This window comes from Heterocephalus glaber, unplaced genomic scaffold, assembly GCF_053883595.1.
Source record: "Heterocephalus glaber isolate CG9 unplaced genomic scaffold, H.glaber_assembly_v1.0 deba00001479, whole genome shotgun sequence".
Classification (NCBI taxonomy): Eukaryota; Metazoa; Chordata; class Mammalia; order Rodentia; family Bathyergidae; genus Heterocephalus; species Heterocephalus glaber.
In genome coordinates, this window is record NW_028258316.1 from 12495149 (window position 1) to 12567237 (window position 72089).

At 37.1% G+C, this 72089-nt stretch overlaps 3 protein-coding genes and 2 pseudogenes across 3 annotated transcripts; 2 read left to right on the forward strand and 3 right to left on the reverse strand.

Moving 5' to 3' along the window:
* Positions 1–10095: 10095 nt before the first annotated feature.
* On the reverse strand, positions 10096–11052 carry LOC101718904 (olfactory receptor 1J21-like). The gene has a single exon (XM_004849631.1). It carries the CDS (start codon positions 11050–11052, stop codon positions 10096–10098), a length of 957 nt encoding a protein of 318 aa, XP_004849688.1.
* A 17225-nt stretch (positions 11053–28277) lies between these two features.
* On the reverse strand, positions 28278–29216 carry LOC147826097 (olfactory receptor 1J21-like). The gene has a single exon (XM_004849632.3). The coding sequence runs from the start codon at positions 29214–29216 to the stop codon at positions 28278–28280; it is 939 nt and encodes a 312-aa protein (XP_004849689.3).
* A 14534-nt stretch (positions 29217–43750) lies between these two features.
* LOC101719597 (transmembrane protein 248 pseudogene) lies at positions 43751–44704 on the forward strand (annotated as a pseudogene).
* Positions 44705–58542: 13838 nt separating this feature from the next.
* LOC101719952 (olfactory receptor 1J21) lies at positions 58543–59481 on the reverse strand. The gene has a single exon (XM_004849633.1). The coding sequence runs from the start codon at positions 59479–59481 to the stop codon at positions 58543–58545; it is 939 nt and encodes a 312-aa protein (XP_004849690.1).
* An 8701-nt stretch (positions 59482–68182) lies between these two features.
* Positions 68183–69475, forward strand: LOC101720296 (tyrosine-protein kinase Yes pseudogene; annotated as a pseudogene).
* The last annotated feature ends 2614 nt before the right edge of the window (positions 69476–72089 follow it).

Genomic DNA, 72089 nt, shown 5'->3' on the forward strand with positions numbered 1-72089 from the left:
TATTTTCACTAATCAAGGGTATATTTATTATATATACCCATGTAAGTATTTGTGCAATTTAATTTATCTACAATGAAGATTCTAAGATCATTCTCATGCATCACTTTTATTAAGCACTAGCAGTTTTTTGATAGTTATGTACCCAGGCCTGGAAATGCTGAGTCATAGAGTTTACATTGTTCAGCACGAGTTTTCATCCTACTTATTGGACTTAATTTCAAATAGCACAGTTTTTAAGCAAAGAGAGTAATGATCCATATTTTTTAAACTGATGTATCGTATGTGGTCCTAGATATGTATGTCTGCATAGGAAGCAATTTACACATCTAAAAAATTCAAAAGTGATGTAGTTATAAGTGGAAAAAAGTGGAGAAATAATTTACTAAAAATTAATTTTAAACACTCTATTATTAACATGAGAAAAGCTTCACATGAATTTATATCTGAAACCACATTAAAATTACAACTCAATATATACCAAAATATCAAGGACTAATGGTGAGGTTTGAAAATTTTACATAGATATTTGTCATACTATCATTGGTACATAGGACAAGGGAGAGCTTTACTTTTTAAAATGCTAATATATTTGGTTAAACCATAGTAAAAATCACTTGATTTATTACACAATGCTAAAATTCTATCAGCAGATGGGAATCTTGAGATGCTATAATAACTTCATCCTATTGAGTTGTTATCAAATCTTCTACTATTGCTCTTCCACTGTTGTAGCTCACAACGTCCTCTGACTCAGTTTCTTAAGTAACCACTGATAATTTAAACCATCTTTTGTCTGCATTTCCTATAATGTGATATAGTTGGAAATATATCAGTGTAGCTTCTTTAAGTTTGTTTGTCTGTTGGTTGCTTGGTTGGTTGTTTTTTTTGTTTGTTTGTTACTGGGGATCGGACTCAGGACCTTGCGCTTACAAGATAGGCAGCTGAACCACTGAGGTAAATCCCTGGCCCATAAATAAATAAATACATTTCCTTTTTTTTCTTTCCTGTAGAGTATTGAACTCAGGACCTTCCATTTGCGAGGCAACTGAGCTAAATCCCTAGCCCTTGTTGTAGCTTCTTAGTACAACCACTTTGTAGAAGAGTTTGGCAGTGAGAGTTAAATTGTATATACACATGCCTTTCAATAGACTAACAATTTGGAGATACAATTTATAAACGTTTTGATATAGACATTGGAAAATATATATATATTCTCTCTCTCTCTTCTCTCTCTGTCTCTCTGAATCATTGTATCGGCACTGTTCTTAGTAGAAAAATGCTGAAAGCCAAAGGGAAAAAAAGAAAATCAAAGAAAAAGAAAAAATTTACATGTGCATAACAATAGAGCAAATAAGTTTGCTAGACTCTCACAGCAGAATTCAAAAATATATACATGAATTTCACAAGGGCAATAGTAGGTTACAAAAGCTGCAACAGAACAAACATAGTTTTACTTCATTTATATGTAAATTTAAGGCAAGCAAATGGAAGATTACTGCAAAAGAATGAACATTCAATGAAAAGCAAATATTGGAAAAGCAAATATTGGAAACAGTGAGGACACAGTGTCCCCTCAGGAGGAAAAGATAAAATTGAGGAGGAACTGAAGGGGTTTCAACTACATTGTTAGTTTTCTATCATTTAGCCCGTAAATTGTGAAATATTTCTTTAAATATTTTTATTTAAAATGGGATCACATGTCACTTATATGAGCATGCACATAAGTAAGCACAATACAATATCATATAAATATCTCTTCGTATATGTGATATACTTCATTTTGTTTGTATTATTTCAAATCTTATAAATATTAAAGTACAATTTCCACTAAAATGGCTAAAAATATTGCTGAAGTTTTAAAAACATTGAAGATCTTTAAGCATAATTCTCAAGATTTGACCTCAAGTATAAACAAGCACGAGTTCTGCTTCCACTAAATATTACCAGCTTAATAGCATATGACTAGTTACTGAATTCTTAAATTAGAATTCCCACCTTTAACAAATACTAGAGATAAAAGAAATAATGTGCAAATATCTATTACTGTAATCAGCTGATACCAATGTAGTTAAGTAGCCTTGCTTTAAGCAGAGTCCCAAGGACTAAAGACAATACTTTACCATTTCATGTGAAAACATATGATACTGCTTTTATGTAGTTTGGTAGAGAAGTACTTTTTTCATTTTAAAATTAAGTATACTTCATACACTGAAATCTTGCTTGAAATAAGTTCTGTTGCCTAACACCCTGCCACCTTGCCTAACCTGCTGCCACTCTGCTTGGCCATTCATTAGCCTACACCCACCAAAGCTGAATCTCCTTATCAGAGTGAACCAATCACCCACACTCATGTCACCATATGAAAGTCCATGAAATATCTACCCTTTCTGAATGTGCTACTCAGGTGACCTTACTAGGACATACAGAGCTTCAATAAAATGTCGAATGACCAAGTGGAATATGTATTTCTTCTATCTGGATGAAGCCATCTCATCTGAATTTCTGAAAAATACTTACTCTCTTTGAGACAGAAAAAAATAGATGTGTGCTAATTTCCATTACTCTGAGAATAGAACTAAAAATAAAATAGGACAATCATTAAGAAAATACAAACAGCCAAGGACAAGTGAGAGGAAAGACAGATGGGAAAGGGTTGGTCAACTGGTATTAAATAGTTAAACAGCAGAAATAAATTTTGGTATAACATTTCAAAGTAGGGTGAATATAGATAATAATATATTATATGCTTGAAGGTTAGAATAAAATCTTTTGTTTGGTTTTGTTAAAAATAAATGATACAATGATAAATGTAAATGTATTGTATGCCTAAAATCTACCAATAAAAGAACTTAAGAATAAAAAAATGATAAATGTTTGAGTAAATAAACACGATGTCTTTCATTTGACATTACATAATAAATAAATGAATCAAAAATTATATGGTAACCCCCAGGCACACCCACCAGTCATGCAGGCAGAGCACCCAGTACTGACAGAGCCCAGCTCTGTCCTTCTGGCTATGCCTACTTGTGACTAAGAGCTGTTAAGGAACCCCCAGGCATGCCCACCAGCTCCTGTGGAATCTGGCTGGTGCCTACAACAACAGAGCCCTCTCCCTCACAACCTCTGGCCTCTTGGGTGTGCAGCTACCTGGTTCCACACTACAGAGGCACAGGTGGGCATAAAGGCCATTGTCCTGAGCTGCAGATGTGAACAAGAGAGAGAGGGCCTCTCTCAGGTTCCCTGATGATAACTGAAGCCCACTGGGAAAGGGAAGAGAATCTGCAATAAAGGCATACCAGACCACCGTACTTGGTGGATTAGAGGGATCATCACCTCACATCGGAGCCTGGACTATCTTCAAGGGAAAGGCAGCTGGAACCTGCAATAGAACCTTGCAGAGTTCAACCCTGCAGGAGGACAGGGAGCTCAACTGGGGACTTGCAGCCAGAAATCTGCCTGAATCTCATGGGTCTGCAACTGGCTTGCTGAGACTCATTGACTTTTAAGTGCACACTGCTGCCCATGTTGTCTATTGTGACAGAAGAGACATACCCTGAAGAAGTCCCTTCATTTTTATCTTTTATTTGTTATTTTCAAAATTACCACTACTTTTTACTCTTATTTTTAAATTTTCCTTCCTTTTCTACTCTGTTAAAATTTTAATTTTTCTCTTTTTTCTTTCTTTTCTCTTTTCTTTCTCTCTCTCTTTGCCTCACTCCCTTGCTGTCCTACATTGTCCTTCATCTCCCTTTCTGTTCCTGTTCTGGCCCTAAATCATATTTCTTCTTTATTTTTCTTCACTTCTCTTTTTTCTTTTCTTGCCAGTGTCCTTTGGGCTTACTGCTAACATTTCCCTATCCTTCTACCTACCTATCCCTCCCTCTCAAAGTCTTTCTCATCCCCATCCTGAAGGGTAAAGTTGCTATACTGAAGAGTTTATTCACTATAAACATATGTTGGATTGGTCCTTCATTTTGATTTAATTCACACAGTTAGAGGTGATAGATTAATAACTACCACAAATTGTCATTTTCTAAGAGGGACTTGATGCTGTTGTGTTGCTAATTGTATCACTTGGACTAATGTGTTGTGATTGATTTAATCAGTTCTCCTTCCTGGTATAATGAAAATAAGACAGGCTCAGAGCCATTAGAGACTCAAAACTTAAAGACCAGCTATATCTGGAAGACACCTCTGAGAAGCATTCATTTCATAAGTGTTCTAAATACATCAACAAAGATACTTACAATACGCAACTTCAAAGTATCAACACAGGAACTAAACAAAGGACAATACCAAAAACAAAAATGAGAAGACAATTAATCAAGGCACAAACTCAGACTTCTACCACACAAAAGGGAAGTTCTGGGGGAAATGAGGTGGAAAATTCTGATAATCAACCACCTGGACACCCTGAACTGATAGCACAGGAAATAACAAAACAGATGAATGAGTCTCTAGAAAAATTCAAAGCAGAAATAATCTCCCAGATAACTACAGAGATGGTGAGCAAAGTGAAAGACATGATTAGAGGCTCTAGAACAGAAACAGATAAAAAAAATAGATGAGCTCAAGAACATACTGGAAGCCAAGAATGAATGCCAACAAAAGAAAGAAATGGAAACCATCATCACACAACATATGAAAGAAATGGAATCCATGAAACAGATTCAAACAGATATTTAGGGGATTAAAAACTCCATTGAAAGCGTGCAAGCAGATTAAGGAAATCTGAAGATAAACTATCAGATATAGAAGACAGGATTGTGGTAAAGGACCATGAAAACAGAGATTTCTTAAAAATAGTAAGGGACCATGGGAAATCAATCCAGCAGCTGCTGAATGATGCAAAGAAGAATAACATAAGGCTGATAGGAGTTCATGAAAAAACAAGAGAAAGCACAACTGACATAAAAAAGCTGTTCACAGAAGTAATAGTAGAAAACTCCCCAAACAGAGGTGGAGAATTGGACATACAGATAAGTGAGACATATAGAACTCCAACTAGCCATGATAAAAAAAAACTACACCTAGACATATAATAGTCATGATCCCAGAAACCCAACAGAAGAACAAAATCCTACAGGAAGCTAGAGAAAAGTAAATCACCTACAAAGGAAATCCCATCAGAATCATGGCAGACTTCTCAACACAAACCCTCAAATCAAGGAGACCCTGGAGTGAAGTATTTCAAGTCCTAAAAGAAAATAATGTCCAACGTAGAATGTTGTATCCTGAAAATTTATCTTTCAAAATTGATGGGGAAATTAGGTACTTCCAAGAAAAAGAACACCTGAGAAATTTCATGAACACCAAACCAGCACTCCAAACACCTTTAAGGAATATCCTAGAAAAAGCCAATGAAGGTCACAACACCATGAGGCCCAACAGAGGGAAGCCACTAGGCAAGGTGAGACATTAAAAGGAAAGGGGGAAAAATAAGAAATAAAAGAGACAACAACACTAAACATCATGACAAGAATGAGTCAATATCTATCAATTATAACTATCAATCTTAATGGCTTCAATCACCAATCAAAAGAAATAGACTGACAGAATGGACTAAGAAGCAAAATCCATCAATATGCTGTATACAAGAAAAACACCTAACTATAAAGGAAATTCATAGACAGAAAGTAAAAGGATAGAAAACAGTTCTCCATGTGACAGGAGCCCACAAAAAAGCAAGGGTAGCAATCTTATTGCAGACAAAGTAGATTTCAGATGAAAACTAATTAAGAGAGACAAAGATGGTCACTACATCCTTGTGAAGGGAACAATCCAAGAAGAAGAGATGACAATCCTAAATATATATGCACCAAATACAAATGCCCCCAACTATACAAAACAAATATTAATGCACATGAAAACCAAATAAACACTAATACAGTTGTAGTGGGGGACCTCAATACCCCACTAAAACAAATAGACAGATCATCTAGACAAAAAAATAATAGCAAAATTCTAGAACTGAAGCAAACTATTGAACAAATGGACTTAATAGATGTTTACAGAGTGTTCCACCTCACAAAATCTGAATACACTTTCTTTCCAGTGGCACATGGGTCATTCTCCAAAATAGACCAAATGCTAACTCATAGGACATGTCTAAGTAAATGGAAAAGAATAGAAGTTTCCCCCTGTATATTACCAGACTGTAGTGCAATAAAATGGGAGGTGAATAACATGAGAAAGCACAAAACTCTGACAAACACATGGAAATTGAATAACACCCTCCTGAACAACTAGTGGGTCACAGAGGAAATTAAAGAAGAAATTAGACAGTTTCTACAAGTAAATGATGATGCCAGTACAACATACAGGAATCTATGGGACACAATAAAAGCAGTTCTATGCAGGGAACTCATAGCAGTGAATGCCCATATTAGGAAAACAGAGAGAACTCAGTTAAATAACCTAATGCAGAACCTCAAGCTCCTAGAAAAAGAAGAGAATAACAAACCCAAAGCTCGTACAAGAAAGGAAATTATAAAGATCTGAGCAGAAATCAATGCAATGGAGACTAAGAGAATGATACAAACAATTAATGAATCAAAGAGTTGTTTTTTTAAAAGAATAAATAAAATCAACAAACCTTTGGGCATCCTTATCAAAAAAAGGGAAGAAAAAGGCTCAAATCCATGCAATTAAGAATGAAAAAGATGAAGTCACAACAGACCCAGAAGAAATCCAGGGGATCATCAATACCTACTTTGAGAACTTGTACTCTAAGAAAATGGAAAACACAGAAGAAATGGACAGATTCTTAGATACATATGATTTGCCAAAGTTAAATGAAGAACATACAGATATTCTAAATACCTCAATTACAATGAGTGAAATTGAAAATGTACTAAAAAATTTACCAACAAAGAATAGCCCAGGTCCTGATGACCTCACTGCTGAATTCTACAAGACATTTAAAGACAAACTATTGCCATTATTCTTTAAACTCATTAAGGAAATTGAAAGGGAAGCAAGGCTTCCAAATTCATTCCTGGAAGCAAGTGTTACTTTGATTCCAAAATCAGGGAAAAAAACCCAACCCCAAAAGAGAACTACAGACCAATCTCCCTAATAAACATAGATGCAAAAATCCTCAACTAGGTACTGGCAAACAGAATACAGAGGGTCATCAAGAAGATCATACACCCTGACCAAGTCGGATTTATCCCAGGGATGCAAGGATGGTTCAACATCCGTAAATCAATAAATGTAATACACTATATTAACAGAGTCAATGACAAAAACCATATGATCATCTTAATAGATGCAGAAAAAGCATTTGAAAAAATCCAACACCCATTCATGATAAAAAGGCTACAGAAAATTGGAATAGAAGTTCTTTATCTCAACCTGATTAAGGCAATTGATGAAAAACCATCAGCCAACATTATACTAAATGGTCAAAACCTGAAAACTTCCACGCTAAAATCAGGAACAAGTCAAGGATGCCCACTATCACCACTCCTGTTCAATATAATTCTGGAAACATTAGCCACAGCAATTAGAAAAGAGAAAGAAATAAAAGGAATACAGATAGGAAAGGAGGAAGTTAAACTGTCATTATTTGCTGATGATATGATACTTTACATAGAAGACCCCAAAAACTTGGTCAAAAGTCTTCTAGACCTAATTGACAGATTCAGTAGAGTATCTAGATATAAGGTCAACACTCAAAAAACAATAGCCTTCTTATATACAAATGGCAGACACATTGAGAGAGAAATTCAGGAAACAATTCCTTTTACAACAGCACCAAAAAAAATGAAATATCTAGGAATCAACCAAACAAAGGAAGCAAAAGACATCTACATTGAAAACTATACCACTTTGAAAAAGGAGATCGAGGAGGATGTAAGAAAATGGAAATACATCCCTTGTTCCTGGGTAGGAAGAACCAATATAGTGAAAATGGCCTTACTTCCAAAATTACTATATAGATTTAATGCATTGTCAATGGAAATTCCAACAATATACTTCACAGAACTAGAGAAAACAATCCAAAAATTCATTTGGAATCAGAAGAGACTTAGAATAGCAAAAACAATTCTAAGCAAGAGAGACATGGCAGGGGCTATCACAATCCCCAACTTGAAACTATACTACAAAACTACTGTGAATAAACAGCAAGGTACTGGCAAAGAAACAGACTTGAGGATCAGTGGTGTAGATTAGAAGATACAGAAACAACTCCAGACATACTCAGCCACCCATTTTTGACAAAGGAGCCAACTACTATCATTGGAGGAAAGATAGCCTATTTAATAAATGGTGTTTGAAAAACTGGATTTTCCTGCCAAAGATTAAAACTAGACCCGTATCTATCACCATGCACTAAACTAAGATCAAAGTTGATTAAAGATCTAAATATTAAAACAGAAACACTAAACTTGCTGGAAGATAAGTTAGGTAGAACTCTTGAAGACATTGACATAGGAAAAGACTTTATGAACAAAACCTCAGTAGCATGGGAACTAGCACGAAGAATCAAGAATTGGGATCTCATCTTATTAAAAAGTTTTTGCACTGCCAAAGAAACCACCAACAGAGCTAAGAGACAACCTACAATGTGGAAAAAAATTTTTAGCAGCTGTAACCTCAGACAAAGATCTACTATCTAGAATATATAGAAAATTGAAAAAAAAATCAGATCCCCAAATTCAAAGACCCAATTCAAAAATGGGCATCTGAAATGAACAGACATTTCTCAGACAAAGAAGTAAAAGCAGCAAATAAATATATGAAAAATATTCAACATCACTGGTCATTCAAGAGATGCAGATGGAAATACACTGATATTCCACCTCACCCCACAAAGAATGGCTGCTATCATGAAATCAACCAATAACAAATGCTGGCAGGTGTGTAGGGAGAAAGGAACACCCATTGCTGGTGGGAGTACAGACTGGTACAACCACTGTGGAAATCAGTATGGAGATACCTCAAAGAACTAGGACTACAGGTCCCATTTGACCCAGCTATTCCTCTGCTGGGTATCTTCCCCCAAAGAATTAAAAGAATCATACCACAGCAATATATGTGCATGCATGTTTATAGCGGCACAGTTTGTAATAGCTAAACCTTGGAAACAGCCCAAGGGCCCATCAACTGTAAACTGGATAATGATGTGGTTTTTTTTTAAAATGGAGTACTAGTCAGCCATAAAGAACAAGAAACTAGAGACCTTTATAGCTAAATGGATGCATATTTAGGCCATACTCTTAAGTGACATAAATAGGACACATGTGTAAATACTGAATAGTTTCTCTAGTGTGAGAAACTGAAAGTGTAAATAAGGATTAAAATGGTTAAAAGGAATACTTGATAATTTGAAATAGGAAGAGGTCCAAAGGTGTATGGGTGGTGGGAGGGGAAGGGGAAATGGAAGAAGGGAAAGGAAAATTTATGAGAAATGAAAAAAAAAATGGAAACAAAATCTATGTAAATAGGGAAGGAGGGGTGAAGGGTGCACAGGGAATGAGGAAAAAAATAAGAACCAAGATACATCATGTAAGGGGACAAACACCCAATGATAAATGTAAAAGTATTGTATACCTAAAATGTACCAATAAAAGAATTTTTAAAAATCATATGGTTCATTCTGTATATGTAAAAATTTTACTTGTAATTTAAAATAAATAATAAGCATCACAAACAAAAATAAAACTGTACTGTACTTCTTATTAATGTTAGTAGCAAAAACCATTTTCAAATACATTATAAAATAAAATTTTAAACAAAAGTAGAATCATAAACCTAGCAGAAAAACTTCATATTGAGAGACATAAAAAAGCTTTGCTACAAACCTCTGTACATTATCCAATATAAAAAAACTGTATGTAACTACATATAAAATGAAAACTTTTGTAGAAGGAAAATTTGTGAAAGGGAGAGATACAGGAAAAGGTTGTTATACAAGTATATTTGTAAGAACCTTTCTCAAGACTCTCAAAATCAATAGCAAAAATACAAAAACTATGGGTAACAGGAAACACAAATGTAAAAAACTGTGTTCTGTCAAGCTTCACCAAGAAACAATTTAAAGTAAGGATGTATATTTGTCATTGGGAAGATCTCATATGCAGATAATCAAAATACAATGACCATCACACATGAAAAATTTCCTCTATTAAGGATATTTCTGAAAGCACTTTTCATATCCCGATTCCTCAGACTGTAGATAAAGGGATTGAGCATGGGTATGACCAAACTGTACAGAGCAGCCACAATGACGTCCTTGTCATTAGTGTTATTAGAGGAGGGGACAAAATAGAGACCAATAATTGCTCCATAATAGAGAGTAACTACAGAGAGATGAGAACCACATGTGGACAAGGCTTTGCAAATTCCCTTAATGGAGGGAGCACTCAGGATTGTGGCCCCAATGCAGCCATAAGACACAATAATGCACATGAATGGCAGAGTAATAAACATTGATCCTACAATGAGTACAACTAGCTCATTGATGGCGGTATCTGAACTGGACAGCTTAAGTAAGGCAGAGAGGTCACAGAAAAAGTGATGAAGCGTGTTGTCTCTAGAGAAAGACAGACGGGCAAGGAGGAGAGTGTGCACAAGGGCAGCAGAAAAGGACAGGAAACAGGATGCAATCACTAGCAAGTAACAAAGGATATGACTCATGATTACGTGGTAGTGGAGGGGGTGACTGATGGCCACATATCTGTCATAGGCCATTGAGGTAAGAAGAAAGCTGTCAAGACTTGCAAATAATATAAAAAAATATACCTGGAAAATGCACCCAGCATAAGAGATGGATTGACTATGAGTGAGCATATTCATGAGCATTTTTGGAGCTGTGACTGATGAGAACGAGATGTCAGTGAGAGCCAAGTGGCTGAGGAAGAAGTACATGGGGGTGTGGAGGTGGGAGTCCAGCCTGATGAGCAGGATGATGAGCAGGTTCCCCAGCACTGTGGTCAGGTACAGGACCAGGAACAGGGCATAGTACATGCCTTGCTCTTCCTTTCTGATAGGGAGCCCCAAGAGGATGAATTCAGATGCACTGCTTTGATTATCATTCCTCATGCTCTTTCTTCTCTATTATACTGAAGATACAAAAAGGGAATAGACCTGTGAAAAAATGAGAAGTCGTTGTGACTATTACATGATAAAAACGTAGTTTAAACCTAATCCATACCAGCAAATTTTAATCTGAATATGTCAGGCTTATTGCTAACAAAGTGGGCTGGTAATAATTTAGACAAAGGACATTATTTGTCCTCCTGAAAACCAACTCAACATTCTCCAGAGAAACATGAAATTATTGAATGTTCATCAGATAAGACCAGTTTTTAACTTGAAGAGTCCCAGGGTTTGTGACAATAACTGAGATTAAGGAATTTGACACAAGGACAGGTTGGTGTCAGTTAATAGAAAACCAGTAGATAATTTCTAATTGTTTATTAACATCTCAACTTTCCTTTGCCTGTGAAATCCTCTTTTACTAACACTTCACTTCCAATGATTGAATTAAATTAAAAGAAACCAATGGGATGCTCTATGTCTGCAAAATATCACAATATGGAGATTTGGAGAACAAATGTGCACTGGGTCCAAGAAGTGCTTTAAAAGCACGAATGTATATTATAAAGTAAATTATCTAGACTCTATCTTGTAGTTCAGCCATTGCTTCTTCCTTTAATAACATTCTTTCTCACTCAGCATTTTCATCACCTATATAATAGGAATTTTCTTGGGCTATGAAGAAAATACTGTTTATCTTTCCAAGTCCCATCTTTTTGACACTTCAACTCAAATCAGATCATTCCTATTGAAATCCTCAGAACACTGAGGAATACTTAGTTTTTCTACTCACATCAGGGATCTGACAAATGATAGGCCATTGTAATGTCTAAATAGTACCCACAAATAATACCTTCTCTTTTCCCCTGATTCACATTCTAGGTTTTCCGGTAAAGATTTTTAAATGGCATTTTTCTAGTCATTATTCTAAAATTCTCAGTATTTTGGTAATTTTTTCTCTTTTCCCTTCAAACCAGTTGGTCTAAACTCATGCATGTGAAAAATTACAAATGAAAAGGAAAAGAGAATTTGAGAATATGTCTGTTAAAAATCAATTCCATAAGGTCTATGAAGACTTATTGAACCTGAAGTTCTTTGTATTTGAGAGCTGAGTAGATATCCCACTCTTACTCATCATTCATTTTGGGGGTAACTGAAGTTTAGACAATGTACCAATTCTCCCAACTTGACTGATATTATGTGCTAATTCCTACATTTTTTCATCCCATTATGTTAAAAATTCTCTTTATGTGATGTTACTAGATGAGATGGGTTAAACACTCAGTGATGTTACTCATATTCAGGTTAATCTCTATTCATTTATCATAAAACTCATTGTTGGACATGTAGGTTATTTTTAATATTTTGCCAAATCCAAAAAATTGCACCAAATAGCCTTTGTTATATATCAGCTTTCATATTAGCAATGTATCTTGGGATAAATTCCTAAATATTGAATTTGAGGGAATTTCTTTCATGGTTTTGATAGATTATCAAATAACAAGAGGCCAAGGTGACAAGGAAGCTCATTTATATACCTTAATTAAGGTAATTCTAAATGAAGAAGCTGTCACTGGAAGAGTATCAACATGCTCATTTTAGTGAAGTGTTTAGATTCACAATCTTATGGCATTTGAGAAAAAGAGACAAGTCAAGACCATGGGTACCCTGGGAATATTTGGAGAGAATGATCAAAGAACCAGGAAACTACAAGATGTTTTGGGCTGTAACAAAAATTTCCAATTCTATTCTAGAGCAGTAGTACACTGTTAAAAATATTTAAATAAAGACATGACTAAGAATTTTAATAGCTTGTTGTTTTCTAGGTAGAGATCAGATTATAGCAAGGCAAGAGAATCATCAGGCATCTGAATAGAGGCTAATGTATTTTAAGTAATAAACAGAACCTACTTAAAGCTAGATTGTGGCAGAAGAAAGGAATAAAAGTACAGATACTTGGTATAAAATTTGCAAGAAATTTTGCAGTACTTACCAGGGTTAAAGACATCCAAAAGAAGATATGTTTACTTGAATGTCCTCCTTAAAACTGGATATAAAAACAATTTCAGATAAATTATTCTAAAAGGAGAATTATTTTCCCTACCCACTTCACACACAAAAAAGGAAACATATACTGCAAACATGTACTTTGAAAAGGAGGGTATAAAGGAGTGGGTAGAGGTAGGAGGGAGAGAAGGGAAAGGGAATGAAACAAGGAATTAAGATGTGTTATGTATACGTACCAAATTTTCACAAGGAGTGCAAACATTATGTACTACATTCATGTACTAATAACAAAAATTTTTTAATTGAAATACTTAATTCAAAATGAATTATTCAAAATGCAGTTTTCTTTCATACTATGCATAGTATGATGGGTATAGTACCTGGGGGTGAGTGTCACACAGTGGACAGACACACCCAAACATAATCATTCACATTTTTGAATGTTGTCTTCTATTCTTACATGACCTCTTAAAAGACAAGACGTGCACAGCTATCTTTGAGAACAAAGCTCGGGGAGCTTCTTCAATTTCCCTCTAGAAGACATGGAATACAGGGGAAAGCCTGGAGTGTATAATGGGCTTGATATTTCACTGCAACTTGCAGAAGAGCTATCAGTTCAGAATCAAACCCAATAGACATATCCACGTACATTAGCTCACAGCTCCTGAGAAACTCATGTGAGTTCTAACTTTACAAACCATGGAAAGGACCTGAGGAGCAATCTTTCATCCCCAACTCCAAATTGAAGGCAAATATAAATATTTATTTGTCTGGCTCCCTTGAGTGTAAAATTGCTTATGGAAGAAGCCATTGGAGAATTTACCTTTGAAGGAATAATAAGCAGAGGGCAGCAGCCTTAGGAATTTTCTGAATAACAAAGATTTTAGTCTTCTCAGATAACCTTGGGGAAAATGAAATTCAGACATCTTCACCAAGGAGGAAGATTATGCAGTTAATAATCCAAATGCTTTTGTTCTAAACCTATATTAATTTTTAAAAGCAAAAATATGCTAATACCTTCATTTTCTGACTAAAAGAGTGAGGAGAAATTATGTATCATTGTCAGCAGTGGACTCAGGGACAGGAAATATAGCTGATATGAATGTGTCTCTTGTCCAGAAGCTGTGGTTTGAGTATTCCATTGGTGCAAAATTCTCACAATACTCTAAGATAAATATCCAATCCAAGCTTTCCACTGAACTCATACAAAAGCACCCCAGTTCTATTCCCTGTATCTCCAACCCATTTCTTCAATATCAGGTTTAATTAATTAAGGTGAAGATGTGTTAATACTTATGAATATTCTTATTTGGGTCTTTTTATGTGAAAAACAATCTGTGTTTGGAATTATGATTTGGATGAGGAAATCCTGTAAGATATTTAGCCTTCAGGCATTGTTTCAGGGTCCTGTAGGTCATGTTTGGTGATGAGTTGCCCTGATGACAATGCTACAGTTGATTTACTTGTTTTCATAGATGTCTAGGACTCACAAAATTTCCTCATTCCACCAAAGAACATTACACCTCCCTCTTTCCCCATGTGTATAAAGATGACTATAAAATCCATTCCCCAAAATTTTTTATTTGGGCCCAGTGTGGTAGCACACATCTGTAATCCCTCCTGCTGAGGAAGAAGGAACGGCTTGAGTTCAGTGCCATCCTGGGGTACATAGTCGAGTTCAAGTTCTGCCTGAAATACATAGCAAGATCTTGTCTCAAAAAATATTTCTTATTTGATCGAACAATATGCGAAAAGTATCTGTTCGAATCAGCAAATGACATTATTACTTCCTCAGGTACCAGATACCATTTCTTCGAACATCTTTGGGTTTATCCTCCTCTACAAGAAGTTTCTGACATCACTCTAAGTCTGATTTAGAAACATTCCTCTGCAATATATTGTAATTTGTTTGTAAGATGCAATCACATACACAAATACAGAAAGTAAAGAATAGGCAGATAATATTCACAAGGAATTCAACAAATAAAATTTCAATTTGGCTAATATTCACTAAAGATGATCAATACCAACATAATCCTGGGTAGACTAAAGCTTCATGTAGGTTTCAATGTAGATCAAGATAGTCGAATTACTTTTTGTTGGTAGGGTTATATATTGATTGCAAGTCTTAATCACTTTTATTAAAGAAACAATCTCTAATTTTGACTTTCAGTTGAATATATGCATTTTCATGGATCATGATCCAATGCCAGTTTTATATCCCAGAGATACTTTGCACATATACAACTACAGACAAAAAAGAGATTGATAGTAGTAATACTCATAGCAGTATAAATAATAAACATTTCAAGAGAAAATAAGTTATGATATTTTTGCAATTGACATTATAGTGCAATTACATATGCTGTATCATAGAATCTAAAAAAATATAATAATTGTAGAAAATAATTGTGGAAATTATAGAATTTTAGAAATGTAATAATTGTAGAATAATTATAGAAATATAACAAACAGAAATTAAAGATAATTTGCAGGTATTTCTAATTTTATAAACTGAGTTTTGTACCCTTTCACAAATATCTCCATGTTGAATCTCCAGCCCAATGTATTTGGAAATAGTACCTCTTAAGAAGGAATTGATATTGAACAAAATAATGAGAGGCCCTAATATGACAGGATTTCTATCTTTATAAGACAAGATACCTCCTCTTTCTAATTTTTTTTTACATCAGGACATAGCAAGATTGCAGCTCTCTGTGAACCATGAAGACAGTCTTCAATAAAACAACAAAGCAGCTAGAATATTGGACAACTAGCGTCCAGAACCATGAGGAAATAAATTCCTATTGGGTAGGTCAAATATTCTCTGCTACATTGTCAAGGAAGTCTAAGAAATTTAAGTCATGTATTTGTACATATGCAAATATAAATATATATTTTCAAAATGAACATTATTAGAAATAAAACTGCAGAATTCAATGGCCTTTTAAGCACAAAATTCTCACTAATCATTTCCTAACATGGGGAGAAAGTGGAGTAATGTGTAGATAGTTGTGATAAATTTCTAATTTCAAATGATGCTTTCTTAAACATTTCTTAAGGGGGGTATAACACTCATAGACAAAAATGAGTATATATGAGGTAAACAGCTTTATGAATTATCACAAGAGAAACATCTAGGTAACTATAAGCTAAATAAAGAAATGGTGTTTCATAATATTACTCCTAGTCATTTTCTCTAAATGTAAATCTTATTCTACTGCTACAATTACTCAGCTGGGTTTTGCTCCACAAGTATGACGTGGAATTAAAGTCTGTATTTTTTGTAAATGATATTGCATAATTATATGTTCAGATACTACTTAACCACTTAATTAATTTCAGCAAATACACAATACTCAAAGTATTAATGTCATTCCACACAATTCCCTTGAACTCCTTCCCATCCAATATTGATAATCTCTTTAACAATGCATTAACACACTGCTAGACTTGTCTCTAGCTCTAGCACTGGAGCTGGATCTTGTACTGGAGGAATCACTAGCTCCATAGGTACTGTTAGACATGTTGGAGATTGTGGCTCTGGCTTAAAGCTGAAACTAGCTGTACTTAGAGCCAGCAGAGTATCTGACAGTACTGGAACTGTATTGAGCTAGGGAGCTGGCTCCAGCTCTGGAGTCAACTCTTTCTCTGCTGAGGCTGCTGAAGTCAATACTGGAGCTCTCTGCCTCTGGAGCTGGTCCTGGACCATTGACCTGAGTCTTGAGGAGCCTCTAGTCAACAACATTTTTAGGTGTTTGTGTATGTAAAGTCGTGTTGCTGCAAACAGGGTTAACTTGACTTCTATCTTTCCTATTTGTATACACTTCATTTCTTTCACTTGTCTTATAGTTCTGGCTGAGACGTCAAATTCTACATTGAATAATGATGAAAGTAGACATTGTGGTCTTGTTCCTGATCTTACTGAAAATCATTTCAGCTTTTGCCTATATCAATTGATGCTAGATATACATTTGTCTAATATAGCATTTGCTGTATTGATGTATAGTCCTTCAGTATCGAAGGGTTTTTTTACTGTATCTAAATTTTGGGGTTATTTGAAATCATGAAGTGTTATTGAATTTTATTGAATGTTTTATTCCCTGCATCTATTTTCATGATCAAATGGTCATTAATCTCATTCGATTGAAGTGTTCTATTAATATTTATGACTTGCATATCATAAACCATCTTTACTTCTCTAGGATAAGACCCATTTGACCATGGTGAATAATATGATCTTTCTTTCTTTTTTCTTTTTATAGTGTAGGAAATTAAGCCCAGAAATCATACATGCTAAACAGGTGCTCTACCGCTGAACTATATCCATAGCCTTCTGTACAATTGCTTTTATATGCTGCTAAAATTCACTTGCTAATATTTTGTTGAGAATTTTTGCAACTGTAATTATCATGGACAGGTCTATGCTTCTCTTTCATTTTTCCACATGTACTTTTCTAATGTTCAAATCAGGCTAACGCTAGCCTCATAGAATGAGTTTTGAAGAGTTCCATCCCTTTCAATACAATGAAAGAGTTTGAGAAGAGTTGATGATAGTTCTTTTAATCTTGATAAATTTCATCAGGAGCCACCCTTTGGTGTTCTTTTCTGTGCTGCAAGACTTTCTTATTACTATTTCTGTCTCTTTACTAGTTGTTAGTATTGGGTTGGGGATTTTATGTCTTTTAGTTCATTTGGGAAGGTTATATGTGGTCCTACATTTACCCATTCCTTCTAGCTTTTCAATTTGTTGGCCAACACTTGTTTATAATAGTCACAAATGATACTTTGCCTTTCTGTGTTATCAGTTGTAAGTCTCCCTTTTCATTTCTTATCTTACTCAGTTTGGACTTCTTTTTTTTCCCTTGTTCAGTCTACCTGAAGTTTTGTCAATTTTGTTTACTTTTCAGAAGGCAGATCTCTTCATTTTGTTGATCTGTGTCTTGTTTAGCCTCTGGTTTTTATAGCTCTATTTGTTGATATTCCTTTTCTTCTACTAATTTTGAATTTTATGTGTTCATCTGTTTTTAATTTCTCAAGTTGTTTCACTAGTTTATTTATTTGAAATCTCTCCATTTTAAATGGAGGCCCTTACTAGTGTTAACTTCTCTCAATACTACTTTTGCTATATCTCATATGTTTTCATATGCCATTTTCATGTTTTAAGGAATTTTGAACTTTTCAACTCCATTTGTTCATTAATACATTGGTCATCCAAGAGAATGCTGTTTAATTTCCATTTGACTGTAACATTTCTAGAGAACCTATTGCTGCTGATTTCTAGTTTTATCCCATTTGGTCAGAAACGTTCTGCAAATATCTAGTAGGTCCATTTGGTCTGGAGCATGATGTCACACAATTCAAAAATTGCTAATGTGTTAGAGGTAAAATGTACCTCCTGTACAATACCTTATCATTTATTTTCAAAACAATTTCTGGTTTATATTGTGATTTCTTTTTTCACTACATAGAGATTATTATTAAATTTTTATTTGAAAATGTATATTATTTAGCACATAAATTTTAATTGTCTATCTTTTTGACTTCTGAACTACATGAATGAAATGACGACAGTACTAATTTTGAGATACAGACTTTTTTTTTGAGACAGAGTCTCACTATGTAGTTCAGGCTGACCTTGAACTCACTATGTAGCCCAGGAGGCCTTGAACTCATGGAGATCCTCCTGCCTCAGCCTCTTGGTTTCTGGGATTACAGGTGTGAGCCACCAAACCTGGCTCTGCAAGATATAGACCATTTTAAACCCCTTAGAAAGCTTTCTTTCTCTCTTTCTCTCTCTCTCTCTTTCTTTCTTTCTCAGTCAGTACTTCCCAAAGATTAATGAGATTCTGATCTATATAATCTCTGACTGGTTTTGCACATATTTCAAATTCATCTAATTAAAATCATATAACATATAATCTGTTACATAGTATAGTCTTTATTGAATAATATTAAAGCATGAGGCCAGGGATTTAGCTCAGTGGTTTTGCTGCCTGCTGCATAAGCGCAAGGACCCGAGTTCGATCCACAGCACCAAAAAAAAAAAATTAAACCATTTGATCTGTCTTGTAGTATCAGTATCAGTATCAGTCTTTTTCTTTTTAGTCTATATTATTTCATAGTATGAGTATATGACAATCTAGCTATACATTCTAGGGCTGATGAGTACTATATTTGTTTCTATGTTTCTAGTTTTCATCTTTCAAGAATAAAGCTTGTGGGCCGGCGCTTTAGCTCAGTGGTCCCACTGCCTGCCTCGCAAGCTCAATGTCCCGCGTTCAATCCCCAGTAACAACAACAAAAAATAAAATAAAATAAAAAAATTAAGCTTGTCATTATGGTTCACTTAGAAAAATATTGCTATAAAAAAGAAAACAAGGCCAGTGCCAGACTCTGTCCCCGAGGACACCAGCAGCCTTGCTGGAACCCGCCTCGCGGGGTGCACAATATCTGGATCCTCACAGCAGAGGTGCCAGGGGAACATAAAGGCCATGGTTATGAGGTCCAGAAGATAGAGCAGAAGTGAACAATAGGGAGGACCTCTTTGAGCCTCCTCAATGAAAACTGAAGCCTACTGGGAATGGAAGAAAAATTCTTCAATAAAAGCACACTGGATCATCATGGTTGGTAAGTTGGTGGGATCAGCACCTCCCATAGAAGCCAGGACTCACTTAGGAGGGAAGACTGTTGGAACCTGTGGTAGAACCTTGCAGAGTTTAATCCTACAGGGGATCGGGGAACTCAACTTGGACCTTGCATCCAGAATTCTCAGTAGACTACAGCTGGCTTGCTGATACTAATCAACTTGGATCCACACACTGCTGCCTATATTCCCTACCAGGACAAGAGAGAGAAATCCTGAGGGAAAACTTTTGTTTTGTTCTTTTCTTTTCTTATTCTATCTCTCCTTCCCTCCTGGCTCTATATTTTTCTCCCTCTTTGTGCCCATTCCTGCCCCATTTTGAATTGTTTCTCTCTCTCCCTCTGTCCTCTAAACTGTCACTGTTATAGGAAGGTGAATACAATTTCTAGCTTCCCTATTGTTGTCAGTTTGTTCAGTAATTGTCTCTGTTCTTTCCCTGTCTTTTCCTCCTGTCTTCAACAGATTCCCACAATTTGAGTGATCTTCCCATGTCCTCTAGCCTCAACTCTAACCTTTCCCTCTCCCTCCATCTCTCTATCCCTACCTCTACAACTGCTCCTAAATCCTTCTCCCAAGGGGAAAATTTGCAATATTGAAGAGTTTACTCATTACAAACATATTTTGGGTTGGCCCTTTGATCTAGCTTGTGCAGTTAAAGGTGACAAATTAACTACTACCACAAACTGTCATTTTCTAAGCTGTGTCTGATGCTCTTAGTGATGCTGATTGTGTCAATTAGGGTAAGGTGTGATTGATTTAATAAGTTGTCCTCCCTGCTATACTGAAAATGAGATACCCAAAGAGGCATTAGCGACTCAAAGCTTAAAAAGTCCAGGTATACATAGAAGATATCTCTTAGAAGAAATTACACCATAGGAGCTCTGAACACAAGTAACAAAGATACTCATAATAAAAAAATATTGAAATATCAGCCCAGGAATTAAAGAAAAAAACAACCCCAACAACAGAATTAATAATGAGAAGATATCTTGGCAGGAAACCAACGCAGACTTCCAGGTCAACAAAGGCAAATACTGGGAGAAACAAGGTGGAAAAATATGATAATCAACCACCTGGACACCCTGAACTGATAGCACAAGAAGTAACAAAACAATGAATGAGACTGGAAAAATTCAAAACAGAAACAGTTTCCCAGATAACCAGAGAAGGTGAGCAGAGTGAAAGATGATTTGAGACTCCAGAACTCAAACAGATAAAAAAAATAGATGAGCTCAGAACCATGCTGGAAGCCAAGAATGCATAAGAAAGAAGTGGAAATTATGAATGCCCAATATAGGAAAGAAATGGACACTATGAAACAGATTCAAACAGATATCCAGGAGATTAAAAACTCCATTGAAAGTATTCACAGTAGATTGAGCAAATGTGAAGATAGAATATCAGATACAGAAAACAGGATTGTGGTTAGTGGCCATGAAAACAGAAATTACTTAAAAATAGTAAGGGACCAAGAGAAATCAATCGAAAAGTTGCTAGATGATGCAAAGAAGAATAACATAAGACTGATAGGAGTCCATAAAAAATCAGAAGAAAGTACAAATGACAAAAAAATGTTCACAGAAGTAATAGTAGAAAATTTCCCAGACAGAGGAAGAGAATTGTACATACAGATAAGTGAGGCATATAGAACTCCAACTAGCCATGATCAAAAAAAATCTACACCTAGACATATAATAGTCAAGATCCCAGAAACTCAACAGAAGAACAAAATCCTACAAGCAGTTAGAAAAAAGAAACAAATCTCCTACAAAGGAAATCCCATTAGAATCACAGCAGACTTCTCAACACAAACCCTCAAGTCAAGGAGAGCCTGGAGTGAAGCATTTCAAGCCTTAAAATAAAATAACTTCCAACCTAGTCTGTTGTATCCTGCAAAATTATCTTTCAAAATCAATGGTGAAATTAGATGTTTCCATGACAAAGGACACCTGAGAAATTTCATGAACACCAAACCAGCACTCAAACAACTCTAAGCAATATCCCAGAAAAAGTTAATGAAGGTTACAACTCCATGAGGCCCAACAGAGCAAAGCCATCAGGCAAGGCAAGAAACTAAGGGGAAAGGGGAAAAATAAAAAATAAAAGAGCCAACAACAGTAACATCATGACAAGAATGAGTCAGTATTTATCAATTATAACCATCAAAGTTAATGGCCTCAATTCACCAACCAAAAGAAATAGCCTGACAGAATGGATTAAGAAGCAAATTCCAAAAATATGCTGTACACAAGAAACACACATAATTACCCCCTGTATATTATCAGACCATACTGCAATAAAATTGGAGATCAGTAGCATAAGAAATCACAAAATCCCCAAAACATATGAAAATTAAATAACACTCTCCTGAACAACCAATGGGTCACAGAGGAAAATAAGAATCAATTAGACAGTTTCTGCAAGTAAATGATAATGCCAGTACAACATTCAGGAATCTATGGGACACAATGGAAGGAGTTCTGTGAGGGAGATTCATAGCAGTGAATGAACATATTAGGAAAATGGAGAAAGCTCAAATAAACAACCTAATGCTGAACCTCAAGTCCCAGAAAAAAAAGAGCATGACAAACCCAAACCTCATACAAGAGAGGAAATTATAAAGAAGTGAGAAAAAAATCAATGCAATGGAGACTAAGAAAATGATACAAAAACATAAATGAATAGAAGAGTTGGTTTTTTGAAAGAATAAACAAAATTGACAAACCCTTAGCCAACCTTATTAAAAAATGGAAAGAAAAGACTCAAATCCATGCAATTAAGAGCAAAAAAGATGAAGTCAAAACAGACCCAGCAGAAATTCAGAGGAACATCAATACCTACATCAAGAACCTGTACTCTAATAAAATGGAAAACACAGAAGAAATGGACAGAATCCTAGATATACAAATTGCCAAAGTTCAATGAAGAAGACATAATAATTCTAAACATCAAAATTACAATCAGTGAAACTGAAAACTTAATTAAAAATTTACCAACAAAGAAAACCCAGGTCCTGATGGCTTCACTGCTGAATTCTACAAAATATTTAGGGAAGAACTATTGCCATTATTCTTTAAACTCTTCAATGAAATTGAAAGGGAAGCAATACTTACAAATTCATTCCTGGAAGCAAGTGTTACTTTGATTCCAAAACCAGGGAAAGACCCAACCGAAAAAGAGAACTACAGGCCAATCTCCCTAATAAACATAGATGCAAAAATCCTCAACAAGATACTGGCAAACAGAATACAGAGGGTCATCAAGAATATCATACACCTTGAACAAGTTGGATTTATTCCCGGGATGCAAGGATGGTTCAACATACATAAAACAATAAATATAATAACAGAGCCAAGGACAAAAAACATATGATCATCTCAATAGGTCCAGAAAAAGCATTCGACAAAATCCAACACCCATTCATGATAAAAACCCTACAGAGAATTGGAATAGAAGGCCTTTATCTCAACCTGATAAAGGCTATCTATAAAAAACCAAAAGCCAACATCATACTAAATGGTCAAAAAATTAAAACTTTCACACTAAAATCAAGAACAAGACAAGGATCCCCACTATCACCACTCCTGTTCAATATAGTTCTGGAAACATTAGCCACAGCAATTAGAAAGAGAAAGAAATAAAAGGAATAAAGATAGGAAAGGAAGAAATGAAACTGTCATTATTTGCTGATGATATGATACTTTACATAGAAGACCCAAAAAACTCCACCAAAAGACTTCTAGACTTAAGTGACAGATTCAGTAGAGTAGCTGGATACGAGGTCTACACTAAAAAAACAATAGCCTCCTTATACATAAGCAACAGACTCACTGAGAGAGAAATTAGGGAAACAATTTCTTTCCCAATAGCATCCAAAAAATGAAAGACCTAGGAATCAATCTAACAAAGGAAGCAAAAGACATCTACATTGAAAACTACAGCATTCTGAAAAAAGAGATTGAAGAAGATAGAAGAAAATGGACAGACATCCCTTGCTCCTGGGTAGGAAGAACCAATACAGTGAAAATGGCCATATTTCCAAAACTGCTATGTAGATTTAATGCATTGTCAATGGAAATTCCAACAATATACTTCACAGAACTAGAGAAAATAATCCAAAAATTCATTTGGAATCAGAAGAGACTTAGAATAGCAAAAACAATTCTAAGCAAGAGAGACATGGCAGGGGCTATCACAATCCCCAACTTGAAACTATACTACAAAACTACTGTGAATAAACAGCAAGGTACTGGCAAAGAAACAGACTTGAGGATCAGTGGTGTAGATTAGAAGATACAGAAACAACTCCAGACATACTCAGCCACCTCATTTTTGACAAAGGAGCCAACCACCATCATTGGAGGAAAGATAGCTTATTTAATAAATGGTGTTTGAAAAACTGGATTTTCCTGCCAAAGATTAAAACTAGACCCGTATCTATCACCATGCACTAAACTAAGATCAAAGTTGATTGAAGATCTAAATATTAAAACAGAAACATGAAATTTGCTGGAAGATAAGTTAGCTAGAACTCTTGAACACATTGGCATACAAAAACAGTTTATGAACAAAACCTCAGTAGCATGGGAACTAGCACAAAGAATCAACAACTGGTATCACCTCTTATTAAAAAGCTTCTTTCTGCACTGCAAGAGAAACTACCAACAGAGATAACCTACAATGTGGGAAAAAAGTTTTAGCAGCTGTACTTCACAAAGGACTACCATCTAGAATATATAAAGAACTGAAAAAAATCAGATCCCCCAAATTTAAAGATCCAATTCAAAAATTGTCATAGGAAATGAACAGACATGTCTCAGACAAAGAAATAAAAGCAGCAAATAAATATATGAAAAAATGTTCAACATCACTGATCATTCAAGACATGCAAATGAAAACAACACTGATATTCCACCTCACTCCAGAAAAAATGGCTGCTATCAAGAAACCAACCAATAACAAATGCAGGTGGGGGGGTGGGGAAAGGAACCCTTCTCCATTGTTGGTGGGAGTGCAGACTGGTGCAACCACTGTGGAAATCAGTATGGAGATACTAGGACTAGAGGTCCCATTTGACCCAGGTATTCCCCTACCGGATATCTTCACAAAAGAATTAAAAGAATCATACCACAGTGATATATGTGCACCCATGTTTATAGTGGCACAGTTTGTAATACCTAAACCTTGGAAACAGCCCAAGTGCCCATCAACTGGAAACTGGACAAGGAAGATGTGTTTTTTATAAAATGGACTACTACTCAGCCATAAAGAACAAGAAACTATAGACATTTATAACTAAGTGGATGCATATTGAGGCCATACTTTTAAGTGAAATGAATAGGACACACATGTGTAAAATACCAAATAGATTTTGTGGTGTGAGAAATTGAAAGTGTAAATAAGGATTAAAATGATTAAAACCAATAATTCATAATTTGAAATAGGAATAAAAGGTCCAGAAGTGGTAGAGGAAGTAGGAGGGGAAGGGGAAAGGAAAGATGGGAAAGAAAAAATTATGGGAAAAGGAAGAAAATGAAAAAAAGTCTTTGTAAACAGTGGAGGGTTGAGGGGGTGAAGGGAGCACAGGGAATGGGGAAAAAATAAGAACCAAGACACATCATGTCCAAGTACCCAATAATATATGTAAACCTATTGTATACCTGAAATGTACCAATAAAAGAATTTAAGCTAAACAGAAAACTAACTTTAAACACTTCATTATTAATATGAGAAAAGCATCAGATGAATTTATATCTAAAACCACATTAAAATTACAACTCAATGTATACCAAAATATCAAGGACTAAAGGTGAGATTTAAAAAATTTGCATAGAAATTTGGCATACTGTCATTGGTAAATAGGACAAGGGAGAACTTTAGTTTCTAAAATTCTAATATATTTGGTTAAACCATAGTGCAAAGCACTTGATTTATTACACAATGCTAAAATTCTATCAGGAGATGGGAATCTTAAGATGCCATAATAACTTGTTCCTATTGAGTTGTTATCAAATCTTATATTATTGCTCTTCCACTGTTGCAGCTCACAATGTCCTCTGACTCAGTTTATCATTTAGTATTAAGTCCACTTCATGCATTTCACTCAAAGGCTTAAATTAGCTTCTATGTTCCAAAGTTACAAATGTTCCTTTGACTCTGTAAAATAATGTCTATTTAGTTGTTTCTTTGATTGGTTTTCCCTAATTCATCTATCCAAAGTTACAGTATCAGACAATAATTTTTCTGCTCTATCAATCCCCTTTCCACTCTTCCTATTTCACTTTCCCAAATCCTGAGTAGCCACTGATAATTTTAACCAACTTTTGTTTGCATTTCTTATGATGTGATATAGTTGGAAATATGTCAGAGCAGCTTATTAGTATAACTACTTTGTAGAAGACTTTGGCAGTGAGAGTTAAATTTTATATACACATGCCTTTTAACAGAGTAACAATTTGGTGATACAATTTACAAAATTATGCATTGTAAATTCTCACTGAATCAAATTCTGCAGGCCAAAGAGAAAGAAAGAAAATCAAAGAAAAAGAAAATATTAAAATGTGCATGACAATAAAGCAAATAAGTTTGCTAAACTCTCACAGCAGAATTCAAAAATATGTATATAAATTTTACAAGGGCGAAAACAGATTACAAAAACTCAAACAGAATATACATAGCTTTACTTCATTTATATGTAAGTCTAACCAAGGAAATGGAAGATTACTGCAAAAGTATGAACATTCAATAAAAAGCAAATATTTCAAACAGTGAGGACATGGTGTCCCCTCAGGAGGAAAAGATAAAATTGAGGAGGAACTGAAGGGGTTTTGACTACATTGTTAGTTTTCTATCATTTAGCCCATAAATTGTAAAGTATTTCTTTAAATATTTTTATTTAAAATAGGATCACATGTCACTTATAGGGGCATACACATAAGTAAGCAGAATACAACATTACATAAACATAACTATCTTTATGTGAAATATTTCATGTTGTTTGCAGTATTTTAAGTCTTATAAAGATGAAAGTAAAATTTCCACTGAAATGGCTAAATATATTGTTGAAGTTTGAAAAACATTGAAGACCTTTAAGCATAAGTCTCAAGATTTGACCTCAAGCACACAGAAACTTTCCACTTCCACAAATATTGCCACCTTAATCACATATGACTAGTTACTGAATTCTTAAATTAGACTTTCCACCTTTAACAAGTACTAGAGATAAAGGAAATAATGTGCAAATATCTCTCACTGTAATCAGCTATACCAATGTAGTTAAGTAGCCTTGCTTTAAGCAGAGTCCCAAGGACTAAAGATGAAACTTTACCATTTCAAACATATGATACTGCTTTTATGTAGTTTAGTAGAGAAATACTTTTTTCATTTTAAAATTAGTATACTTCATACACTGAAATCTTGCTTGAACTCAGTTCTGTTGCCTAATACCCTGCCACCTTGGCTAACCTGCTGCCACCCTTCTTGGCCATTCATTAGCCCATACCCAGCAAAGCTGAATCTCCTTCTCAGAGTGGACCAGTCAATCACCCACACTCATATCACCATATGAAAGTCCATGAAATATCTACCATCTCTATGTGTGCTACCCAGGTGACCTTACTAGGACATACAGAGCTTCAATGAAACGTCGAGTAACCAAGTGGGATACGTATTTGTTCTATCTGGATAAAGCCATCTCATCTGAGTTTCTGAAAAAAACTTACTCTCTTTGAGACAGAAAAAAAAATAGTTATGTGCTAATTTCCATTACTCTGAGAATAGAACTAAAAGTAAAATAGGGCAATGATCAAAAAAATACAAATAGCTAAGGATAAATGAGAAGAAAGACAGATGGAAAAGGGTTGGTCAATTGGTACAAAATAGTTTAAACAGCAGAAATAAATTTTGGTATAAATTTGGTACAGTAGGGTGAATATAGATACTAATGTATTGTATACTTGAAGAAGGTTAGAATAAAAGCTTTTGATTTTGCAAAAAAGAAATGGTAAATGTTTGAGGAAATAAATATGTTCCCTTCATTTAACATTACACAATGAATAAATGTATCAAAAATCACATGGTACATTATGAATATTTACAATTTTTACTTGTAATTTAAAATAAACAACTCACAAACAAAAATCAAATTATATTTCTTATTCATGTTACTAAGAAAAATAAATTCACAATATATTTTAAAGTAAAATCATTTGCCTAACAGAACAAAAATTTTGTTATGTTGAACCAGGCAAAAAACATTTGCCACAAAAGACTACATGTCATCCCATTAAAAAGAATAACAGCTGTGACTACATAAAACTTTAAAGCTTTTCTAGAAGAAAGAAAACATGTGAAAAACAGAAATATAGGAAAAGATAATATTTTAGGTATGCTTGTAAGAAGCTTTCCCAATACTCTTAAAATCAACAGCACAACCAGAAAAACTATGTCTAACATGGAACACAGGTGTAAAAAAGAATGTTCTATCAATAGTCACCAAGAAATAACAATTCAAAGAAAGGATCCAATGTGTCTTTGGGAATTTCTCATATTCAGACAATGGGAAATACAATGCTTATCACACTGACAAACTTCTTCTATTGAGCAGATTTCTGAGAGCTCCTTTCATATCCCGATTCCTCAGACTGTAGATAAAGGGATTCAGCATGGGTGTGACCACATTGTACAACACAGTGACAATGATATTTTTGTCATTAGTGTTATTGGAGGAGGGAAAAAAGAAGATCCCAATAATTGCTCCATAGTAGAGAGTGACTACAGCGAGATGAGAACCACATGTGGACAAGGCTTTCCAGATTCCAGTAATGGATGGAGCTTTCAGGATGGTGGCCCCTATGCAGCCGTAAGATACCAGAATGCACATGAATGGCAGAGTAACAACCATTGATCCAACAATGAGAATGACCAGGTCATTGATGGTGGTGTCTGAGTTGGACAACTTAAGTAAGGAAGGGAGCTCACAGAAAAAGTGATGGAGAGTGTTCTCTCTAGAGAAAGAAAGACAGGCGAGAAGGAGAGTGTGGACAAGGGAAGCAGCAGAGGATAGGACCCAGGACAAAATTACTAGCAGGACACAGAGGATATGACTCATGATGACGTTGTAGTGGAGGGGATGACAGATGGCCACATACCTGTCATAAGCCATTGAAGTGAGAAGGAAGCTATCAACACCACCAAATAAGAAGAAAAAGAATTCCTGTGAAATGCACCCTGCATAAGAGATGGATTGACTATGAGTCAGCATATTCATGAGCATCTTTGGAGCTGTGACTGATGAGAAAGAAATGTCAGAGAGAGCCAAGTGGCTGAGGAAAAAGTACATGGGGGTGTGGAGGCAGGAGTCCAGCCTGATGAGCAGGATGATGAGCAGGTTCCCCAGTACTGTGGTCAGGTACAGGACCAGGAACAGCACATAGTACATGCCTTGCTCTTCCTTCCTGATAGGGAGCCCCAAGAGGATGAATTCAGACACACTGCTCTGATTATCATTCCTCATGCTCTTTCTTCTCTATTATGCTGAAGATGCAGAAAGGAAATAGACCTGTGAAAAATGAGAAGCCATTGTGACTATTACATGATAAAAATATGGTTTTTATTTTTAAACAAATCAGTGTTTGCAAATTTTAATCTGTATATATCAGGCTTTTTTCCATACGTGGGCTAGTAATGATTTAGACAAAGGACATTATTTGTCCACCTGAAAATCAACTCAACATTCTTCGAAGAAACACAAAATCTATGAATGATGATCAGTTCAGAAATAGTTTTAACATGAAAATTCCCAGAGAGTGTGACAAAAATCTGAGATTATGGTTTCAACACAAGGACAGGTCAGTACCAATTAATAAAAAACCAATAGATGATCTCTAAAGGTTTATTGACCTCTCAACTTTCCTCATGTCTCTGAAGTACTCTTTTGCTAACACATTATTTCCAATGATTAGATCACAGTAAAAGAATCCAGTGGGTTGGCTGCTTTGGGCCTGTAAGATGTGAAGATTTGGGGAAAATATATGCAGTGGGTTGAAGTACTTTGAGAGCATGAATGTGTGTCATAACATAAAATATCTTTGCACATATTTTGTAGTTCGGCCACTGGCTCTTCCTTTAAAAAATGTTTTCACAATTCACATTTTCAGTGTTTCATTACCCATTTTATAGGAATTTTCATGGAATATAAAGTAAAAGTCTGTTTTTATTTTTATTTCCCATCCCCACCTTATTCTTGCCCCAAATCCATCTAAATCATTCCTACTGAAAATGTGAGAAAACGGGAATAGCTGGCTTTTCTGGTCACGTTTCGGATCTGACAAATAAGAGACTGTAAACATCTGAGTAGAACCAACAAACAATACTTTCTCCTTTCTTATGTTTCCTATCCTAGGTTTCAGGCAAAGTTTTTTTGTGTGTGTGTGTGTTTTTTGTTTTGTTTTGTTTTTTTGAGACAGGATCTCATTTTGTAGTCCAGGATGGCCTTGAACTTGTGGCAATCCCCCATACCTTAGCCTCCTGAGTGCTAGGATTACAGATATGCACCACTACTCCCAGCAGGTTCTGGTAAAGATTTTTAACTGCAGTGGTACTAGTCATTATTCTAACATTCTTTTTTTCTCCATTAACTTTATTAGTACATTTTAGGTATACAATACAGTTACATTCGTCATTGGGATCTTGTACCTTTACATGATGTATCTTGGTTCTTATTTTTTCCCCATGCCCCTGCCCTCCCTCCACCCCCTCCACCCCCTCCACTCTTCCCTATTTACAAAGACTTGCTTCTATTTTTTTCCTTTTCTCATATATTTTTTTTATTTCTTTCATTTTCCCTATTCTAACATTGTTAATACTTTTCTAATCTCTTTCTCCTCCAAACCAGTTTGTAATAGATTTATTCATTTGAGCGAACACAAAACAATAGTAAAGAGACCATGATGGTCTATCTGAAAAAAATGAAATTCATAGTGTATATAAAGACTTATGCAACTTGCATTTGACTTATTTTTTGCATTTGAGAGCTGAAGACATGGCACACTCTGACTCATCATTCATTGTGGCGGTAAATGAAGTTTACATATCAGGCCAATTATCTCAACTTGATTGATATTATCTTATATTTCCTACATTTTAAATCCCATTATACTAAAAATCCTTTCACTGTCATATTATATGAGATGTGTTATGTACATAGTCATGTTACTCATTTCTATGTTAATATCTATTGGTTTATCACAGTGAAAATGATAATTAGCTGGATGTTGCACAAGTAGATATTTTAATATTTTGCCATTTCCAGCAATATAGCAATAAATATAATTTCTCATGTCATTTTTCACATAATAAATTCCTAGAAATTCAATTTGAGAGAAATTGATTTTGATAGATTGTCAAATTAAAAGAGGCTAAGGTTATAAGGAAGCTCATTTATATGTCTTATTTAAGGGACTCCTAAATGAAGAACCTCTCACTGGAAGAATATAAATATGGATGCCTTAGTGAAGTGTTGGGATATACCAGGCTATGGCATCTGAGCAACAGAGACAGCTCAAGACCATGGATATCCTGGGAATATTTGGAGAGAATTATAAAGAAAACAGAGGATATAAGGCCTTTGGGGCTGTAAAAAAAATTTAAACTCTATTCTAGACAAGTAGTATACTGCAGAGAAGATTTAAGAAAAGAAAGGAGTAAAAATTTTAAATAGCTTGTTGTTTCCTTGGTAGAAATCAGATTATAGCAAGAGAAGAGAATCATAAGGTATCTGAATAAAAGGATAATATACATTAGGTTAAAAAAAGCCACCTGCTTATAGCTGGATTGTGGCAACAGAGAGAAATAAAATTACAGAGATTTGATGTGAAATTTGCAAGAAAACTCAACAATATTTACCAGAGTTAAAGATATGCAAAAGCAGATATGTTTTTCCAATGTCTTCTTTAATACTAAATGTATTTTCAGTCTCAGATAGATTATTCTAAAAGAATTGCTTTGCCTTATCATTCCAAAAGTTACATACTCAGCACAAGATGAATTATTCTACCCAGAGCTTTTCTTCATACTGTGCTGTGAGTGAGGTAGTATTTAGGGATCAGCAGCATACACTGGACGGACACATCCATAGTCAATCATACTATGAAATGTTAATTCTGCTCCTACTCTGATATGAACCCTTAAGCAATGACCACAGATACCTTCAGAGACAAAGCAGAGGAAACTTTCCAATTTCTCTCTAGAAGACAAGGAGTGCAGAGAAACAGGCAGAGTCTCCATGGGCTCAAAGTTTCCTTGCAGCTTGCAGAAGAGCTACCAGTTCAGAATCACACCCAGTAGATACAGTGATGTACATCAGCTCACAGGTCCTAAGAAACTGATGTGAGTTCTAATTTTGCAAACCACAGAAAAGACCTGAGGAGCAATCTCTCATCCCCCAACTCAAAATTAGCAACAAACACACAGTATTTGGTTCTTTGCTGGGCTCCTTTGAGGGTAGAACTACTTGTTCAGGAAGCCATTGGAGAATTTACCCTTGGAGGAATAATGATAACCATGGAGCAGCCATTAGAGTCTTGGGGATTCACAAAGCTTTTTGTCTTCTCAGTTTACTTTGTAGAAAATGTAATTCAGAGTTGGTCATAAAGCAGGTGATTATTGACTTGACAATCCAAGCATCTTGTTTCCAAATCCCATGATACATCAAAAACAACAGAAACACTCTAATACCTTCATTCTCTGGCTAAAAATAATGAGGAAAATTATGTTTCATTGTGAACAGTGGATCCAGGGGAACAGAATATAGTGGATATGAGTCTGTCTCTTGTCCAGAAGCTGTCATTTTAGTATTCCATTGGTGCAAGATTCTCACAATACAATAAAATAAACATTTCATACAAGCTTTCCACGGAACTTTTTACAAAATATACCCCAAGGGCTGGGAATTTAGCTCAATGCTGCCACTGCCTGCCTCACAAACACAAGTCCTTAGTTGGAGACTGGTCTCCCCCCTCAAAAAAAAAAAAAATATATATATATATATATCCCAAATCCATTTGATACATTTCCAGTTCCATTTCTTCAATATCTGGTTATAAATGAATATCATCTATTCATTATTCAAATGAAGATGTGTTAATGTTTATAAATATTATTATTCTGGGTCTGTTTATTTAAAAAAAACAATCTGTGGTTGGGATTACTATTTGGATGAGGAAGTCCTGTAAGATATTTAGACTTCAGGAATCATTTCAAGGTCCTTCATAGAAATCAAGGACTAACAAAATTTCCTCCACCCTCTCTTTGCTTTAACAATACATTAATACCTTGCTGAAAGTGTCTCCAGATCTGGCTCTGGTGCTGGATCTTGTAGCGTAGGTAAATGTAGCTCCACAAACAATGTTAGACTTAGTGGTGAGTCTGACTCTGATTTGAAACCATAACTAGCTCCACGTAGAGGTGGTGGTAGATCTGGCAATACTGAAATAGGATCTAGCTAGGAAGCTGCCTTCAGCTCTGGAGTTAACTCTACTTTTGGTGTTCATGGTAGACTTGATACTGGAGCTAGTTTTGCCTCTGGAACTGGTGCTGGACCATTGCCCTGAGTTTTGAGGAGCACCCCCATCAGGAACTCCACCTCCAACAAGTGTTCTTTGACTACAGTTCATCCCAGTGTGTGGTCTGAAACTGTTCTTTAGTCCTAGACAAACATTAAACTCTGGAAGCTCTTCTTAGGGTCCCATGTCCTAGCCCCTCCTCCATGTATACTGCAGTCCTCCTCATTCTTAGTTTCTGCCTTTTGTAGCATTCTGAGCTTCTGGGTACCAGATGCTCCAGCTGAGGCATGAAGAACTAGATAGTGTCCTCCCAGTCTGAGCCACCAGCTCCTGTAGCTAATACAGTGCTAGGATTTACAGAAAATGAATATATTTTGTCTATTAAATGTGTCTTCATAAATTATAAATGTATAAAAGTAGAAAGGTTTAATATTCCTTTCCTTATCAAGTTGCTAAGAGTTATATTCAAATTTATAATTGTATATATTAAAAAGCATGAAAACTTTTCCCTGGAGGACCCCTTATACTTTCTGGACTACTGGACAAAACTCCCTCTGAGGCTAAAAACACCTGCCTAAACCAATTTGCTTCAGTTTCTCCAGAATATGTGGTTCCTCCAATTTTTCCTTAGGGTGCCTTTGTGCTCCACCTCAGTAAATATTAGTTTTTAAAAAATCATTTCATGGAATTAAGTTGAATGCAATTAGAAAGTTAGTCAAAGAGCCTTCTATATCTAAAGCAACAAGGTTTTCATAAGATGTTAAAACAGCCCTTCGTTAAACTTACAAAACTTAGACTAAAAACAATGGTTGGGCATTTCATCAAAAGAAGTTTTTGTGTTTTCTGGTATTTGGCTTTTAATTGCTCAAGAAACTGAATTGTAAGCCTCTGCCATAAAGAAGGACAAATGTGAGTCATTTGTAGGGACATAGATGTACCTTGAGACCATAATGTTAAGTAAAATAAATTAGACACACAAGATTACATATCATATGGTTTCTCTTATGTACAAAACTCAAAATATAAATAAAGAGTTAAGGTTTATTTAAATGCTAACATGTAATATGTTTTCAATAATAAGTTTATTACTGGTTAAATTAAAGACTATTTTCTTAGGTTAATACTCATCTTGTTTTTACCTGGGAGTAGAGATGTGTATACATCTGAGAACAAAATAGGCTGTCATTCACAGCTTTGTCTAATGATAAAACATTTATAGAGATAAGATTACATAAATTTAGTTCATTCAAAGTAACTAATAAATACTCTCTTTTATACAATATACATTGCTTTTAGATCTAAAAACAGTAAATGATTAAAATTTTTGAAATCTCCATTCTTTGGTTTTGTGTAATTCAGTTATGCCTTTTTATCAAGTGCAAAACAGTTTTATTTTGGCCAGTAATTTCTTGTAATAACTACTTTATATCTTGTTAATTTCAATTAAACACGAATAGTTCAGAACCATAATTATTTTTGTTCATTAATAATTACCATTTGATCCAAGCATACTAACCTAATGCTGTCATTAGGTTGACTGACCACCCTACTAAAATGCTATTTAATTAGGTGACAGGGTTTGCACAAAACTTCAAGTAGGCAGAATCTAAGGGTAAATTTGTAGGATAGCATCCGTAGCAGTAGTCAACCTAAATAATAAGTAATTAGTCATGCATGGACACACCTTTTTAATGCACATTAAACATACTTATGTCTAAAAAAATTAGAAGTAAAAGGTCAATTAATAAATTATTAAAAATGTTGTTTCTTCTTCCATCCATCTTTAGTGTAAAATTTAAATATACTGAGAAATCCTTTTATCACTGTATCTCATTGCTAAAATAATTAAATCAGAAGAGAAACAAAACTACTCAGCAAAGGATTGCATTTCAATAATTTTATTGAAAAATATCTCTTAATACCAAAGGTAGTTGGTTAGGTTACCTCTGCCAACTCAAAATTAATACTGATATTTTCAAAATATTGAAATATATCAGCCTTATGGTAAAACTGAAAGTATCCACAAAACATGTTTTACAAAAAGTTAAAGGTAGAATATACTGCGGTTCTTTGGTTTATTTTTCAATGCTTAGTTATCTGTAACATGATGTCAAAATTTGTTACATCCATTCTGGATAGACTCAGGCTTCAGGCTGCACTGTTTACAACACTAACAATATATGTACATTTCCTTATATTGATTGGCTCATATGGAGAATTCCAAACACTACCTCAGCAATCTCATAATTATGGTGGTGCCTCCTTTTCTTAAGACACATTATGGAAATTTGTGAAAGTATATTCTATTCCTTAAAAAAACAAAACAAAACAAAACTGGAAGCAATGGCAGTTTTATAGAAACAGTCCATAGTAAAACTTGGACTGCTTTATCTAGTCAGAACTTAGGGTAAAGCAAGTTTTCAGAGTGGTAATTGATTTTGACTTAACTATGTAATGTAATAGAACATATTTTTTTAAATGGAACTAGATAAGACTGAGGAAGTAGATTCTGTATAGAAATTTTTATCGTTGTTACAAATGTCACCTGTTTTTTAGAAGAAACACTAAAGATAGCTCAATGAATATGCCAAACTTAGTAGGTCTGTATTTTGGCTTAATACAAAATGTTTTTAAATGTAAATGTAATTCCCAAATGTAACATTCTCATCTCTGAACTATCTATGACTTGACTACTTATGGGTACCAAGAAACCATTACGTTATCTAGAATATAACCTTATTATGCCTTTAAAAGGTGCATGTGTGAAATGCTGGTTTTGATGTAAACCTCATAATTTAAAATTTTAGGTTACCATTTTCCAAATCACCTAAATATAATATATTGATCCAGTATAGAAAGTTAAATGCTAATAACCACAAGGCAGCCATTAGGACCCTGTGAGTCCACAAAGCTGCTTACCCTCACAGTGTACTGGGGGGAGAATGTGATGTAGATTCCATCACAGACCTAGCTAGAAGTTGATGTCAGAACCAGTGTTTCTTGCTTCTGAATCCCATGCCATTTCAAGAGCACCAGAAACACTCTAATGTCTTCACTCTATGAACCACAGAATGAGGGAACTCATATTTCATCATCAACACTAGACCTGGGGAACAAAATATTCTACTGAGGCAAGTTTTCCACAATATATTAAAATATCCATCAATATAAGCTTCTCACTTACCTCCTTACAAAACTGATCTGAAATTCATTTCATATATCTCTAGGTCTGTTAGTTTCTTTATTTTTCTTAAATTCTTTTATTGTTGTATTTTAGGAATACAGTATGTTTACATTAATCATTGGGTAGTTGTACCTATACATGTGTGATCTTCACCCCCTCCTCCCTTGCCTATTTACATACACTTTGTTTCCATTTTTTCTTTTCTCATAATTTTTCCATTCCCTTCTTTCCCTTCCCTATCCCCTCCAATTTCCCCTAAACTTTTGGATCTTTTGGTCTTATTTCAAATTATCAGTTATTCATATTAAAAATTTTAATCCTTATTTACACTTTCAGTGTCTCAAACTAGAGATACTATTTAGTATTTACACATGTGTGTCCTATTTATTTCACTTAAAAATATGGCCTCAATATGCATCTATTTAGATATAAATGTCTGTAGTTTCTCCTTCTTTATGGCTGAGTAGTACTCCATTTTATTTTTAAAAACCTCACATGTTCTTTATCCAGTTTCCAGTTGATGGATATTTGGGCTGTTTCCAAGCTTTCTCTATTCCAAACTGTGTCGCTATAAACATGAGTGCACAGATATTGCTGTGGTATGATTCTTTTAATTCTTTTGGGAAGATACTCAACAGTGAAATACCTGGGTCAAATGGGACCTCTATTTCTAGTTCTTTGAGGTATATTCATACTGATTTCCATAGTGGTTGCACCAGTCTGCACACCCACCAACAATGGAGAAGGGTTCCTTTCTCTCCCGACTGCCACCAGTGTTTGTTATTGGTTGATTTCATGATAGCAGCCATTCTTTCTGGGGTGAGGTGGAATCTCAGTGTCGTTTTCATCTGCATCTCTAGAAAGACCGGTGATATTGAACATTTTTTCATATATTTCTTTGCTGCTTTTACTTCTTTGTCTGAGAAATGTCTGTTCCTTTCAGATGCCCATTTTTGAATTGGGTCTTTAAGTTTGGGGGATTTGATCTTTTATATATTCTAGATAGTAGTCCTTTGTCTGAGGTACACCTGCTAAAAATTTTTCCCACATTGTAGGTTGTCTCTTAGCTCTGTTGGTGGTTTCTTTTGCAGTGCAGAACCTTTTTAATAAGAGGAGATCCCAGTTGTTGATTCTTTGTGCTGGTTCCTGTGCTACTGACATTTTGTTCATAAATTTTTTTCTATGTCAATATCTTCAAGAGTTCTACCTAACTTACCTTCCACCAAGTTTAGTGTTTCTGTTTTAATATTTAGATCTTTAATCCACTTTGATCTTAGTTTAGTGCATAGTGATAGGTATGGATGGAGTTTTAATCTTTGGCAGGTTGAAATCCAGTTTTTCCAACACCATTTATTAAATAGGCTATCTTTCCTCCAATGAGGGTGGTTAGCTCCTTTGTCAAAGAAGAGGTGGCTGAGTATGTCTGGAGTTGTTTCTGCATCTTTTAATCTACTCCACTGATCCTCAGGTCTGTTTCTTTGCCAGTACCATGCTGTTTTTATCACAGTAGCTTTGTAGTATAGTTTCAACTTGGGGATTGTGATACCCTCTAGCATGTCTCTGGTGCTTAGAATTGCTTTTGCTATTCTAGGTCTCTTCTGGTTCCAAATGAATTTTTGGATTATTTTCTCTAGTTCTGTGAAGTATATTGTGCAACTGGAAGTGTCTCGGCCATTGGTATTGCATTAAATTGGTATTGCATTAAATCTACATAGTAGTTTTGGAAGTATGGCCATTTTCACTATATTGGTTCTTCCTATCCAGGAGCAAAAAATGTCTTTCCATTTTCTTATATCCTCTTTGATCTCTTTTTTCACAGTGCTGCAGTTTACAGTGTAGACATCTTTTGCTTCCTTTTTTAGATTGATTCCTAGGTATTTCATTTTTTTTGATGCTATTATAAAAGGAATTTCTCCCTAATTTCTCTCTCAGTGAGTCTGTTATTTGTATATAAGAAGGCTATTTTGTTTTGAGTGTTGATCTTGTATCCAGCTACTCTACTGAATCTGTCAATTAAGTCTAGAAGTCTTTTGGTGGAGGTTTTTAGTTCTTCTATGTAAAGTATTGTATCATCAGCAAATAATGGCCGTTTAATTTCTTCCATTCCTATCTTTATTCCTTTTATTTCTTTCTCTTGTCTGATTGCTGTAGCTAATGTTTCCAGAACAATATTGAACAAGAGTGGTGATAGTGTACATCCTTGTCTTGTTCCTCATTTTAGCATAAAAGTTTTCCGTTTTTGACCATTTAGTATGATGTTGGCTGTTGGTTTTTGATAGATAGCCTTAATCAGTTTGAAATAAAGACCTTCCATGTCAATTTTCTGAATTTTTTTTATCATGAATGTGTGTTGGATTTTGTTGAATGCCTTTTCTGCATATATTGAGATGGTCATATGATTTTTGTCCTTGACTCTGTTAATATAGTGTTGATTTACTTATGTTGAACCATCCTTACATCCCTGAGATGAATCCAACTTGGTCAGGGTGTATGATCTTCTTGATGACCCTCTGTATCCTGCTTGTCAGTAGCTTGTTGAGGATTTTTGCATCTATGTTCATTAGGGAGATTGGCTTGTAGTTCTCTTTTTTGAGTTGGATATTTCTCTGGTTTTAGAATCAAAGTAACACTTGCTTTCAGGAATGAATTTGGAAGCTTTGCTTCTCTTTCAATTTCCTTGATGAGTTTAAAGTGTAATAGTGATAGTTCTTCTTTAAATGTCTTGTAGAATTCAGCACTGAAGCCATCAGGACCTGGGCTTTCCTTTGCTGGTAAATTTTTTATTACCTTTTCAATTTCACTCATTGTAATTGGTGTGTTTAAAATATTTATATCTTCTTCATTTAATTTTGGCAATTCGTATGTATCTAGGAATCTGTCCATTTCTTCTGTGTTTTTCATTTTATCAGAGTACAGGTTCTCACAGTAGGTATTGATGATCCTCTGGATTACTGCTTGGTCTGTTGTGACTTCACCTTTTCCATTCTTAATTGCATGGATTTGAGCCTTTTCTTTCCTTCTTTTTAATAAGGTTGGCTAAAGGTTTATCGATTTTATTTGTTCTTTTGAAAAACCAACTCTTTGGTTCATTAATTTTTTGTATCATTCTATTAGTCTCCATTGCATTGATTTCTGTTCTGATCTTTATAATTTCCTCTCTTTTATGAGCTTTGCATTTGCTATGTTCTTCTTTTTCTTGGAGCTGGAGTTTCTGCATTAGGTTATTTATTTGAGCTCTCTCTTTTCTTTCCTAATATGGGCATTCACTGCTATGAATTTCCCACATAGAACTGCTTTCATTGTGTCCCATAGAGTCCTCTATGTTGTATTGGGATTATCATTTACTTGTAGGAACTGTCTAATTTCTACTTTAATTTCCTCTGTGACCCATTGGATGTTCAGCAGGGAGTTATTCAATTTCCATGTGATGTGGGCATTTTGTGGTTTCGTATGTTATTGATATCCAATTTTATTGCACTGTCTGATTATGAACAGGGGGTAACTTCAATTCCTTTCCATTTACTTAGCCATGTTGTATAAGCTAGCATATGGTCTATTTTAGAGAATGACCCGTGTGCAGCTGAAAAGAATGTGCATTCTGATGTTGTGGCATGGAACACCCTGTAGACATCTATTAAGCCCATTTGTTTAACAGCTTGGTTCACTTCTAGAATTTTGGTTATTTTTTTGTCCAGATGATTTATTTGTGATAGTAGGGTATTGAGGCCCCCCACTACAATTGTATTAATGCTTTTTTGGTTTTTCATATCCATTAATATTTGTTTTGTATAGTTGGATGCATTTATATTTGGTGCATATAAATTTATGATTGTCATCTCTTCCTCTTTGATTGTTCCCTTCACAAGGATGTAGGTACCATCTTTGTCTCTCTTAATTAGTTTTGGTTTGAAATCTACTTTGTCTGCAAATAAGATTGCTATGCCTGCTTTTTTCTGGGTTCCTGTGGCATGGAGAACTATTTTCAATCTTTTTACTTTCAGTCTATAAGTTTCTTTTTGAGTAAGGTGTGTTTCTTGTATACAGCATATTGCTGGATTTTGCTTATAATCCATTCTGTGGGTCTATGTCTTTTGATTTGTGAATTGAAGCCATTAACATTCATGTTGATAGAAATTGACTCAGCCTTGCCATGATATTTTACTGTTGTTGGCTCTTTTATTTCTTATTTTTCTCAAGGTCCCTTTAGTTTTTTACCTTGCCCTGATGGTTTCCCTCTGTTGGGCCTCATTGAGTTGTGACCTTCTTTGTCTTTTTCTAGGATATTGCTTAGAGTTGTTTGACATGCTGGTTTGGTGTTCATGAAATTTCTCGTGTATTCTTTTTTGTGGAAGTATCTAATTTCCACATCGATTTTGATAGATAATTTTGCCGGATACAACACTCTAGGTTGGAAGTTACTTTCTTTTAGGGCTTGAAATACTTCACTCCGGGCTCTCCTTGATTTGAGGGTTTGTGTTGAGAAATCTGCCACGATTCTGGTGGGCTTTCCTTTGTGGTGGTTTGTTTCTTTTTTCTAACTGCTTGTAGGATTTTGTTCTGTTTTCTGCAATCTTGACTATTATATGTCTAGGTGTAGATTTTTTTTGATCATGGCTAGTTGGACTTCTATATGCCTCACTTATCTGTATGTCCAATTCTCCACCTCTCTCTGGGAAGTTTTCTACTACTTCTGTGAACAGTTTTTTTTTTATGTCAATTGTACTTTCTCCTGTTTTTTCGTGGACTCCTATCAGTCTTATGTTATTCTTATTTGCATCATCTAGCAGCTGCTGGATTGATTTCTCATGCATCCTTTCTATTTTTAAGAAATCTCTGTTTTCATGGTCCTTAACTGCAACCCTGTCTTCCATATCTGATATTCTATCTTCTAATTTCATTAATCTACTGTGCAAACTTTCAGTGGAGTTTTTAATATCCTGAATATCTGTTTGAATCTGTTTCTTGGATTCCATTTCTTTCTTATGTTAGGCCATCATGGTTTCCATTTCTTTCTTATGCTGGGCATTCACGGCTTCCAGAATGTTTCTGAGCTCATCTCCTTTTTTTAATCTGTTTCTTTTCTAGATCCTCTAATCTTGTTTTTCACTATGCTCACCATGTCTGTAGTTATCTGGGAGATTATTTCTGCTTTGAATTTTTCTGGAGACTCATTCATCTGTTTTGTTACTTCCTGTGCTATCAGTTCAGGGTGTCCAGGTGGTCAATTATCAGACTTTTCCACCTCGTTTCCCCCAGAACTTACCCTTGGTGGAGTGGAAGTCTGAGGTTGTGACTTGCTTAAATGTCTTCTCATTTTTGTTTTTGGTACTGTCTTTGGTTTAATTCCTGGGTTGATACTTTGAAGTTGCTTTTTTTAGTATCTTTGTTGATGTATTTAGAACACTTATGGAATGATTGCTTCTCAGATGTGTCTTCCAGATATAGCTGGTCTTTAGGTTTTAAGTCTTTAATGGCTCTGAGGCTATCTCATTTTCATTATAACAGGAAGGACAACTTATTAGATCAATCACAGCACCTTAGCCCAAGTGATATAATCAGCCACACCACAGCAAGAAGTACCTCTTAGAAAATGACATTTTTTGGTAGTTATTAATCTATCACCTTTAACTGTGTGAATTAAATCAAAATGAAAGACCAACCCAACATATGCTTATAGGGAATAAACTCTTCAATATAGCAACTTTACCCTTCAGGATGGGGAGTTAGAAGGAATTGGCAAGGGAGGGATAGGTAGGTAGATGAATAGGAAAAGTTAGCAGTGAGGCCTGAGGACACAGGCAAGAGAAGGAAAAAGAAATGTAAAGAAAAATAAAGAAGAAATACTAATTAGGGCCAGAACAGGAACACAAAGGGAGATGAAGAACAATGTGGAACAGCGAGGGAGTGAGGGAGAGAGACAGAGAAAGAAAAGAGAAAAGAAAGGAAAAAGAAAAATAAATTTGAAAAGTGTAGAAAAAGAAAAACATTTAAAGTAGGAGTAAAAGAAAGTGATAATTTTGAAAATAACAAATAAAAGATAAAAATGAAGGGCCTCCTTCAGGATATGTTTCTGCTGTCACAATAGACAACATGGGCAGCAGTGTGCAGATATGTCAATGAGTCTCAGCAAGCCAGTCAAAGACCCATGAGATTCAGTCTGATTTCTGGCTACAAGTCCCAAGTTGAGCTCCCTGTCCTCCTGCATGTTTGAACTCTGCAAGGTTCTATTGCATGTTCCAGCTGCCCTTCCCCCGAAGATAGTCCAGGTTGCAATGGGAGGTGATGATCCCTCCAACTAACCAAGTATGGTGATCTGGTGTGCCTTTATTGCAGAGATGCTAGTCACTTTTCCAGTGGGCTTCAATTTTTATCAGGGTGCCTGAGAGAGGCCCTCTATCTGTTGTTCTCTTCTGCAGCTCAGGACAATGTCCTTTATGCCCCCCTGTGCCTCTGTAGTGTGGAACCAGGTAGCAGCACAGTCAAGAGGCCAGAGGTGAGGGTGGGAGGGGTGGGGGGTGGGGTGTTGCAGGTGCCTGCACTGGTATCCTGGCAGCTGGTGGGAGTGCCCAGGGGTCTTCTCTAACTCTGTTTCTTCAATGCTTGATAGAAAATAAATATTATGTGTTTATCATCCAATGTAAAAATATTTTAAAGTACTATTATTTGGTTCTGTTTAAATTCAACTTGCATTAAAATTATTATTTGAATGAAGAAATTATTTGCAAGATAATTATACTTCAGTGGTGGTTTCTGGGTCCTGTAAATTGTGGTTGATCACCTGTTGCTGTGATTATATTGCAACAATTGATCTACCTGCTTTTCTAGAAGTCAGGAGTTGAGATGACACCTTCTTCTAAAATCATATAACACTATTGGCACTTCTTTCTTTCTCTTCATGTATGGAGATTGTTTTTTAAAACTTCCTGACTCTGCAAGATTTCTCATTTCATTAAGCAGTGTAAGTGATTTAACACATGACAGTACTACTTCCCTGGGTTCCAGATACCATTGCCTGGAAGACTTTCATCTATATCTTCTTTTACTCGAGTTTTACCAAGTTTTACTCAAATCCTGTTCAAATCTTGCCCCAGTAATTGCTTACAATTTAACAGGAAAATATACTCAATATGAAGACACAAGAAATCGAGAAACTGTCACATAAGATTAACAGGAACTTGATAGCAACAACAAAATGGACAGATAACTACTTGAAAAGATCGTCAATAATACTCATAGAGACTGCGGGCATCTGTGGAGCAGCAGGGTGGCCAGGCTGGGTGCCAGGAGCTGCTGCATGCCGGGCGGGGTGGAGCTGATCAGAATAATGTTCAGCATCAACGGCCTGGAGAACCTGAAGCTGTACATCAGCAGCCGGCCACCTCTGGTGGTCTTTATGATCAGCGTCAGTGCCATGGCCATAGCCTTCCTGACCCTGGGTTATTTTTTTAAAATCAAGGAGATTAAGTCACCTGAAATTGCAGAGGATTAGAATACCTTTCTGCTGCGATTTAATGACTTGGACTTGTGAGTATCAGAAAATGAAACATTAAAGCATCTCTCAATTGACAGCACAGCTTCAGAGAGCACAGTGACCAGTGGGCAGGCCAGAGCATCCACACAGTCCCCCCAGGCTCTGGAGTACTCGGGCCTGGTGAACATCTCAGTTGCAATCACCCTCACCCTCGACCCCTCAAGCCCTTCGGAGGCTTCTCCAGCAACGTCAGCCATCTGTACTTGACCATTTTGGGGCATCAGATTGGACTTTCAGGCAGGGAAGCCCACGAGGAGATAAACATTACCTTTACCCTGCCTACTGCTTGGAGCTCGGACAACTGTGCTCTTCATGGCCATTGTGAGCAGGTAGTGTTTACAGCCTGCATGACGCTCATGGCCAACCCCAATGTCTTCCCTGTCACTGTAAAGCCTCCACACTGTGTTCCTGACATGTACAGCAATGCCACACTCTGGTACAAGATCTTCACAACTGCCTGAGATGCCAACACAAAATACACACAAGACTACAATCCTTTCTGGTGTTACAAGGGGCCATTGGGAAAGTCTATCATGCATTGGATCCCAAGCTTACAGTTATTGTTCCACACGATGACCATTCATTGATAGATTTGCACCTCATGCACACCAGCTACTTCCTCTATAACAATGTTTTGCTAAGCTGTGATCAAAGGCAGACCCAGCAAACTGCATCAGAGCAATCCTGAATTTTACCCTGAGAAGGTGGCTTTGGCTGACACCTAATCCCACACCTCTCCGTCTTTGGAGAGAGACTGAAATAACCATCATCATTGCCTGCTGACTCAAGCCAGGGCCTGGCCACTCCAAACACATGATCTTGCAGTGTTGGGTTATTCTAGTCAAAGACATTTCAAGTGCCTGTAACTGATTTATACATATTTATAAAAACCTACTCAGAAGTTGGTCCAGTGATACACGTGCTTTCCACTGGGTGCAGCCAGAACCCTTTGACCTCACCCCTAGACCTGGGAGCCTTCTGAATAACACTAAGAGGGGATGTGAGGGTCTCGCATCATAGAGCAGGTCATGTTTTCACCAGGGGCACAGTGTGATTCCTCACTGGTGGGGTTGAGGTTTGCTTTGGTTCTTGTTTCAGCCCAATACATGCAAGATGTTTGAAACAGTCTGCACCTTTGATATGATGCTGCATTTCCAAAGCCACCAATCCATTTTGTGGATTTTATGTGTCTGTGTCTTAAATTTAATCACAGTAACAACAGCAATACCCTTTTCTTCATTTTGCTTGCCAGGAAACATACCTAAGTCTTTTTTTTAAAGAAAAATTAAAATAATCACATTTTAATACTACTCTAGTTAGGACAGACTTGTGCTCTTCTCCTGAGTAAAAAGTTAAATATTTAAAAGTCACCTAGATGGTAACGATCTAAGTTTCATTTTCCATGCTGACGGTGAGGAACTCAGTCTTGCTTGAGTTGGCACAGAATGTTCTTTTCTTTCCCCTCTCTCTCCCCTCTATTGTAAAATTTAAAGCAGCTCCCTCACTCCCAAGGGCCTAGACATTAAGTAAATGGCCCTAGGTCGAAGAGGCAGTTAACGTTCCTACTTTCCATTATGCACATGGCAGTGTGGAAAGAAAGAATGAAGACTTGGTTTAATAGTCATGAAAGGGTTTCTTTCCCTTTTTTGAAAAGGAGATAAAATTTCTTTTCTTTTCTTTGGTACCGGGGATCAAACTCAGGACCTTGTGCTTTCGAGGGAGGTGCTGGAACCACTGAGCTAAATCCCTGGCCCCTTTTCTTTTTTAAAGAACTTTTCCTTTTATTTTTATGCTACTAACATCTTCGAAAGAAAGATGGCATCTACTAGATCTGTAACACTAGGAAGACAAGGCCTGTAAAATCTGAAGGAATGGAATTTGGATTTGCTGTTTATCAAGGACAATCAAAAGAATTTTTCTTAGAACATTTTGGTCATCTAGCTTCTCAGTCCCTTTGCCCTCTAATCTTCCTTCATTTTTATTTGTACATTATCTATTCCAGTCATTTCTTGTTACTTGTTTCTCTTGACAGCTCTTTGCTTTAATAAGTCATTGTTGTTAACGTTGTCTGTGTTCTCTCACTCAGAGTTACAGCAGGAGGGCAGATAAGACCTTGGTCGTGACTGTCAGCACTGTGGCCCTGTAGTCTGTCTGCTCTAAATTAAGAGTTCCCACAGTCTGAAATTTGTTGGTCTGGAACATTTTACCCCAGGCATTCTTGAATGGAAAACAATTGTGGGCTTTTATTGAGGATTGTTAAAATAATCACCATAATTACTTGATATGTTAGTATTCCATCTTTTCTTCTTAGTATATTTCAAGTGCAGTGATCATACTTGTCTAACCAGTTTTTGTTTCTTGTTCATTTTGGTATGATACGAGTTGCTTACATGATGTATGGTTAACTTGTTATTTTAGTTTTCTCTTTAGAGACTTTGAAACCCTTATGAGACAAGATTCAGAAAGAGCCATTTGGCTTGGCATTTAGAAATGTCAATATTCTTAGAACCATCAAACTTTAGATTAAGCTGCTATTGAATTAGTAAAGTCCCAGTGAAGTGGAGTTAGATAGTCATAATTAGCACAGTAATATAACAGGCAAAAGACAAGTTAAAAAATCAGTTTCACTGGTTTATTCAATCCAGCTCATTGCAGGTATTAATTGACCCTGTTTTAATTACAGGGAATGGCTGGAATCTGTAGCCAGGGGAGAAACACTGTTAGGCATGAGAACATGCCAAAACTGCCAGGACAGTATGAGTTGTCCTGAGGCCAGGACGCACAGGTTAAAACCCAACATTCACTGCAGCAGGTAATTCTCAAAGATCTTAAGGGAACACAGAGCCAAGCAGGTGTGTGAAGGAAGGTGGGGAACGGGGAGGCCATGGCTCTAGAAGAGGCCTCCACAGCACCCCAGGAAGTGCAAGGCACCTGTTACTGCTGGCCCGTGTGTGCAGGCCCAGTCTGTAGCTGTGCCTCCAGAGGGGCCGGTTTACCGTTCAGGGGTGGCCCCACCATGCACAGGCTCGTCCGAAGGCACCTGGGACTGGAGGGCCAATGAAACGTCAGCAACAAAACTATTAAAATGGTTGTTTCAGATCATATTGATCTCTTTCCTTTTTCCTTTTGTCCTTTCACTGTATGACTTGAATCAATTTTGATTCTGTTTGTAACTTTCTTGCATCGTTAGGAACCTGCCATTTTGGTTGCATTGTCTTCAGCTGTGTGTAGGGATTCAGCATCTTGGTTCTTCAACCCTCCTGCAGGCACCCTGGGGTTACGAGGGCCAGCGGATCCATTCCACTTAACCTTGCTGCATGATGGTCAGTAGCTTATCTGTTATGGCATTCACTCCCTGATTAATTTCTGTGTTTGGAATATGTGCATATGTGCTTTACAGAATAAAACATCAAGATTTTAAAATAATAATAATAATAATAATAATAATAATACTCATAGAGAGTCAAGTTAAAACCTCAATAAGTTTCCATTTGTACCAAGAGTAGAAAAATTAATTTTAGGAATGTTTTCTGACAGTGAGTGAATAACTGAAATCTTCATCACTTTTAATTGAGAAAGCATGTGACAGGATTTACAGTTGAAATTGTGTATTGCTGTGTACCACACAATTCCAATTCATAAAGATTTCTCTCACACATACAAATAGAGAAATAAATAAATAGGTTCATAGCAGCATTGTTCATAATAGCAGGAAAAGAGGAGGATTAAATTCAACAACTAATTGTGGTATTTCACACAAGGAATTTTGGAGAGCAATCATATGCCACATTGCAGATGAATTAAAGAAATATATTCATGGAAGCAAAACAAGACTGAAACAATGAAACACAACACAGAAATGAGAACAATTTATACATACATGCATTATATAGACTGAATTTTTGTTCCCTGGTCTTGAATTAATATGGTGAAATCTTAATACACAGTATGGTTGTATTTGCAGACAGGATCACCAATGAGCTACTTAATGTTAAATGAAATCAAGGGCCCGGATCCCATGATTCATGTCCTTTCAAGAACAGACACCAGTTGCTCCCACCTCTCCTTCTCTATTTCTTTTCACTATATGAGGACTTAGACAGAAGTGAACTATCTGCAGGCCAGGGAAAGAGCCTCCGCCAAGAAACTAAATTAGCTGAAAAATTAGTATCAGATTTCTGCCCCCAGAATTATGGATATATGAGTTTCTCTTAGTGCACTCTTCCATGCATTTTGGTACGGCTGCCCAATCATACCAAAATGTGTGTGTGTGAAGATACATACAGTATATATCTTATACATGCAGTCACAAAGGAATAAAGTTTCTACATCAATGGACTTGAACACATAAAATTTAGCCTATTTATTTTCTACTGAAGGAAGATGGAAGATAGTATGTGAGTACGTCAAGGGCAGAATCAAATGATGCTGTACTCAAACTAAATATTTGTTAATGGATGTATAACATACACAAACAGTATGCATGAAGTGCCCAAGTAGATATTTGATCAACTATGGAACAGTGCTGTAACTTGTCCTCCATAGTGCTCCTTTCATCATTTCCTCTAAATGTAAATCTCATTTTTTTGTATTATAAAATTACTCTTGACTGGTTTTTACCTCATAAAGATGAAGTGAAATTAAAGTCTATTTTTTATTTTTAAAATCACATTATATTATTACATACAACAATATGCTCAGAAATTAACAAGCCAGCCTATCAATTTTGGCAAATACATACCAATGCACAAAGCAGGGAGATTACTTCAATGGGCTCCCTTGAGTTCTTTCCCAGTCAGTGTGACCCAGAAGAAACCTAATCACTTTGCTTTAGCAGTACATGAATACATTTATAGAGATGTCTCTAGACTAGCTCTGGAGATGTCTACCTTTCACTCCATAGCTAATGCTATACCTGATGCTGGCCCAGGTTCTAGATTGAAACTGGTGTTAGCTTCAATTAGAGCTGGCAGCATAGCCATCAGTTCTAGAAATGGATTTATCTAGGGAGCTGGTGTAGAGCTGATACTAACTCCAGCCTGGAATTGACTCTAGCTCTGGTGTTGAGGCTAAAGCTGGAACAGGGGGTGGCTCTAACTCCACAGCTGATTGTAGAGCTACCAGTGGACATTACACTGCACTTAGAGAACTCCTAGTGAAGAAATCTGCATCCAGCAAGTCTTCCCAGATGATAGTCCACCCAAATAGGTGATCTGAGACTAATCTTTACGCCTGCACTAACACTAGACTAACAGTCCTTACATACTCACATGCATCACCTCCAGTCCTCCTCACCCTCTGGCTCTGCCTCTGTATGCTTCAGGTGCTCCGGCTGATCAAGAGATGGTGAATGCAGCTTTCTGAGTGCAAGCTAGACAGGTTGAGCTACATGTAAGACACTACTTTCTTTAGGCCAATAAAGCTCAGAGACTCAGAGATATTGTTAAAATACTGTCACAGCCAGAGGCCTTGGGGAGATAGCACTGGGCATAGCAAGGAGGGCAGCAAAGGCTGATATTTCCTTTTACACTGCTTTTCTATCACACTCCTGCTGGGCGCTGGGCTCCTGTGCTGCTCCTGGAATCTAAAGGCTTGCCTCATCTCTCCACAAACTCCAGTTGCCTTAGCATGTCAAGACCTGGTCATTGAGCTTGGATTGGCAAAGTATCTCCACTGGAGGAGCTTTAAATGAATAATCTGACTAATTTGTCCCTTCTGCATAAGGTTGACTCAATTTTCTATCTCTTCCTGTTCTATCTCTTTTGGAATATAAATAGCCCAAGGATATAGGAAGGGTGTATTTGGTCTCTTTATTGTGATGTAGTGGCATACAGTAAGGCATTCCATAAATATTAAAGAATTAAGCAACCAATGGAATATGTTCTTGTGCTAAAATTCACAAACACCTCTACCTAGTGTTATAAGACAATGTAATTCTTTTTTCTCTGGGTGCCATCCATGAATCTCATCTCCCTGAGGACACTATGCTACCTGAGGGCTGAAGAATGACATATACCAGCCCCAACATGAAGCTTGCATGTAAGACTCATGTTCCAGGAAGATTCTCCACAAGGTTGCTTAACAAGATTGTTAGTTTCCTGTCAGGCCTCAAAAATGTAAAGTGTTTCTTTGAGCACTGTTATTTAAAATGAGATCAAATCCCATACACATGGACATACACAGCACAACTTCCTACATGTACACACATCTTTACCATGCATATGTGAATTATGTCATTTTGTTTGTGTTAGTTCAATAGTCTTATGAAGATTAAAGTAAAATTTCTAGTAAAGTGGGTAGAAACATTACTGAATCTTGAAAAATATTCAAGAGGTTTGCAAGTCTGTTTGATTCACACAAACAGAATTTTGAGTGCCTCTATCACTACATTTTTTTTTTGAAAGTAAAACAGACCTTAGTCTGGCCAGACGGCACTCCCAAAGCAAAGTAGCTTAGAGAGGTGACTACTCCAGAGTCTGAGGCTCTTTTTATAGGGGGTTGCAGGGGAAGTTAACAGGCGAAATTTACAGAAGAGGAACAAAGGTTAGTGGTCAGCTGACACATACTGATGGTCAGCAGATGTTTGTAGATTGTTCTATAGATAGTGGTGTCCGGAACATCAGTTTTGAACAAAGAGTTGAGTAATTTACTTTGGGACCTTATGGCTGATACAGATCTTATCTAGTGTTCCAGAACTAATAAGCATCTTTATCTATTTACTCACATTCACAGTTGGGGCTAGGGGAGTTTTATGACTACAGAGTTATGCAGTCCCACATTCCCCACTGATTTTACAACTTAAGTAATCTTACGTATAAACGTAGGCATCCATTGTATGCAACAGCATGACAATAGTAAGCATATACACACAACTATAATGACGAGAAAAAGTTGTTTTAACCATTGTAGGTTGGGCAACCATTTAGCTAGCCATTGGAACAAGTCCCAGCCATCTTCATTATGTACCCTTTGAGCCAGGTCTTCCAATTGTTTTACCTTTTCTTTGATTTTTGGACTATTGTCAGCAAGATTGAAACAACACATATATCTTATTTTCTCACAACCTTGGTGGTGGAAGAGCAACAAATAGTCTATTGCTGCCCTATTATCTAAGATTGCCTGTCTCTGTTCTTGTAACTCTTGGTTAATTAATGCCAAGGCTGATGAGGTAGCATTTAACCCTTTGACCACCTTGCATGCTAATTTCCATGCTGCCTTTTCAGCATGGACTCCTATAGAAGGCAAGGCAACAAAAGATGCTAACATAGTTATTACTTCAGCATCTGTCAACAGACCTACATCATCATCACATCCTGGTGCAGTATAGGGTGACCAACATTTAGTTCTGTTTGGCATAATCACTTATTTTTTTTGTCTTTTTTCATGCAGGGAATCAAACTCGGGACCTTGCGCTTGCGAGGCCGGCGCTGGAACCACTGAGCTAAATCCCCGTGCCCTGTTTGGCATAATCAAATCAGTTCTATCTGGTAGAACCACAGCTAGATGACTCAAGCAGCAACAGGTCTTGGTTAAATTGGCTGGGATATAATTGAAAGTTATTCCTTCACAGGTATAAAACCATCCTATTGGCAGGGAGATATGGCAATCGTTATACACAATTTTTTTTGTTTTATATGGCAGGGCATTCCTTCTGACCATTTTATCCTCAGACATTTGGTTGTACAATTTTCATACATAGCACATTGGGTATTATTTGACATAATTACCCTGGGTGTATATAATTTGACAGCATTCTTAGGTTTATGACATGGGGCATATCACCAATACATGATGGAAATTTACATCAACATTTAGACAGAATTTAGACAAATTAAGCAAGTTTGCCAATTGAATCCATACGTTTTTTGTGTGATCTAGTCCTCTTGGGGGCAATACTGCCAGTGTCCCAGAGAATATTATCATGAAGGCGAAACATCTCCAACCCACTCCAATCTTAACTTTTGGTTGCCTGGTTGGCTGAAAACCTTCCATTTGTCCTTTTTGACATCCGTGGGGGGTCCTATTTTTAGATGGTTGTGATGTATCCAGGCAGAATGTCCAGCCACCTTCACCATCAAGGGAGTTGACAGGACAACAGGAACCAGTCCCTTCCAATGAGGTTCCAGGGTCTTGGACTCAAACCTGTGAATAAAAACCAAATCTCCCGGCTTATAGGGTAAAGGTTGTAAAGGTTTTTCATTTGGACTAGTCATTTCCTTTTGTAATGTCTCATGTAGCTCTGACTGAAGCTGATGAACTGCTTTTAAGGATTTTAGGAGTCAAAGGTGGGAAAACTTTTCCTTTAACTGTACATCTACTAATGGAATGATTGGGGGAGATTGCCCATAAACAATCTGGAAGGGGGACAGATTGAGGGGAGGCTTGGGAGTGCACCTCGTTTGGAGGAGGGCAAAAGGGAGAAGCTCTACCCAACCTAGTTCAGTCTCCAAGCATAATTTAGTCAGAATCTCCTTTAAAGTTCAATTTGTTCTTTCTACCTGTCCTGAACTTTGAGGCCTATAGGCACAGTGTAGATTCCACTTTATTCCAAGGATATTACTAATTAATTTAAATATCTTGGCCATGAAGGCTGAACCATTGTGGGACCCCAGAGCTAAGGGCAAACCAAAATGGGGAACTATTTCTGTCAGGAGCTTTTTAACTGTTACTTCAGCTGTCTCCCTCTTAGTGGGGTATGCTTCTATCCATCCTGAAAAGGTATCCACAAAAACTAGCAGGTATTTGTACCCATACATGCCAGGCTTCATTTCAGTAAAGTCCAATTCCCAATGTTCTCCTGGAGTTAATCCTCTGTGTCAGACCCCCCGGGGGGGGGCGGTTACCTGATTTGCATTTACCTTGAGGCAGGTGGGACACCATTTCACCATGTCCTGGGCCTTTTGGGCCAACCCCTTGCTGACAAAATGGGGTCGCAGGGCAGCCATCATCCTTTTCTCTCCGAGGTGGGTGGACTCATGTAGTTCGCGCAACAACGTGTCTACTACAGAGGCGGGGAGTACCACCTTTCCATCATGTATCGTCCACCACGCATGTTTTCCTTGAGTCCAGTGCTTCCCGTTCATTTCTGCCACCTCTTTATCTGTGTATTCAGGTTTTTCTGGGAGTACTGGTGTGGGTAGCAGAACCAGTTGCTTTCCCCCTGATTTTTGGGCAGCTTGTTTTGCTGCTTGATCAGCAGCATTATTACCAGTTATTTGGGGGCTAGACCCCTTTTGGTGCCCATGGCAATGGATGATGGCAACCTCTTGGGGCATCCAGATGGCTTGTAGCAATGCCAATATCTCAGTCTTGTTTTTAATTTCCTTTCCTTCAGAGGTCAACAGCCCTCTATTTTGATAAATCTCCCTGTGTACATGGGTAGTGGCAAAAGCATAATGGCTATCAGTGAATATATTTATCCTTTTTCCTTTTTCCAATTCCAGAGCCTTAGTCAAAGCAATCAGCTCAGCCCTCTGTGCTGATGTCCCTTGAGGTAGCCCCTGCTCCCATTCCACCTGTTGGTCCTTGTTGACCACTGCCACTCTAGCATACCATACACCATCACGAACGAAACTGCACCCATCAGTATAGAATGTTACCTCTGCTAGAGGGAGGGTCTGGTCCATCAAGTCCGGACGTCTTCCCCTCAAGTTTTCAAGAGTCTCGAGGCAATCATGGATGGGCATTTGTTCGTCAGATTCCGGAAGTAGAGTAGCCCCAGGAGTAGAGTAGCCGGATTGAGGCTAGTGGTGGTGGCAAACTTAATGTGTGGCTGTTCTAATAGGAGTCCTTGATATTGTAACAGTCTGGCATTAGACAGCCATTTGCTAGGTGAGCTATTCAACAAGGGCTCAATGGCATGGGGAGTGATCAAAGTCAAATCCTGTCCAAAGGTCAATTTGTCAGCCTCTCAGGTTAAAGCAGCTGCTGCTGCTACTGCTCTCAGACAAGTAGGCCACCCTCGGGCCACTGGGTCGAGCTTCTTTGAGAGGTATGCCACAGGTCACTTCCATGGCCCCAAAAGCTGAGTAATCACTCCCTTAGCTACCCCATTTTTCTCTGCTACATACAGGGTGAAGGACTTGTTTAATTCTGGCAATTCCAGGGCTGGTGCCGATGTAAGCGCAGTCTTAAGCAATTGAAATGCCTGCTGGCAAGCCTCCGTCCATTTGAGGGGTGTATTTCCTCCCACAGTGGCTTCATGCAGGGGTTTGGCAATCTCAGCAAAGCCAGGAATCCAAATTCTGCAATAGCCAACTGCCCCTAGGAATTCTCGCACCTGTTTCTTTGGGCCTGGCTCTGGAATCTGGAGAATTGTGGATACTCTCGATTCTGCCAGCCTCCTCTTTCCCTTTTCAAGAATATAGCCCAAGTAGGTTACCTTGGTCTGGCAGAGCTGAGCTTTCTTCCAAGACACCCGATATCCCAGTTCCTGGAGGGCTTTCAGGAGGCCCTCAGTGGTTGCAATGCATTCTTTATCAGTTGAAGTTGCCACCAGGAGTTCATCAACATACTGAAGAATAGTCACCTGGGGAAACTCTTTCCTTACCTCTTGTAAATCTTTGCTGAGAGCTTCCCCGAACAGAGTGGGGGAGTTTTTGAATCCCTGTGGCAGCCGGGTCCATGTCAGCTGTCTGGTAGTCCCAGTGTCTGGGTCCGTCCATTTGAAGGCAAAGAGGGGCTGGCTCACTGGTGCTAGAGGCAGGCTGAAAAATGCATCTTTGAGGTCTAATACTGAGTACCACACATGAGCAGGAGGGATGAGACTCAACAGAGTATAGGGGTTTGGTACTGTTGGGTGGACGGTCTCCACCCAGCTGTTTACCTCCCGCAAATCCTGTACCAGTCTGAAGTCTGAGGTGCCAGGCTTTTTCATGGGAAGCATGGGTGTATTCCAGGCTGACTGGCAAGGGATCAAGATGCTGGCTTCCTGGAGTCGGTGGATGTGTTTGGAGATCCCCACCTTGGCCTTGTCAATCTTTTTTATCTACTAGAAGAACCCTGTCTCTTTCTTAGTCTCTTTCTCTCTCGTTCTTTTCAACTTCTCATAATCCCTTTTATAATGGCGCCCTTCTCTTTGCAATATGCACATTGATCCTTCTCTAACAAGGGCCATACTTTACTTTTATCCTCTTTTTTATTTTCTCTATATTCCTTTTGGATAAAACCTCCATCTGCTAAGGCTGCAATATTTGCTTTTTTAAATCTTTTTAGCCATTCTGTCATCAAAAGGATCCTTGTTATTAAACACCTTCATTGTCACACTCATCAATTTTTCCCTATTTTCTCCCTCAAATCCCTTCATCCACTGCAATTTCTTCCTAATATCTGGGGCCAACTGAGTGACAAAAGCCCAATTAATTGCCTGTTGGTTTGCAGGGGCATCTGGGTCAATTGGAGTATACGTACGGTATGCTTCCAACAGATGCTCCAGAAAGGCAGAAGGGGATTCCTCAGGTCCTTGAAGGACCTCACTTACCTTGCTCAAATTGGTAGGCTTTTGAGCGGCTCCCCTCAAGCCAGCTAGGAGATGCTGATGGTAGTTTTGGAGAGCTTCTCTCCAGCCTGAGGAATTAGCTTGCCATGGGGGATGGGTGGATGGAAGTTGCACCTCGATATGGGCTCATTGTTGCTCATCGAGTGGGCCCTCTGTTCCTCCCAATACTGATTTTATGGCTTGCCCTTGGATCCTCTCTCTCTCCTCAGAGGTGAAAAGGGCTTGAAGAAGTTGTTGACAATCATCCCAGGTAGGGTCATGGGTATGAAAAACAGATTCTAGGAGGGAGATCAAAGCCTGGGGCTTTTCTGAAAAATGGGGATTTTGATGTTTCCAATTGTACAAGTCACTGGTGGAAAAAGGGATATAGACATAATGACCCTGCTCTATTTCCCGAAGAGGTAAAAGAGGTACCAAACCAGCCCCTTCAGTGGGAGCTCCATTGAGACCATAAGTGGCCCCTGTTTGTGTGTGGGAGGGGGAGGTTACAGAATCTGGAGATTTTTCCTCTTCAGGAAGAGGAGGGTAGAAAGGGTTTCGAGATCTGGGGCCGGCTTTATCAGAGGAGGAGGAAGGCTCCACATAGGGTGGAGGTCTTATAAAGGGATCTAAGGTATCAGGATCTTGTGAGAGCACCAGCTTGGGAGCCCGAGTTTTGACCTCTTGGGGTCCCCTTGGTGCCATAATGAGAATGCGAGTGACTGTCCTCAGGGAACAGCACTGCAGCCAAGCTGGAGGCTCTTCATAAGCCTGGACCCAAATATTTATATATGGGAACTGATCAGGATGACTAGGGTGACCGGTGACCTTTTTCCATACAGCCTGACAGAGGCTTGGGTCAAAAGAGCCCTCAGCTGGCCATCCAACTCTGAAAGCTGGCCATTCCAATTGACATAGGGAACGAAGTTTTCCACGAGAGAATTTAACCCCATATTCGTCCTACTGTTCAGGGGAAAAAGCCAATGTAAAGTTAGTGAGAAAACAATCCAATGAGGTATTCTTGGAGCAGGATCCTCCCATCTCTGCCCTGATGGCTTGGAAAGAAATACAAAATTAAACACACAATGGACAGGACACTAACGTATGAATGACAAGATGAACAGGTGCCACAACAGAAATGAAACTAAATCTTCCCTTGTTCCTCGTCAGGAACCTTGGGGTCAGGGGAGGCTTACCGGCCCATCAGCCACCTCACTCCTGACTTAACAAAGGGTTGCAACCAGCCAAAAATTTACCTCCGGAGGTTTTCTGAGATCTGCGCCTGAGAGCCTCCTGCTGGATCCTGCCACAGAGTCTCGGCTGAACCGGAGTTCCTGCCCGGGGATCTCACTGGGGCCTCCAAAATGTAAGACCGAGGACCTTACCAAATGCTCTGAGGAGCTGACTGCAGTGAAGAACACCCAGGAAGGAACACACCGGACAAGTTGGAAAGTAAAACAGACCTTAGTCTGGCCAGACGGCACTTCCAAAGCAAAGTAGCTTAGAGAGGCCTCTATCACTACATATTACCATCTTAGTGGCACATGATCAATACTGAATTCTTAAACTAGGATTTACACGTTCATAACAAACACTAGACATAAGGGAAATAGTACAGAAATATCTGTCACTGTAATCACCATATAACAATGTAGTTAAAGAAGCTTTGCTTTAAGTAGAGGCAATTTCCTAAGGACTAAAGAAGAAATTTTGCCATTTCACAAGGAAACATAGGACACTGCATTTAGGTAGGTAGGCTGGCAAGTACATTTCTTCATTTTACAGTCATATATTGTGTACTTAGATGAAACTGCACTGAAGTCCTATTAAATTAGTTCTGTGGCCTAGATTCTGACATCCTGCCTGGCCTTTTGTTAGCCCACATCTAGAGAGGCTGAATCCCCTCATCAGAAGGAACCACTCACTGACCATATTACTACATGAAAATTCGTGACAGCTCTACCATTTGTATGCCTCCCACCTAGCTGATGTTTCAAGGACCAATAAAGTTTCTGTTCATCACTTAGGATATGTATCTGTACTATCTGGACCATTGTCCTGACCTTTTAGAGAAAGCCTTCTAAGCTCAATTTGTAAAAGACCTACTCTCTTTGAGAAAAAAATAGTTATGTGCCTAATTTCCATCACTCTAAGGGTAAAATTAAAAATAAAATAGGACAATGATTAAGAAAATACAAACAGTTGAGGAGAAATGAGAGGAAGGAAAATTGGGAAACAGTTGGTCAACTGGTAAATAGTTAAATAGGAGAAATAAGATCTAATGTTCTTTTGTACAGTAGGCTGAGTAGGGCTAATAACATATTATATACTACAAAAAGTGAAAATAAAAGCTTTTGGATATTTGGCCAAAATAAATGATAAACATTTGAGAACATAAATATGATTCCCTCATTTGACATTACACAATGTATAAATGTTTCAAAAGATCACATGGTACATGTGAATATCTAGAAATTTTACTTGTGATTTAACATGAATATATAAGAAACTACAAAACTATCTTGGCATAATGGCACACACCTGTAATCCCAGCAATTAGGAGACTGGGGCAGGAGGCATGCCAGGAGTTCAAAACTGACCTGCACTACAAAGAGAGACCCTGTCTCAAAAAAGTAGAAAAAAATACAAACAAAAGTAAAACTGCATATCTTGTTAAAGAAACTAACAAATTCAAATTATAAATACACTGTAAAATAAAACACAGAGGTAAAATCACAAACAGCAGAAAACTTTTGTCATGTTCAGCAATGAAAAGCAGCTTTGTTAAAAAATTCTGTACATTATTCAATTAAAAATCACTAAAAGCTATGACTATGTAAAAATTACAATCTTTGTAACAGAAAAATAACACATGAAAAGGAGAAATACAGGAAAAATATGTTTGTCAAAACCTTTCCCAAGACTCTGATAATCAACAGGACAAATAGAAAAACTACATCTAATATGAAACATAGATGGAAAAAGAGAACCTCATCAATATTCATTCAGAAACATTTCAGATAAGAGAGTATATATCCTTGACATTGGGAAGATCTCATAGCCAGATAATAGGAAATACAATGACCATCACACTGAAAATTTTCCTCTACTAAGCAGATTTCCCAGAGCACTTTTCATATCCTGATTCCTCAGACTGTAGATAAAGGGATTCAGCATGGGTGTGACAAGAGTGTACACAGCAGCCACAATGACATCCTTGTCATTGGTGTTATTGGATGATGGAAAAAAATAAAGACCAATAATTGCTCCATAGTAGAGAGTAACTACAGAGAGATGAGAACCACATGTGGACAAAGCTTTGCAGATTCCCTTAATGGAGGGAGCTCTCAGGATGGTGGCCCCAATGTGGCCATAAGACACCAGAATGCACATGAAAGGTAGAGTCATAACCATTGATCCTACAATGAGAATAACCAGGTCATTGATGGTGGTGTCTGAACTAGACAGTTTTAGTAAGGCAGCAAGTTCACAGTAGAAGTGGCGGAGAGTGTTGTCTCCATAGAAAGAGAGTTGGGCTAGGAGGAGAGTGTGCACAAGAGCACTGGCAGAGGACAAGACCCAGGACACAATTATTAGCAGAAAACAGAGGTTCTGACTCATGATGATGTTGTAGTGAAGGGGATGACAGATGGCCACATACCTGTCATAGGCCATTGAAGTGAGAAGGAGGCTCTCACCACCACCAAATAATAAGAAAAAGAATTCCTGTGAAATGCACCCAGCATAAGAGATGGATTGACTATGAGTCAGCATATTCATGAGCATCTTTGGAGCTGTGACTGATGAGAAAGAGATGTCATTGAGAGCCAAGTGGCTGAGGAAGAAGTACATGGGGGTGTGGAGGCGGGAGTCCAGCCTGATGAGCAGGATGATGAGCAGGTTCCCCAGCACTGTGCTCAGGTACAGGATCAGCAACAGTGCATAGTACACGACTTGCTCCTCCTTCCTGATAGGGAGCCCCAAGAGGACGAATTCAGACACACTGCTTTGATTATCCTTCCTCATGCTCTTTCTTCTCTATTATGCTGAAGATACAAAAAGGAAATAGAAGTGAAAAATGGCAGATCATTGTGAGTATTACATTTAAAAAAAAGTAGTAGACCCTTGACTTACAGACTTAATTTTCTTGAGGGGTGATTGTAGCTCAGATTGGTCAATGGAAAGCTAGGGCTTGTCTACACAGCCATCAAAGTTTGTTTCCTGTATACAGGCAGATCTCAGCATCTTTAGAGAGGCATTGGCCAGGATTTCTCAATTAACCCCACATGAGTAAGGATGTTGTAATGTTCCTTCCAGAACTCTTTGAGGGTTAAATCTGTATTTAAAAACATCTGGAAGCACAAGTAGCAGGGATCTTGGTCATAACTCAAGACTTTGTTTGTAATTTGAAACTAAAATTTTGGCCGTAACTCAAGTTGTTCCTGTCAGGCTAGTTGAAACTTGAGGATCCGCTGTAGTTTGGAACTCATTAATATATGCAAAATTTAACGTGTACATCTCAAACTTTTGCCACAAAGGGGGCTAATGATGACCTATACAAAAGACATGTGCCTACCTGAAAATCAACTTAACATTCTTTGGAAAAACATAAAATTTATGAATGATACTCAGTTCACACTAAGTTTTCACCAAGAGTCCCAGAGTGTGACAGAAATCTCAGATTAAGAAATTTGATTAAAGGAAGGTCAGAATCAGTTAATGGAAAATGAGCAGATGATCTAAAATCATTTGTTTATCTCTGGACTTTCCTCATTACTCTGAAGCAAGCTTTGGCTAATACTTTATATCCAAAGATTGGATCAAATTAAGAGTCCAGTGGGCTTCTTTGAGTCTGCAAGATATAAAGATTTAGAGATTTGGAGAAAATATATGATTGGATCAAGGAAATGCTTTGAGAACCTACATCATAACATAAAATATATATGCTTATGTTGTGTAGTTCAGCTATTATTTCTTCTTTTAAGAACTTTTTTCCCACTCAGCATTTTCCTTATTTCATCACCTTTCAACAAAAATTTTATGGACTATGAACAAAAGTCTATTTATCTTCCAATTCCAATGTTTTTTCAGTGTCTTTGTTAATATTAGATATAAAATCAATTTCAGATATATTACAGTAAAAGGAGAATTACTTTGCCTTATCATCCCAAAAATGAGATGCTCAGTTCAAGATGAATTATTCTACATGGATCTTTTCTTCATACTCTCCTGTGAGATAGGGTAGTATTTAGGTATCAAAGGAATACACTGGACAGACTCATAAATAGTCAATCACTACTGAATGTTAATTCTGCTTCTACTCTGATATGAACCCTTAAGCAGTGAGCACAGATACCTTCAGAAGCAATGCAGTGGAAGGTTTCCAATTTCTCTCTAGAAGACAAAGAGTGCAGAGAAACAGGAAGAGTCTCCATGCACTACAATTTTCTCTGCAGCTTGCAGAAGAGCTATCAAACCCAGTAGACATATGGATGTACATTAGCTCACAGCTCCTGAGAAACTGATGTGAGTTCTAATTTTACAAACCATGGAAAGGACCTGAAGAGCAATCTCTCATCCCCAACTCAAAGTGGAGCCAAATATAATTGCTCCTTTTCTTGGCTCCCTTGAGGGTAAAACTACTTCTGGAAGAAGCCACTGGAGAGTTTACCTTTGGAAGAATAATTATGACACCCATGGAGCAGCCATTAGTGCCTTGGTGAATCACCAAGCTTTTTGTCTTCTGAGTTTACCGTGGGGAAAATGTAGTTCAGAGTTTGTCATGAAGCAGGATGATTATTGACTTAACAATCTAAGTGTCTTGGTTCCAAACTCCATGTTATTTTTGTAATAAACATCAGAAATACTCTAAAACTTTCATTCTCAGACTACAAGAGTGAGGAAAATTATCATTGTCAGCAGTGGACCCAGTGGAAGGAAATATACTGGATATGAGTCTGTCTCTTGTCCAAAAGCTGTCATCTTAGTATTCCACAGGTGCAAGATTCTCACAATACAAGAAAATAAACATACTTTACAAACTTTTCACTAAACTCCTCTCAAAATACACCCAAATCCATTCCATACATCTCCACTTCCATCTCTATAATATCTGGGAAAATGAATATCATGTGTTCATTTTTCAAGGTAAAGGTGTGAATATTTATAAATGCAATTATTTGGGTCTGTTTATGTTAAAGACCAACCTGTGCTGGGAACTATTCTTTGTGTGAGGAACTGCTGCAAGATACTTAGACTTCAGGAGTTGTTTCAGGCTCCTGTAGTTCACGGTTGGTCATGTGTTGCCCGGATGATAATGCTACATTTAACATGCTTGTTTCCATAGAAGTCAAAGGCTGATAAAGTTTCCTTCTCACTCCAGACAGCATAACTGCATCTCCTTCTTTCCCTATATGTATAATATAATAAAGAGAAATAAAACATAAATTTACATCAATTTCTAATTTTGAAGACTCAATGTTGTACTCTCACTTACATTTCTATGTTAAAGCTCCAATCCTGTGTGTTTGCAGATAGGGTCTGTAATGAAGAAATTAATATTGAATAAAATTATAATGATGGGCCCTAATATCATGGGATTAGTGTCTTTATAAGGCAAGAAACCCTTTCTTTTTTCCTCATAAGGACATAGCAAGAAAGTGGCTATCTGTGAGCCAAGAAGAGAGTCCTCACTAAAACAACAAATCAGCTAGAATATTGGACATCTAGCCTCCAGAACGATAGGGTTATGAATTCTTATTGTTTAAGTCAAATAAACTCTGGCACAATTGCAAGGAAGGCTAAGCAATTTAACTCATGTATCTGTATATATACAAATAAATATATTTTAGAGATGAATACAAATAGAAATAAAACTTCAGCATCTATTTTCTCTGGAGAGGAGACAGCTGAGTAATATGTAGATCATTGAAAGTTAAATTTCTAATTTCAAATGATGCTTTCTTTTTTTGATACCGGGGATCAAACTCAGGTCCTTCTGCTTGCAGAGCAGGTGGTGGAACCACTGAGCTAAATCCCCAGCCAAGTGATGCTTTCTTTTTTCTTCTTTTTTTTTTTGGTACCAGGGATTGAACTCGGGTCCTTGTGCTTGTGCAGCAGGTGGTGAAACCACTGAGCTAAATCCCCAGCCCCCAAGTGATGCTTTCTTAATGGATGATAGATATTTGGAAGTAGGAAGAAAATGTTCAAATGGAAGAGGGAAGGGGGCCGGGGAAGGAAGAGAAAAGGAAAAAAGAAAATAGAAAAACGTGGAAACCAAGCTTTTGTAAATAAGGAGGGGAGGAAGGGTTGAAGGGAGGGGAGGGGATGGGAAAAAAAGAAAAAACAAGATATATTATGTACAGGTACAAATTCCCTGTGATGAATGTGATTATTTGGTACATCAAAAGTGGCACAGTTTGTAACAGCTAAAGCTTGGAAATAGCCCAAGTGCCTATCAATTGGAAAGTAGATAAAGAAGATGTGGTTTTTTTAAATTATAAAATGCAGTACTATTCAGCCATAAAGAATGAGAAGCTAGAGACATTTATAGCTAAATGGATGCATATTGAGGCCATACTCTTAAGTGAAATAAATAGGACACACATGTAAATACCGAATAGCTTCTCTAGTGTGAGAAACTGAAAGTATGAATAAGGATTAAAATGATTAAAACAAATAAATGATAATTTGAAATGGGAAGAAAAAGTCCAAAGAGGTAGGAAAAGTGGGAGGGGAAGGGGAAAGGAAAGAAGGGAAAGGAAAAATTATGAGAAAAGAGAAAAATTGAAACAAAGTCTATTTAAATAGGGAAGGGTGGAGGGGGTGAAGGACACACAGGTAATGGGGAAGAAATAAGAACCAAGATACATCATGTACAGGTACAAGCACCCAATGATAAAGGTAAACATATCGTATACCTGAAATGTACAAATAAAAGAATTTAAGCAAAAAAACGTGTACCAATAAAAATAATTTAAAAAATAGTCCTTAATGGGAGAATAACATTCGTAGACAGAAGTGAGTATATATGAAATGCACAACTTTATGAATTACCAGAAAAGAAACACATCTTTAATAAGAGATTTATTCATCATGTATATATTTATAAGTATTTGTGACATTATATTTATCTATAAGAAAGATTCTAAGCGTTCTCATACATGACTTTTATTGAGTACTGGCACTCAGTTTTGTTGGTTATGCAAGCTGGACTGGAAGTGCTGACTCATGGGCGTTACATTGCTCATGTCTAGTTTAATCCAGCTTATTTGACAGAAATTAAATCTTAAGGAAATACGGTTATGATATATCTTTTAAAAATAGTGTATGGTATGTGGTCATAGAGATGTTTGAGTGTATAAGAGGCAATTTGGACATCTATGAAAAACAAGAAAATTATGCAGTTGGCTTTGCACAGAAGTGGAGAAATGATAATTTATTAAAATTTTATTTTAAAAATTTCATTATTAATATGAGAACAGATTCAAATGCACTTGTATCTCAAAGCACATTAAAAACAAATTCATATAGTCCAATGACTGTCAAGGACTGAAGGAGAGTTTTTAAAATTTTGCATATAAATTTGGTATAGTATAATCAAGTACATAGGACAAAGTCTTCTTTATTTTTTCAAATTCTAACATGTTTAGTTAAACCTCAATACAGGAACTGGATTTATTTCCCCATCCTAATAAAAAAAAATCCCAACAGGAGATTAAAATCTTGATATTCAGTAATAACTTGGTCCTTTTGAAGCTCCTATGACATCTGACTCAGTTTCTTATCACATAATATTAATTAAGTCAGATGCATGCATTTCACTTGAAGGACTCAATTGACTTTGATTTTTCAAAGTTACAAATGTTCCCCAGACTCTAATTCCTTTGATTTTTTGGCTATGGTTTTCACAAATTCATCTATCCGCAGTTACAGCACCATATATAATATTTTTTCTGCTCTATGTATTCATTTTGTACTCTCCATAATTCCCTTTCCCAAATCCCTAGGAACTACTTATCATTTTAATAATCATCTCTTTTCTTGCATTTTCTAAGATGTGATACACCTGGAAATATATTTTATGTGGTTTCTGAGAATCATCATTTTATAAAGAAGCTTAGCAGTAATAGTTAAGTTGGATATTCACATGCCCTACCACAGAGTAGCCATCTGGACTTACAATTTACAGAATCGTTTTGCCATACATACTGGAGTATGTATACATATATGTTTATATAAATGTTTGCATCAGCACTGCTCCTGATGAAAAATGCTGAAAGTCAAAATAGGAATAAAAAAGGAAAAGGAAAATAATTAAAATGGACATGAAAACACAACAGATAAGTTTGTTGTGCTCTCAAAGTCCATTGTGAAAGTATATACATGAATTTAACAAAGACAATAGTAGATTCCAAAATATGAAAGAGAATAAATAGAACTTTATTTCATTTATATGCAGTTCTAAGGCAGGCAAATTGAAGGATTAGTGCAGAAGTATTAATATGCTAATGAAAAGTAAGCAAATATTGGAAATTAAGCCATGGTGTCTCCTGAAGAGAAAAAGAAACAGTTGAGGAACTAAAGAGTTTCAGCACTATTATTAGTTCTAAATTATGTAAGCTGTGAGATTGTAAAATATTTCTTTGAATATTGTTACTTTAAAATGATATTCAAACATCATATGCATGAACATATGCAAATAAGCACAATACATTATCGTGTATATACATATATCTTTACATTTTACGGATGAATTATGTTACTTTTGTTTGTGGTATTGTAAATGTTGTAAAGATTAAGGTAAAATTTCCAATAAAATGGGTAAAACATTGCTGAAACTTGAAAAATATTGAAAACTGGCAAACATAGGTCTCAAGATTTGACCTCAAGCACACAGAAGTTTGAGTTTCACTTCCACTAAATATTACCAGCTTAGTGGCATACTGCTGGTTACTGAACTCTTAAATTAGAATTTCCACTTTTATAACAAATACTAGAGATAAAGGAAATAATACAGAAATATCTGACACTGTAATGAGCTTATTGCAATGAAGTTAAGTAGCTTTGCTTTAAGCAGAGGCAGTTTCCCAAGGGCAAAAGATAGAACTTTGCTATTTCACACGGAAACATAGGACACTACATTTCTATAGTTTGGCTCAAAAGTACTTTTCTTCATTTTAAAATCAAATATAATTGGATTAAGCTGTACTGAAATCCTGCTTGAAGTCAGTTTTGTTGCCTACATTCCTGCCATCCTACCTGACTATTTTTTTGCTCACACTGAGTGAGGCTGAATCCCCTTATCAGAATGGACCAATAGCCTATAATCCTGTCACTACATGAAAGTGCATGAAATGTCCACTGTTTCATGCCTCATACCCAGTTGAAATTCTGAGAACCCAGACAGCTCCAATTAAGTTTCTGTTCACCAAATGGGATATGTATATGTTCTATCTGGATCATTGTCCTGGCCTTTTACAGAGAGCGGTGTCATCTCAATTTGTAAAAAGAACTACACTCTTTGAGAGTGAAAAAAAAAAGTTATTTGACTAGTTTCCATCACTCTAAAAATGCAACTAAAAATAAAATAGGAAAATGATTGAGAAGATGCAAGCAGCAGAGAACAGATATGACAGAGAGGTGGCAAGGGATTGGTCAATTTGTAGTAAATACCTTTGGCAGAAATAAGTTCCAGAGTTCTACTGCACAGTAGGGTTACAGAAATAACAACACATACTTCAAGAAAGAATAAAGACTTTTGTATATTTTCCCACAAATAAATGATAAATAGTTGAGGAAATAAATGTTTTCTTTCATTTGACATTAAGATCACCTAGTACTTTATGAATATCTATAATATGTTACTGTAATTTAAAATAAATAGTAATCACAAAGAAAAATGAAACTATACTGTATTTCACATTAAAGTTACAAGTGAAAATAATTTTCAAGTATATTATAAAATAAAATTTTAGAGGAAAGTATGATTATAAACCTAGCAGAAGTAAAACTTGAGGTTGAGCAATGTAAAAAAGCTTTGCTACAAAACTCTGTACATTGGCAGACAGGCAGGTCTGTGCACGCCCTACTGAGGTCCTGAGTCACACAGAACATGCCAAATCAGCCCGCTGCAGACAGGCAGGTCAGTGCACACCCTACCAAGGTCCTGAGTCGCTCAGAAGATGCCAAACGACCCCGCTGCAGACAGGCAGCCACCTGGTTCCACACTACAAAGATGCAGAGGACAAGAGACCACCAGACCAAGGTACTGAATCCCATTGCTCCCGGACCAGAGGTAGGGGCTTCTGAGCCTCCGTCCCATTGCTCCCGGTCAGGGGGAAGGGGCTTCCCAGCCACCATCCCTCCCCCTGCTCCCAGCCCAGAGGAAAGGGCTTTTGGGCCACCTTCTGTCCCACTGCTCCCGGCCCAGAGGTAGGGGCTTCTGAGCCGCCATCCCTCTGCTCCTGGACCAGAGGAAGGGGCTGGCAGCCACCATCCTTCCCGCTGCTCCTAGCCCACAGGAAAGGGCTTTTGGGCCACCATCCCTGCCGCTGCTACTGGCCCCTGTCCCACCTCTCCCAGCTCAGAGAAGGTAATCCCTGAACACGGTAACAGCCCCCCACCCCAGTCAAAATGAGAAAAACCGTAAATAAGTCTCAAAACCAGACTTCCAGATCACCTACAGCAACCCCAAAAGGAAATGAGATGGAACACTCTGATACTCAACCACCTGGACCCACTGAACTGCCAACAAAAGGGGATCTGGAAAAAATGAAATCAGAAATAATTTCTCAGATAACAGGAGAAATTGTGCCCCTAGTGCAAGACATGATTAATAAATCTAGAGAGGAGCTCAGGAACATGATGGAATCCCATAATGGAATCCATAATACAGATGCAAATAGATTTCCAGGACATGAAAAACTCCATTGAAAGTCTACACAGCAGAATGAGCCAGTGTGAGGACAGAATTTCAGATATAGAAGATAAGATTGCAATTAGTGACCAGGAAAAGAAAAATTGCTTCAAATTTATAAGGGAACATGAGAAATCAATCCAGCAGCTGCTAGATGATACAAAGAAGAATAACATAAGACTGATTGGAGTCAATGAAGAAACAGGAGAGAGTGGAGATGACATAAAAAAATCTCTTCACAGAAATAATGGCAGAAAACTTCCCAAGCAGGGGAAAAGAGCTTGACATACAGATAAGTGAGGCATATAGGAATCCAAATAGCCTTGATCAAAACAAATCTACACATAGGCATATAATTGTTAAGATTCCAGAAACACAACAGAAGAACAAAGTTCTACAAGCAGTCACAGAGAAGAAACAAATCACAAAAAAAGGGAAGCCCATCAGAATCACAGCAGACTTCTCCACACAAACTATCAAGGCAAGAAGAGCTTGGCGTGACATATTCCAAGCCCTAAAAGCAAACAGCCTCCAACCCAGATTGATGTACCCTGCAAAACTATCTTTCAAAATTGATGGGGGAGACCCCGCCCACCGGCGCCGAGCGGAGGGGCGGGCCCGGAGGCGAAGGGTGGGGGCCAGGGACTTCAGCCTCCTGGAGGAAAGCATCCCGGCTGGCCTGCCTTCTTGGCAGCCAACCGCCCGCCCCGGAGGTGGAGGAGAGAACAGGCCCCGCGGGCGTCACCTCAGCTCGCCACCGCCTCCCATCAGCCGGAGACGCGGCCGCTGAGACTGGGGCGAGCGTGACCTGAGCGTGGGGAAGGAGACTGGTGGGAAGCGAGATCCATCGCAACAGGAAAGAACGGCTACATCCCCAGAAATTATGTGGCGCCTGCAGATTCCATTCAGGCAGAAGAATGGTATTTTGGCAAAATGGGGAGAAAAAATGCTGAACGATTACTTCTGAATCCTGGGAATCAACAAGGTATATTCTTAGTAAGAGAAAGTGAAACTACTAAAGGTGCTTACTCCCTCTCTATTCGTGATTGGGATGAGGTAAGGGGCGACAATGTGAAACACTACAAAATCAGGAAGCTTGACAGTGGTAGGTACTATATCACTACCAGAGCACAGTTTGAAACACTGCAGAAATTGGTGAAACACTACACAGAACGTGCTGATGGTTTATGCCACAAGTTAACAACTGTGTGTCCAACTGTGAAACCCCAGACTCAAGGTCTAGCAAAAGATGCTTGGGAAATTCCTCTGGAGTCTTTGCGACTAGAGGTCAAACTAGGGCAAGGATGCTTCGGTGAAGTATGAGTGGAAACATGGAATGGAACCACAAAAGTAGCAATCAAAACTCTAAAACCAGGCACAATGATGCCAGAAGCTTTTCTTCAAAAAGCGCAGATAATGAAAAAACTAAGACATGATAAACTTGTTCCATTCTATGCTGTTGTTTCTGAAGAGCCAATTTACATTGTCACTGAATTTATGTCCAAAGGGAGCTTATTAGATTTCCTTAAGGAAGGAGATGGAAAGTATTTGAAGCTTCCACAGCTGGTCGATATGGCTGCTCAGATTGCCGATGGTATGGCATATATTGAAAGAATGAACTACATCCACCGAGATCTTCGGGCTGCTAATATTCTTGTAGGAGAAAATCTTGTGTGCAAAATAGCAGATTTTGGTTTAGCAAGATTAATTGAAGACAATGAATACACTGCAAGACAAGGTGCAAAATTTCCAATCAAATGGACAGCTCCTGAGGCTGCACTTTATGGTAGATTTACAATAAAGTCTGATGTATGACCACTTGGAATTCTACAGACAGAACTTGTCACAAAGGGGAGAGTGCCATATCCAGGTATGGTGAACCACGAGGTGCTGGAGCAGGTGGAGCGGGGATACAGAATGCCCTGCCCTCAGGGCTGCCCAGAGTCACTCCATGAATTGATGAACCTTTGCTGGAAGAAGGACCCTGATGAAAGACCAACATTTGAATATATTCAGTCCTTCTTGGAAGACGACTTCACTGCTACAGAGCCACAGTACCAGCCAGGAGAAAATTTATAACTCAAATAGCCTATTTTATATGCACAAATCTGCCAAAATGTGAAGAACTTGTGTAGAGTTCCTTGTGGACAGGAATCAGAAGGTCTTCTTCACTCTGCATGTTTTTAATGGTAAACTGGAATTCCAGGTATGGTTGTACAAAACCACTTTTTTTTTCTCCAAGTGTTAAACTTTAAAGTACCAATGATGAATTTTTCAACTTATTGCAGGGTCCAAAGACAGTAGAGCTAAGATATTGATGACAGTGTGAGTGATAGGATGGTAGGGAAGAGCAGCAAGGCTACTGTTTTAAATCATTTCCTTTCTTTTCTTCCCCAAACTCAGAATTATTTTCTGTAGTAGAAATTATTTCTCATAATTTTAAGAGAAATATTTATTATTAAAGACAAAACTTGGGAGGTAAAAAGTTATACCTTAAGTAAAATCTAAAGAAACTCATAGGACCAAATAATTCCATTCCAGTTTTTTTAAAAAAATCTGTTGGATTTATTATTCTCGAAAGTTTTTTTTCTATGTTAAACAGTCAATCTGTGGTCTTAACATATGCCTCCTTTTCTGTGTAAATGGTCCAGGCTTTTCAAAAGCAAAAAAGGATTTTTAAACCGGATTTAAAACTTCACTAAATGTTAGAGCACAGCAGTGTAATGCACTATGTTTATACTCCGATTCTTGGAACAGGAAAGTAGAAAAAAATTTTTCACTGAAGTCGTTTTCTGAGTAGTTCAGTATAGAATAATGAAGGTAACCTGAAAAGTGAGTTAATCTATTATATGGTTGCATTGATTTTTTTTAAAGGCAGTATATAACTGAAATTGTACTATCCGATCCAAGGGGAAATCTTTTAAACTTTAGATGGCATGAAAAGTAAGACCCAACATTTGAGCAGTCCATTCTTTAAAAATAGACTTGGTACTGTGAGATGTTGCTATTGTGTTCTTACAGTGATGGGTGCCACAAATAGAAAAATCACTAGGTCAGGGACTTGACTGCACTTTGCTTGTTTTAAATATAGACTGAGAGTGAGGGAAAATGTATTTAAAAGAAATATGAGAAAAGAACGTGAAAGTTTTACAGGTAGAGGGCTGGAATGGAATGTTTAATGTTGATGTCACAGGGGACAAAGTGGCTTTCCTGGCACTCAGAGCTCCTCACTTAGTTGTTTTACTGAGACTTAAAGAGTTACAAGGTATATTTGTAAAACTAATCTTTCTTAATATACACCCTAAATGAGTGTTATGTCCTCAAAATAGTGAAGTGAAGGCTTCACACTAATTCCAGTGACAGCTTTTGGATAAAATCTTTTTAGAACTCTTTTCAAACCATGTTTGAATCTTCATTCTTTTAGAAAATATACTTCATGGTTATTTTTCCCTTTAAGAATGTAGTTGATTTGGGGAGGAAAACTTATTCAGAATAATAACATACATATTCAAACAAGGCCAGTTTTGACTATTTGAAGCATAAAATGAAACATGCAAAGTAAGACAGATTTTTCCAACTAACTTAGAAACAAATTCCAAGATGTGAATTTGAATAGCAGGATAACTGGCTTAAGAGTCTAGCAGAGAAAAGCTGAATTTGATAAATAAGTCTAGTATTCATGTTTTTAAAAACAGTTTTATAGTCACACATTAAACCATTATATAAGGTTCCTGTATTTTCAGCATATAATTTATAGCTACCATCACCCATCTGATTTAATCATGAAATTAGAAATTCTGTGCCATGGTATAGATGTTCACATCCAAGCCATTTTAAAATGTGCAAGTTGGCAACAGGACTGGTACTAAAGTATGGTTGTGTCCTCTGTTTACATAGCCTGTTAGTGTTCAATCCCCTGACCAAGAGGGGCTTCCTGGGAAGAGCAGCTTCATTATTTCCCCTAACATAGACAACCTGAGACATGAGTTTTAAAGGGGCTTTATGTGAACTATGATATTGTAATTTTTTGTAAGCATCTTCAAAGGAGTAGCAAAATGATGTTTATTTACTAATTCTGATCAGGAAAATTGATGGTATTCATTGGATTTTAACTGGAGCAGTTCCTTCTAATCAGAGTTGTACAGTCAGGATAAAACACTAACTTAATGTGTATTAATTATAAATTGTTATGTATTTTTACATTGCCAAGAAAAATGAACTGTTTTGTATATTTGAAGCTTTTTCCAACAGCTTTCATCTTCAGTGTCTCAATGTGGAACTTAACCCTTACCAAAAGTAGAAGTTGGCAAAAACAGCCTTCTAGCAGAAATATTTCTTTAATGAATGATACCCTAAAACTTAATATTTTTATAAAGTACTATATTGTTTTGTGGATAATTGAAATAAAAATTCTCATTGAAAAAAAAATTGATGGAGAAATAAGATACTTTCATGACAAAGAGCACCTTAGGAACTTCATGAATACCAAACCAGCGCTCCAAAAATTTTACAAAATATCCTAGGAACAGACACTGAGGATCACAACCCCAGAAAGTAAAGCAGAATGAACCCATCTGGCATGACAAGAAATTAAATGTAAAGAGGGAGAACCCAACAAAAAGAAAAAGTCATGGCAATGACAAGTCAATATGTTTCAGTTATAACCATCAACGTTAATGGTCTCAATTCACCAATCAAAAGAAATAGACTGGCAGAG

What these genes read in the sequence shown, in the direction of transcription:
- LOC101718904 (XM_004849631.1), bottom strand. Translation starts at nt 11,052, where the DNA reads ATGAGGAATGATAATCAAAGCAGTGCATCTGAATTCATCCTCTTGGGG.
- LOC147826097 (XM_004849632.3), bottom strand. Translation starts at nt 29,216, where the DNA reads ATGAGGAATGATAATCAGAGCAGTGTGTCTGAATTCATCCTCTTGGGG.
- LOC101719952 (XM_004849633.1), bottom strand. Translation starts at nt 59,481, where the DNA reads ATGAGGAAGGATAATCAAAGCAGTGTGTCTGAATTCGTCCTCTTGGGG.